The 72,089-nt window shown below is 40.6% G+C and overlaps 1 protein-coding gene and 1 long non-coding RNA gene across 5 annotated transcripts; one reads left to right on the top strand and one right to left on the bottom strand.

Annotated features, from left to right (window-relative positions):
• Positions 1–45,656: 45,656 nt before the first annotated feature.
• On the bottom strand, positions 45,657–60,235 carry PTGER2 (prostaglandin E receptor 2). The gene is made up of 2 exons (XM_059373202.1): positions 58,686–60,235; positions 45,657–46,639 (listed from the first exon to the last, which is right to left on the bottom strand). The coding sequence occupies exons 1-2, from the start codon at positions 59,526–59,528 to the stop codon at positions 46,418–46,420; spliced, it is 1,065 nt and encodes a 354-aa protein (XP_059229185.1). The 5' UTR covers positions 59,529–60,235; the 3' UTR covers positions 45,657–46,417.
• On the top strand, positions 48,591–63,008 carry LOC131999947 (uncharacterized). 4 transcript variants are annotated; one of them, XR_009399132.1, is made up of 3 exons: positions 48,591–48,710; positions 58,796–58,940; positions 60,269–63,008. It is a non-coding gene; the product is annotated as an uncharacterized LOC131999947 (long non-coding RNA). The 4 variants fall into 4 exon arrangements; XR_009399133.1 differs by lacking the exon at positions 48,591–48,710 and adding an exon at positions 57,296–57,427; XR_009399130.1 differs by lacking the exon at positions 48,591–48,710 and adding an exon at positions 57,442–57,615.
• The last annotated feature ends 9,081 nt before the right edge of the window (positions 63,009–72,089 follow it).

Genomic DNA, 72,089 nt, shown 5'->3' with positions numbered 1-72,089 from the left:
TATGATTGTCTGTTTTGTGTGTGTTGAGTTTGAGGAGTTCTTTATAGATCCTGGATATCAACCTTTTGTCTGTACTGTCATTTGCAAATATCTTCTCCCATTCTGTGGGTTGCCTCTTTGTTTTCTTGACTGTTTCCTTTGCTGTGCAGAAGCTTTTCGATATCAGCCACAGCAACTTCTTTCAAGATATGTCTCCAAAGGCAAAGGAAACAAAAGCGAAAATAAACTTTTGGGACTTCATCAAAATCAAAAGCTTCTGCACAGGGTGCATTATTTTCTTAGAAATAAGTGACTTTCGGGTACTTTAAAAAGGAGGCAATTCACATATAATGTGTTGTGCAAGTTTCTGAATCAGGAAGTGGAATTTACTAAATATCTGGCATCATTGTTTTCAAATCTTAGTTCCCCTTTTAATTTTCATTTTCCACTCTTTCCCTTGTCCTAGTGAGAGAGAGAGAAGAAAATAGCCTCTAGGCAGTCTTCTAATTCCCCTACCCCAAATCCTCCTTTCCCCTAAGTAACCCGCCCCTCCAATCTGCCTCTAGGAGAACTTCCTTTCTTTGAATCTCAAGTTCGCAGGCTCCACTTCCTCCAGCTCCCACTCTGAGGCTGAGTCAAGTTGGGAAGGGAGCCTCACCGCAGTCCAGACTGGGCCTGTGGGGTCAAGGCTACAAGGCTACCCTCTTTGTTGTTCTAACTCCCCTGACAGAGAGCCAAGTTGTTCTAACTCCAAACCAGAGGGCCAAGTCTCCCTTAACTGGTAGCATATTCTGTTCGCAAACCTCTAATCCTCTAACCCGCCTCAGGATGGGACCCCTGAGCGGCAGAAGGATAAAGGATGTGTCTTCAATTTGCCAGAAGGTAACTCTCTCTGGCATCAGGTTAATCCATATGAAAGACAAGGTTGGTCATTCTTCTGTCACAACCACATTTTCCCTTTGATTCTCTGGCCTCTCCTTGCACTCCACTCGACTCATGTCTCTACCTGATTCCTAAATGTACTTCCGAAGGTTCTGACCTCAGGCCTTCCCTGACAATTTCTGCCCAGAGATCCCTTCTGCTATCACATCTGCCCCTAATTCCATCCAAGGATTTGCCTCCAGGATGATGGCCTTTCTGGTTCCAATTCTTCGTGCCCAGCACTGCTGAAAATCTCCTCCAGGCTGTCCTCCCAGTGACTTGGGCCTAATAAATTATGTATAAGGTCAACTAGCCATGTCTTCCCCAAACCTCCAGACCTTCCTGTTTCTGTAGCAAAACCACCTTTTTCTTTTCCAAGCTCAAAACATCAGTCACTTGGGACTACTTTCTCTTTTCCTTCCTCTCTGAGATTCTTCCCTCCCTACTGTTCCCCAGTCCGATCAAATATTTCTTCAGCTCTCTTCCACCCATCTTTTCTTTTCTGGTGCTACCATCTCCTTAGCTTGACTCTATCACTCAGGCATGGAGATTATGGTGACCTCCTGACACCTCCCTGTCCCGCCTCCCCACTGCTTCCCCAACTCAACTCCAAGCCAAACTTCCTAAGACACTGCTTGGATCCTGTCATTCCTCCACTCACACTGAGAGGACTTCTGTCAAACCCATTGCTCCCAGTCAGGCATTCTGAGCCTATCATCCGGCCCCAAGCTACCTTTCAAGCCCCAATTCTATTGCTTTGTAATAGAAATTTAGAATTCAGTTCAGCAGATATTTTGACCAATCTATAATCCTTCCTTTCTCCACAGTTTGGCAGAACCTCTTCTTTCATCTTTCTTTGCCTCTATATAAGTTTACTACCACCCACCCCTTAAGTTACCATAACCAGGTTTCCAGAGATGACTTTGTTTCAAATGGCACTTAACTCATTCTTTTCTATTTGACTGTTTGTCTTCATGTCAAGGGTTAAAGTTTTTGTCTTATGTATCTGTTTATACCCCCACATTTCCTGGCACATATTCAGTACCTAAGATATACTTGCTTAATGAGGAAATGAATGAACAGTTAGATCAAGTAGCCAGCTTTCCTGCCTCTGAGCAGAATTCACTTAGGAACGGCCAAGTGGCTCTGTCATCAAAATCAGTCTGTTTTGGCAAAGATGGCTATATACAGCTACCATTTTGAAGTGTAGCTTTTGTCTCTAATGAAGCAAAATTTAAATTATGATAATGTTTTAGTGGAGAAAATATCAGAAAAAAAAGTTGCCATGTGGGTAAAAGTGGGGCCAACTCTTCTGCCTTTGGTAGTTATTTTCATTGTCTATATGGCATACCCTTATGCCCTTTTTTCTGGTAATGGACCCTGTATATTTTCTTTGCCCCCCACTATCTTCCAGTCACACGAATGGGAAGGTAATAGGTAGGCTCTAGTCTTAGGAGTCTATTTTCACTTGAGCACTGGGCCCAATGACATCAGTTATATCCTTCACAGAGACTTTCTGTTGGAGCTAGAAAGGAGGTGGCTCTAAGGATATTACCCCAGAACTACCATGGACCACCTCTCTGACTAGAAACCAATGGCCTCCTTATTGCCCAAATCCATGATTTGGGAATCCAAATACCATTCACCTAGGTATCTTTAACTTCATATATCCAAAAATGGAGCTCCTTCTCCCTTGGATGTATCTGTCTCCCATTCTTTTATATCAAAATAAATGGCACCAGTATTCAACTGATTACTCAAGCAGAGAAGCCAAGAGTCATCCTTTTTTTTTTTTTTTAAGATTTTATTTATTTGCTAGAGAGAGAGAGAGAGCAAGTGAATACACACAAGCAGGCAGAGAGGCTGGCAGAGGCAACGAGAGAAGCAGTTTCCCTGCTGAGCAAGGAGCCCGATGCGGGACTCGATTCCAGGACCCTGGGATCATGACCTGAGCCAAAGGCAGCGGCTTAACCCACTGAGCCACCCAGGTGTCCCATCATCTTTGATTCCCCCTTTCTTTCATTTCACATAGCTAATCTTTCAGCAAATTCTGTTGATTCTAGCTCCAGATATGGCCCTTTCCTTATCTTCTTGGTCACCAACCCAAGATCAAGGCACAATAGCTGGTCACCCTCAGTTCAAATGTCACTTCTTTAAGAGGTCTCACCTGGAAGCCCTATAAAGATTTCTCCCTCTTCCTACCTGCACTTTCTTGCTTCATCCTATTTATTTCTTTATGGTGCTTGTGACAATGCATAGCTATCTTGTTTAATTTGTTGGCTTTGCTTCCTTTTACTGGAATATAAGCTTCTCCCAGAGTAGACTCTCTTGCTGGTCTTCTGGTCTGTGTTTAGCAGGTCCAAAGCACTCGATAAATTTTAATGGAATAATTATAATAAATTAATTCTCTATGCAAAATTTCCAGTTTTCTTGAAATTTCTCCTCCTTTGACATCTCAGATATAGTATTGTCTGTTTCTTCTCCTTCCTTCTTTTAGTATATGTGCTGCCGAAGCGAGCACTCTCCTTCCTTCTTTTAAAAGAAAATGTTCTCTAAATACCTCCTGGGTGGAGTTCTCAGCCTCCATAGTTTCTGACCTCCTCAATGTCCTTTCTCACTCAAGCTGATCTACTTTCAGTCCTCATTGCAGACCACTTCTTTCTTTTCTTTTCTATAGCACTCTCCTGCTTGAAAACATCCATTGTTCTATGCACTGTATACAATCAAGTCCGGGCTAAAAATTCCTCATTATCTACCCCAAACCACCTTTCTGACTCATTCTGACTATACCTCTCCCTACCTCCTTTCAAATCTTCTCCTCCCCAGCAGTCCTAAATTAATTAGCATTCCTGGTGTCCATCTTGTGCTTTCCTTCTCTGTCACAAGGACTCCTACTAATTATATTGTCTCCCATTGCTCTAGTTGTGTGTATTTCTTATGGCACTTAATTCTGCTTTGTATTATACCTATTTGGTGTGATTCTATTTATCTTAATAACTCATAAACTCCTCGAGCACAGGAACTGTGTCTGATTCATGTTTCTAAACTACATAGGTCTGATACAGTGCTCAGCACATGTCTACTGAATGTTAACACATACTGTCAGAGTGCTTAGGGTTGTGGGGGACTGGGTCCTGATTCCAGCTCGCTTGAACAATTAATACACCTCACTAACACTTGATTTCCTGAAAAGTGGGAAGAAATGGTGCCTAACTTACACAGTTGTTGTGACCATGAAATAAAATTGTGCACATAGAGCATTTGGTACCTAACGAGTGTTATTGACCCTTTCGTTGATCCTGTGGGTATAACATTTAGAGAACCCACTAAGCATGGAAATCTGCCTTCCTTTTCCATACTCTGTGTGTACCCATTCAATGCCGTGTGTTTATGAAGAGCCCAAGGATCCTGATTACCTTGCAGATGGACTTGGCCAACTTAGCAGCTCCTGGAAGTAGCCTTGCCACCATTGCTTCTTAGAGTCCTGCTACTTGTGCTTGGCAAAACTGAGCACTAGGGTATCTAGTATCATTTAGAGTTTCTTGATTTCAAGACTTTGCTCTAGTGGTAGTTTCCCTGTGGACTCTACTATCATGTTTGGCTAGTCCACATTGTCTCAGAATTCCTGAGTCAATTCCTTTCTATTATTACTTCATTTTCCAGCTAAAAGCCTAGTTCATATCTTGCTATCTACTGATAGATTCATGGAGAAAGAAAGTGTGGTATAGGAATGTCTGGGTTGCTCAGTTTGCTAAGCATCTGCCTTTGGCTCAGGTCGTGATCCAATGGTCCTGAGATCGAGTCCTGTGTCAAGTTCCCTGCTCAGTGGGAGCTGGCTTCTCTCTCTGCCTGCCATTCTCCTAGCTTGTGCCTTCTCTCTCTCTCACTGACAGATAAATAAATAAAATTTTTTTTAAAAATTAAAAAAAATGTGTTATATACATACAGTGGAATATGATTTAGCTTTTTGAAAGAAGGAGACTTTGCCATTTGTGACAATATGAATGAACTTAAAGGACATTATGCTAAGTGAATTAAATCAGACACAGAAGGACAAATGTTACATGATATCTCTTACATGAGGATTCTAAAACAGTCAAACTCAGAAGCAGAGAGTGAAATGGCATTTGCTGGGGGCGGCTGCGGGAAGGGGGGAAACAGGGAGGTATTAGTCAAAAGGTCTCAATTTATGCAAGATAAATATCTTTGTTTTACTGCAGATAAAAATCTACAGTACAGCATAATGACTGAAGTTAACAATACTGTATTGTATACTTAAACATTTGCTAAGAAGGTAGATCTTACATGAACTGTTTTTATCACACACACACACCCAATAGTAACAGCAACAGCGACAACAAAGAGAGCAGGAGAAAATTTTTGTGTATATCCGTTTGTATGCCAATCATACCTCAATTAAGTGTTGGTTTAAAGAAAAAGGTCCTGATTCCCACCTTCCCTAGTAACTGAAAAAGAAGAGGATGATGGGATGTCATAAAATTTCACCAACCTATGTACTGTTCTGCTCCATTAAGAGGAATGTGTTTTTAAAATGTTCTAAGATCCTTGGTTGGGAGGAAGGCTGTTACCTGTAAAGTGCTTGCTTCCTGGCTTGTTGTTCTCTGATAGACTGGGAGCTAGACACTATATTTGGTCACAGAGGAATTTAACTTTCTATTAGTTGTGTGGCTTGACCGAACAGCAATTCGTTCGTGGTTTGCCTTGTAATTTCCAGGTTTCTCATATCCCTAAGAAATATTGAGTAATATACTGTGGGAACAGACTTAATTCAATTGAGCTCCCCTTTGGAGGAAAGGCCATAAGGACATCATGAGTCTGTTCTATTATTACCCAGTTGCTCCTGTCCATAATGGATGTTTATGATTCATTGCCTATTGAAGAACCACTTTTATGGAAAGCTGCCAAGATCTTTGGAAAATCCAAACAAAATGTCTTACTCCCTGGTTTTGGGATAAGAACTGAAGGGCTGATTTTCAAGTTGCTCAGGGCCACACATCAAGCTGTTGATAGAAAAGTCCAAGGGGACTTAGGAAGTTAATCCTAGGCCTGGGAGTTTGGAGTGCCAACTTTGGAACCCAGGCCTTACCAAAGTTCTCAGAGGAGAAGTCCTTCCACAGGGCGCCTGGGTGGCTCAGTGTTGAGCCTCTGCCTTCAACTCAGGTCATGGTCTCAGGGTCCTGGGATCGAGCCCTACATCAGGCTCTCTGCTCAGCGGGGAGCCTGCTTCCCTTCCTCTCTCTCTGCCTGCCTCTCTGCCTACTTGTAATCTCTGTCTGTCAAATAAATAAATAAAATCTTAAAAAAAAAAAAAAAAAGAAGTAGTCCTTTCTGAGGCCAGGCGGGGAGGAGGGGTGATGCAGGGGCTACAATAGATCTTGTGGAATGTTTTTAAGACCTGGGCCAGATAGTGTCTATCTCAAGATGCCACTGCTCAACTTCATTCTGGAACGCTAGTCTCAAATGACGTTCCATGTAAATGTTAAGGAGTACAAGTTTGGGAAATGCTTGCTTAAGCAAAGATAAACATGTTTCTTTATTGTAAGATTTCTACAAATCTTTACGATTCTACAAATTCATTACGATTCACTGTGAATTTCAGTAGAATATTGCTTTTTTTTTTTCAAATTTATTTGATCAAAATGTCTCCTCTTACTTTTTAATAGTTAAGTTTTCAGGATCTGAAGAATCATTACTGGGTTTACGAAATTCCAGCCTGGAGATAAACCTAGGAAGCTTGATCTGACTCCAAACTGGCTTTGATTTTGGGAGTCTCTGGGATATTTTGATGCCACTTCAGAGTGAATGGCAGGTTCAACTTTGGTTATCTTTGTCTTTCCCTCTGTGTTTTGGGTCTAGCCGTGTTTTGGGACTCCAAAGCCTGAATGGCTCCAGAAGAAATTCAGTTTCATGAGGCCTTGTATCTGACTGGCCCCACTGGAGCTGTGGAAAATACCTGGTGAGGGCTAGTGCCACAAGCTCTGGAGCCGTGTAACTTGTGCAAGTTACTTGATTTCTGTCTCAATATCCTCATCTGTGAAATGGGGGTAACAATGGTATCTATCCCATGTGGTTAGGTGAGGATTTGGTGAACACACATGAAAGCACACAAAACAGTGCCTGGCACACAAGGAAGTGCTAAACACCGTTAGCTATTATTGGTTCTGGACTTCAGTCTTGAAAACTGCCCTATATATGGTGACGATGGGAGAGAAGCCTTTTACCTCAGCATTTGCTCAAGTCACTGGCTCTCAACTGGTGGATTCAGCGTAAGTGCAAATTAGCAACAAAATTTTCTCCCCCATGCAACATTGCCCCTCAAAACTGACCACACACAAATAGCATCATTAAGGAATGCCTAAAACCATACAAAAAAAAAAACATACAAATGCCTAAAACCATACAAAAAACACAAATAAATTTTCTTTCTATCTGGCGAGATTGAGGTATGAATACCTGGTCTCTATGATTGTTTATGGAGCTGTACCCCTGTGTTTTTGAAATGTAGAAAGTGAATATATTGTCTGCACAGAAACTAGAAGTATCCATAGGGCTGAGTACATTTTCTTTATCTTGTTCCATGATGGCCTCAGAACTGGCTTGTTCAATGTCATAGTTATTGGTGCTGAAATACTCATTGTGGGCTGCTTCCTTTTGCTCCAGCTTCAACAGTACAACTCTAAATGCAGGAGAATTCAGGGTTTCTGACCCATTTTGGAATGATACCAGGTCATCCAAAGTTTAGAAGATATCTATGAATCAAGGATGGAAAACAGACTCTCCAATTCCTGCCATTGGTCTGGGCCATTTTTTCTTTTCTTTTCTTTTTTTTTTTTTTTGCCAAATAATACTATCAAAAGGTGGTTTGAGTTGGGATAAACTGGTTTTTCTTAACTAATTGAATTAAGTGAATTAAATAAAAGTGACAACTGAGTATGATTAAAGTTACATATTATCTCTCACATCTTTCTCAAGCAAATGTGAGTGGAAGAGTCATTGCATTATCTTCATTATAAATGGAAAATAAGACAATGACAAAAAGGAAAAAAATCTAGCTATGAACTCATTAGAAAGCCTTTCATCGATGCAAAATTTGCACTAGTGATTGAGTTACTTTGCTCCTAACATTTGATTATTTTCTTTTCTCTCATATCTTTCTACGTAATAAATGAATTATACATATAAATATTTAAAGTGGTATGTTTTAATATGTTAATAGTTAAAATCATATATTAATTCAAAAACTTAGGTTTTACAGGTGAGCTCAATGGAATTCTAGACTAGTAGAGTTACTGAAGAAGGTTTCCTAAATCTTAGGATAGCTAAAGTATTAAAAATTCTTGATTTACAGCAGAAATGTGATAAACACAGTGTGATAACAGAGCTATCTCCTAAAGATCCCAAACTCGGATCAAACAGTTCTTATTAATAAAATAAAACAGATTAATTTATATGTAGCTTAATAAGAAAACAGTCTGTGGGTTATGAAACATACAAAGAAGACGTGATTCCCAGATTTCTCCAAAGGAACTAAGATTTGCTTTGTTTTATTGGATAACCTAGGATGAAGGAAGTATATACCATCAAAAGAGAAAGTTACAATTAAAGTTATTTAAAGTAAATAAGTAAGTAAAATAAAGTAAATACACAAGTTTAATACACAAACCCATATGCTTACTCATTAAACAATTAACAAAATTATAATAAATAAATAAATACATACATAGATGTTCCACAAATAAATGTATATTAGTTATTCCATAAGATGCTATCTCCCATCAACAATCCTTGGTGCTGTGAATCCTTCTGTTACCCCCAAGTTAAAGCAGTTTGAAGATCGACTGTGCAACAAAGGATGCTAGAGTTATATTTGGATTAAAATATAGAACCACAGAAATTGCACTGCTTGGTATAAATCTTAGAGAAACCCTTGCACTGTATGCATAAAGTAAAGCAGTATCATCTGTAATGCTTGAAAGTTTGTAATTTTAAAACACCCACCAGTGGGAGAAATGGACATATAGTAGTATATTCTTGGATGGAACACACCCAATAGTCAAACTGAATAAACTAGATTTATATTTATATAAATATAAATATAATCTTGGAAATATAAATATAAATATAAATATAAATATAATCTTGGAAAACAATATTTTAAAAAAGTATTTTATTTATTTATTTGAGAGAGAATGAGAGAAAGAGAGAGCACGAGAAGAGGGAGGGTCAGAGGGAGAAGCAGACTCCCCGCTGAGCAGGGAGTCAGATGAGGGACTCTATCCTGGGACTCCAGGATCGTGACATGAGCTGAAGGCATGAACCAACCAGGTGCGTGCCCCGTAGAAAACAATATTAAGTGACAAAAAGAAGTTGCAGACTGATACTTTATGCTATGCTAAGAACTGGGTAATTTATTGTAAAAATTGATTAAAGATGCACAAAACCATACTATATGTTATTTGTGGGTGCATACTTTTCATATATATATTCATATATTTTTCACATGAGTTATATATATTCTATGGTTATAGTATATAATATGTATATTATGTTTTATTTTTATAAATTTATAGTAATATTTATATTATATAATAAAATAATACATATATGAAGATTGGTGACATATCAATTCAAGAAAAATTTATCTCTAGGAGGGAAGGAGAAGAGGTTCGGGGAAGAATTTATAGGAGACTTAAACTATATGCTTCAAATTTTATTCTTTCCTTTTTTTTTTAAAGATTTTATTTATTTATTTATTTGACAGAGAGAGAGAGAGCACAAGCAGGGGGAGCACAAGAGGGAGAAGCAGGCTCCTGGATGAGCAGCATCCTGGGGTCATGACCTGAGCCGAAGGCAGACACTTAACCGAGTGAACCACCCAGGTGCCCCCATAATGTTTTATTCTTAAATAACAAATATATTAATCATATATTAAATCTAAATTATTCCGAGTGGTCAGATATTGTATATTACTCTCTGAACTTCTCATGTATAATATTTCATAATTTTTAAAAAAGGATGCAGTGATAGGTATAACTTCTTTTAGACTCACCAGATTTGTTCCATCTTAAAGGGCAAGGAAACAGAAAAACAATCTTTGCCTTGGCTGTTCCAAGAAGGGTACATTTACTTAGCCAAATCCAGGACACAATCTAATCTCTTCCTTTGGACAGAAGAGACACAGTGGTTTATTACTGTTCAGAGAGAAGCTTGCAATCTGGAGGGACTTCTAGTTAATAATACTCCTGGAGTATTACTTCGGGGAATTCAAGTAATGCACTGTTGTTTGTAAATAAACTGGAGTCTGACCTTTCATCCAAGTTTATGTGTATTTGGGTGAGTCCTGCCCCATTTCCCTGGCCTTTCTCTTCCCCAGCTTTTCCCAGCTGGTGCCTCAGTTCTCTCCATCTGCAAATGCAGCTCCAGTGATTCCAAGCAGGAAGTCCCTAACTAGCTTCTCCCCTTTCCTCCCCATCTCTGGTCAGGCTTGGTAGGAGCCAGTTTTCCTGCTAGATTAATGCAGGATAAGGCCTCTGTGTGGGTCCCTAGGGAGACTGGGCCTTTGGCCACTCTTCACACCTGACTCAACTCTGGACCCATCTGGAAGCTGACTCCAGCCCCTAATCTTTAAGTCCTTTCTTGCTGCCAATAATTTAGCCAATGCTGTTCATGAATTCTTAAGATTCTATTGCACTTGGGAAAAATACATTTGTCTTATATTTGGCTTAACTACCACTTCCCCAGATGAGGCCAGATCTCCTGATGTTAGATGCTCTGCTCATATCCTGGACTTGTTTGAGGTCTCATTCCAGCTTCAGTTAAGTAATTAATTTCATAATTAGTTTAATGTTTGCTTCCTCTGCTGTAATATCAGTTCCATGAAAGCTTGGATTATGTTCCCATTGAGATAAGCAGTACCAGTCACAGAATAAATATATTGATTAATGAAAGCATGAGTGAAAGTAAACTTTCCCATATACAGAAAATTGTATATATATATTTTAAGAATAAAAATGGAATGTATTAAAATTTTAGTTCTTACATGTTGTTCCTTTTTAATTTTTTGAAAAATTTCAAACATATATTCAGAAGATAAATGATTTTAATGAACTCTTTTTTAAAAGATTGATTTATTTATTTGAGAGAGAGAAAGAGTATGTGCTAGGAAGGGGCAGAGGGAGAGGGAGAGAGAGAATCTTCAACAGCCTCTCGGGGGAGTGTGGAACCCAATGTGGGGCTCGATTGATCCCATAACCCTGAGATCACAATCTGAGCTGAAATCAAGAGTTGGGCACTTAACCAACTAAGCTACCTGGACATCCCAATTATAAACTCTTAATATGAGTACCTCTTTAGGAGTATTAACAGTGATTAACAATTTGTCATATTTCATCTTTTTTAATCTATTTTTTATCTTTGCTGAAGTATTCAAACCAAATTCTAAACGCCAGGACATTTCACTCCTAAATACTCCACTATACAGTTCTACACACACACACACACACGCACACACACACACACAGCTCATTTTCCTAATGGCACCTAAAAATTTACAATAATGCATCCTCCTAACATACAATCTATTTGTAGTTTCCCTGATTGTCTCTTTATAATTGCAAAAAAAAAAAATATCTTTCTGCAGTTGATACTTTCAGGATCAACATTTTTGGTGAGACTACATTGTAAGTGGCACCATGTCCTCCAGACTGCATCACCCAAGGAGTGTCGTAGCTAATTATCTCACTGTTAGTATCGACATGATTCATTAGCGTGGTCAAGGCAACAGCTTGTTCTCTCCAATAGAAGGTTTTTCTTTTCTGTTTATAACCAACAGGTAATCAGTGCTTGGCACCCTGTAAATATGTATTTCCCATTGGCCTTTCTTCTAGATTTTTGTCATCTCTTGATGGCCATAACCCAAATCAATTATTTCATTAAGGATCACAAAACAGATGTTTTTGGAGTCTATCACTTCTTCTACATGTATCAGCTGGAAGTGTTCTATAAAGCAGTACTTTTTGACATTACTTAGAACTACTTGGATACTTCTAAATATAAAATATTCTTGTCCAGAACACCTGGGTGGTTCAGTGGGTTAAGCCTCTGCCTTCGGCTCAGGTCATGGTCTCAGGGTCCTGGGATCGAGCCCCGCATTGGGCTCTCTGCTCAGCAGTGAGCCTGCTCCTCCCTCTCTCTGCCTGCCTCTCTGCCTACTTGTGATCTCTCTCTCTCTGTGTCAAATAAATAAATAAAAATTCTTTAAAAAAAAATTCTTCTCCAGGAAAGGCACAATAAATGTTTATCTTCTCCCTTTAATTACCATCGTAGAAATAGTTTATGCACAAGCTATTTGCAGTGGGCACAGATTATTTTTTGAGGAGTTTCTCTTTATTTATTTGTGTCCTTTTGATGGGCATTGTTTTTGCTGTTATAATTATGTTGTGTTGAAAATTCCTAGACATGCATATGCAAACATTTCTGCAGAGTAACTTCCTAAAAGAAGAATTTCTGGGCCAAAGTGTGTGCACACACTCAAAGTTTTGATAGATCCTGCCAAATTGCCTTCAAGGAATTATATCATTTCCACCTGCAACAAAGCTTCAATGAGAATGCCAGTTTTCTCATACACTCCCCAATACTGTATAGAATCAATGTTTATAATCTTTATCATCTGATACTTTAATGACATTGGCACCAGCCTTCCTTGGCTTGCTTCTCTGGGCCCCCACTGAGCCTTTTTGCAAAATGACTGCACAGAAGCACACTGGAATTGCTCTGCCTACAGGTATGTTTGGTAGTATTACATGCATTTGTCACGGCACCTGGGGACCAAACAGAAGTGAGGAAATTAGAATATTTTTCTACCAGTTCCCATCTATCTTCCCATCTTTCTACCAGTATCCATCTATCAATGGATTGATCACTTCCCTCAAGGTCTCTGAGACTTCTAGCTCAGCCTGTGAGCTTGCTCCCTGTCCAGGAGGAAAGCCTCATGTGGAGAGTGATGAGTGTTCTCAGTCATCGGTGAGGTGAAAGCTGAGAGAATATGGATGGGGCACCAACCAAGTTGGCTATAAATCTCTGTCAGGGTAGCACACTTCATGCCCAAAGAAGCAAAATACAATATTTTTGACATTGCCACATAGAGCAAAACATAGTTGAGAAACAGATGGAAGACAGAGAGCTCTTGAAACAGAGATATAAATAAAGTTTTACAGGATTGGCAAACACTGTATGGAAGGGGATGAGAGGGGCCGAAAGAAAGAAACCATTTACTAAGTTTATCTTTGGTAGGCACTTTGCAAACCTCGTTGTAACCCATGATAATGTTTTGGTACATGAAGTCAACTTTGGACAATTCCAAATCATTTTGGGCCAAGGAGACCATGAGGTAAGGGAATTTGGGAGAGAGAACAGGGAGGGGGACTTTTAGAGTGGACAAGAAGAAAGATGATTCTCTTAACCCCCCCTGGAGAAGGTTTTCATCAACTTCTTAGGAGAAACTGGAAGTTTATGTAAGAACCTCACTTTATAAAAACTCACTATATAAAAACTATACATTTTTATATAGTTTATGGGATATTTTAAGTTAACCCAGTCATTCTCAACTAATTCTCCTATGATGTTCATATAAAGTCCTGAGTTAAAGAACGCTTGTAGGCACAGTTAACATTTATTCATATGCTTAATTAATTAATTAATCATATTCTCTCATTCCAATAGGTAAATACTACTGCTCAAAAGACAGTGAAGGGATCTGGAGTCACACCACTTGCATTTGAACCCCATCTCTACTAGCCACTAGACCATGTGACCTTGAGCACTTTTCTCAACTTCTCTGAGCTTCTGTTTCTCATCTGTGAGATTAGGAACCTACCCCCCAGGAATGTGGTGAAGATTAATTGAGCCTCTCTAAACGCCGGGAATAGTATGTGTACTCCATAAATGTCAGGTGTTTTGTAAGAATAGCAGTTCTGGGAAGCCACAGTTCTAGAAGTCAAGGTTCAGGGGCTCTGAATAACTGGCCGAGCAGCTGTCCTCACAGAAGCTTGCTTCATCCCGCCTTCCTGCCATCTGCGCATGCCCACACCCTAAAGGGCGTGCACGCTATGGGGTCCGGGCCCTGGCTTCCAGGCCTATGGACAAGCTCAAAGTCACTCATTTTGAAGGAAAAGACTTGAGGGCTGTGAGTCTTTATTGGTTTAATAAAGAGTAGAGACTTGTGCTGAGGAAAGTGCCCCTAGAGAGGCCCAGAGGAAGCACACCTTGTGGGAATTGGCTGACGTTGTTCTTGACTCTGGTAATAACGGCTACGGCCACTTTGTCCCAGGCTGGGAGGTCATGTCCCATGCACGCAAGAGTGACCGTGGTGAAGAGAACAGAGCTGCCTCATCGCATCAGAGCACAGCACTATCTGGCGTATTTAAGGCCTTTCAAAAACAAAAACAAAAACAAAAACAAAAACCAACCAACCAACCAACCCCAAAGAATCGAGAATATACTTCTTTGGCATTACTAGTGTCTGAGTTCAGATCAGAAGGAACGAGATCGGTTTTCCTGAATGTATCATGCTATCTATGAGACAGGCTAAACAAGAATGTGGGCTCCTCGGAGGCGGAAGCCAGTGTGGAGTGGAGGATTTCATGTTCTTTCATGATAAAGAACTTTGGTGAAAGCTTTGGGACACAGATCCATTTCTTCTTGCGCCAACTTCTGTTCAATGCAATCTTTTCTCCCTTATTTCATCCCTGAGTAATATGACTCTTAGGGCCAAGAGAAGTTATGGAAGTATCATAATTTAGTAGAAATATATTGAAGGCTCTTGCTGAGATAATAAAAATTGTATCAATGTCAGGCTCTTTTCTATTCCCCTCCTGTTAAGAGACACTTGAATAAACGCATAGAAAATTCTTTAATGGAAAATAGTTAAAAATGTTAATGTCAGGGATGCCTGCCTGGCTCAGATGGATAAGGGTCTACTTTTGGCTCAGGTCATTATCCCAGGATCATGAGCCCCTCATAGAGCCAATCATAGGGCTCTCAGGTCAGCAGGGAAGTCTGCATCTCCCTCTCCATCTGCCTCTCCTTCAGCTCAGGTCTCTCTCTTGTGCGTGCTCCCTCTCAAATAAATAAATAAATAAATCCTTAAAAAATGTTAATGTCACAAACCACTGAAGAAAAAAAAAATCTCATTCAAAAATACTATGTTTGGGGGACCTGGCTCATTCAGTCCATGGAGCTTGCAGCTCTTGATTCCAGATTTATGAGTCCAAGCCCCATTTTGGGTGTAGCGATTACTTAAAAAATATACTGTGTTTAAACACTGACAATCTTACTTTTTTAAATAATATTTTATTTATTTATTTGACAGACAGAGATCATAAGTAGGCAGAGAGGCAGGCAGAGAGAGAGAGAGGGAAGCAGGCTCCCTGCTGAGCAGAGAGCCTGATGCAGGGCTTGATTCCAGGACCCTGAGATCATGACCTCAGTCGAAGGCAGAGGCTTAACCCACTAAGCCACCCAGGCGCCCTGACAATCTTACTCTTTATTCATACACACTTTGTGGATGATAATTCTGAGGATCAGATCATGTGAATACCTGGTTGGAGTTGCCCATTAGAATTTAAGGGCAGGGGTGGAATGCTTAAGGAGAGAGACTGTCAGTATGGGGAAATCTTGGTCTTGGGAAGGGATTAAGGAGCAAGTCTGAGGATCAGGACTTTGTAACTTTGTAAAAAGACCATCCTCCTTGAAGTGCCTGCGTGGCTCAGTCTGTTAGTTGTCTGACTCTGTGTTTCAACTCAGGTCATGAGCTCCGGGTCATGAGATGGAGCCCCACCTCAATCTTCATGTTCAGCTTGGAGTCTGCTTGAGATTCTCTCTCTCCTTCTCTTTCTGCCCCTCCCCCTCCTCTCTCTCTCTCTCAATAAATAAATACTTTTTTTTAAAAAAGACCATTCACCTTAAGACTTTATGCTCAATGGAAAGACACTTATCATATTATCTCACTGGTATGAGGAATTTGAGAAACAAAACAGAAGATCATAGGGGAAGGGAGGGAAAAATGAAACAAGATGTAACCAGAGAGGGAGACAAACTGTAAGAGACTCTTAATTTCAGGAAACAAACTGAAGGTTGCTGGAGGGCGGGGGAGGGAGAGGGTGGTTGGGAGATGGACATTGGGGAGGGTATGTGCTACGGTGAGTGCTGTGAAATATGTAAGACTGATGAATCACAGACCTGCACCCCTGAAACAAATAATACATTATATGTTAACAAAAAAGATAAAAGAAAAAAGAAAAAGATTACACTCAATACATGTCTCTCTTTGGAAGTATGACAGCAAAGAGAAGAAAAAGGAATAAAGAACCTCTCTGAAGAAATGAAAACTCATCAATCTTTGTTTTCTGCTATGTTCGCTGGGATATTAAGAGTTAATTAGTTTATAAGAAACTACCACTCTTAAAAAAAAAGAAAAGAAAATAAAGGAACTACCACTCTTGAACTATAGTTTTTCTACAAAAAGCAGAGATATAGAACCTGTTCTAGTTACTGAGTTTGTTGCTATTTTTTTGTTTGTTTGTTTGTTTGGAATCTTTTCCCCAGTTTATGTTTCAGATATGAATAAAAGTCCACAAATGGAATTTGGTAGCATTCCACGTTGAGACATAAACAACATGTAGTCAAATCCCAGTTCTCCCTGAGCTGTTAGCCTGGAGTTTCATTTCCTAATGCCCCCACTCTCCCCCCTTCGCTGCTCAAATGGTCAGTCCTCTGGCTCTTTTCTTTTCAAGTGTCTCCTGTCATGTTGTTTGTTCCTAAAGTTTTGGGGGGCTTTGTCCTTCACATACTCAGCTGATGTGAATGCCTTAATTCATAAGACATGGGCAACCTGAGCTTTCCTGACTTCCGTGCCTTCCAAGGCCAGGGGTGTGAAGCTAGCCATGGTATTGTGTGCATGCAACGGCCATTGTCCAGTCCAGAGAGAACACACAGCTGGTTTTTTGTTTGGTGAAATGTCAGAATCATTGCCTCCTACAAAAGTGGGCAGGGACAGTAAATTGGGCTAGAAAGAGATGGACAATTCATTATTCTAATCATCATGTCTTTATAAATCATTTGTGTCCCTCAGATGGGAAACCAGGTATAAGTGGAAAATCTGGGGGGGTCAAAGAAATTTAAAGAAAGGAAATAAAAGGAAAAAGTCACATTTGATATCTAAGGTAAGTCATTTTAGATTAGTTCTCATAGGAAGAAAGAAAGAAACAAAAGGAAAGAGGGAGGGAGGGAAAGAAAGAAAGAAAGAAAAGGAAAGGAAAGGAAAGGAAAGAGAAGAAAAGAAAGAAATGAACAAACAAGGATTGTTGCATGGATGCCAAACAACGATAGTTTCAAACGAAGATAGAACGAACACAAGAGGGGGGGCGTGGGTGGCTCAGCTGGTAAAGCAACTGCCTTCAGCTCAGGTCATGATCCTGGAGTCCCGGGACTGAGTCCCGCTTGGGCTCCCTGCTCAGTGGGGAGTCTGCTTCTCCCTCTGACCCTCTCCCCTTTCATGTTCTCTCTCTCACTCTTTCTCTCTCTCTCAAGTAAATAAATAAAATCTTTTAAAAGCTTTTTAAAAAGGACTAACACAAGAGCTGTGTTAGGTTATAAGAAATCAAAGGGGTGCAATAACCACATTGAATGTACAGTCCTGCCTTAGGTCAAACAACCGAGTGAATAAGAATATGGACCGCATATGAGATGACGTTATGGAATTTCTACTACTTTTGTTAAGTGTGGCCATGTCATGTTTGACCGTGTATGAAGAGTGTGTTAATATTAGGACACAAGATGAAACGTAGGATGTATGATGTTTGTAATTCACATTAAATATTTGTCAGCATTTAAAAATAAATATCAAGAATATGATAGCAGTTAGTCTATAGGATGAGAATGGAAAGTAAAACCTTAACTTTATCTGTTGGGAATTCATTCAGTCAAGATGATCTGCAGATGATTTCTTACTTTTCTGAAAGTTCTTCTGTTTTTAAATAAAAGGAAGTGTTTGGGGGCCTCTGGGAGTAATCATATTATAGGGAGCCCAAAGGGAGTATCAGAGATGATTGAAAAGTTCCCATAAGCCACATAAATTCCCTCTACTCATTACCCCAAGCGGATGTGTAGAGTAGTTTGCGCAGTTAATTCTCTGTTTGCTGGGACTATATTGGTCTTAGCACTGAAAATCCCACACCACAAGAAACCTCTCAGGTAGCCAATGAACTCCAAGAGGCAGGGAAAAAAAGAAAAAAAAAAGATTAGTTCTTATAGGTACAGTTTCTGAGACCTTTGCAAATGTGGGACATGCAGGGAACTGGAGGTGGAAGATGGACAAGGTGTCTACAAAGTTCTACTGGTGCTTCAGGGCTAAAGGCAGGTTATTTTAGGATCAGAAATATGTACTTTGGAAATGTGCCTATTTTCTGCATTGGATTTTCCATAATTATTTCTCATGTTCTCCCTTATTTAGTCAAGTATTTTTTTTAATATCAGTGATAAACTGCAACAAAATTGAGAGTAACACGAGTACACATTTACAAGTACAGAAAAAATATTAAATCAGTTTCAACTGGGTCAAAGGGAACTAAAGAATGGGGGTGCAACTATTGAGTCAGAGCTTCAGTTGGCAATAAATATGTGGAAAACCTAAAGGGACTCCCATTCTGGAGTGACTTCCTGGGACTTTTGTTTTCTGCTAGAATCTTGGAAGATTCGTGTTTTACTCGGAAGGGAGGCTGTTTCCCATTACATGCTTCGTTTAACTTCACACATATGATACTAAATTATGTTTACAAACTGCTTAATAGAAAAATCGGATACTTAAGGATATTTTACTTCATCTTTTCAAAGAAGAAGTGTATGTTAGGTTACTGTTTGTACAAACCCAAGTTTTGGTATAGTTCATTTGCTAAAGGATGGTGGAAGAGAGATACTCTTATGTGGTTTATCATCTGGAAATCTTAATGGTAGATTTCAACTTGTTCCTGTTTTGTTTTTTCTTTTCCCTGGAATAAATTTGACTTTGTTTTGTATCATTATAACTACTGGTCAAGACCATAAAACGGGCAGAACCATGATATTTCATACCCTTTTATTTGTACTTTTGCGGGAAAAGCTCTCAGGAATAATATTATTAGCAGACTAAAAATGTTTCCCCAGGATGTTTGACTTTTTAAGACTAATTTATAATCTAAAAACTACAATGTACAACTTTTATTTAAAATGTGATCTACACTGTCACAGTTGTGCCAAATGGCCTTCCTCTGTCATTCCCTTAAAAGAAAACTTCTTCCTTCTTTCTTCTTTCTACTCCACTGCCTAGTCCAAAGAATTCCAAGTAGTAGCCTTCCTGTATATTATTATGATTTATAAGAACGATTTATAATGTACATTACTCTTTTTAAAAAATGATCGGGGGTGACTGCTTTTTTTGTAGAAGCTTTTGTCAAAAGCTAGATAATGAATAATAAGAAATGTTCATGTTTTTGCCGGGGGAGCAGTGAGTGGACAGAGAAATAAAAAGGTCATTGATGAAGATAGTGCTTTTGTGTAGGGATCCCTCTCCTGCCTGAAGGACAGAGACTGTGTGTGGCTTTCTGGTAACAATGCTCTGAGGGGCCTCCCCTCTGGGAACTCATCGTTCAGAGGAAAAGTGAGGTAAGTATACCAACAACTATAGTTCTAAACAAATGAGCAATTTATTAAGTTTTATAGGTTATTTAAAAAAGAAATACAGCTGTAGGATTGTCAAGTACAAAGAGTAAAGTGAATTAACTGCCAAGGAATAGTATCAAATTTTAGTTACAGATGATGACTCAAGTTTTTGCTGAAATGTTAGATTTTTTCACCTTCTAATCAATTGGATACGTTCTAACCAGTTTAAAAAGAACCAGACTTGAATGTGGGTGTATGAAAAAATTGTTTCCCAATATCTGGTTGTTTGGGGTACATGTCACAGTAAAAGGAAGAACAAAGAGGGTTTGCTTGGAATCAGGCTCTTGTGGTTGTTTTTCTCCCAGGGTGATAGTTTTTGGGGACAGATACAAGGGTTAAGGAAGAAATCTTAAAAGCACTAGAATGTTCTTATTAGCAGTCCCTGAGTTGCTTCACTGAGTGTAAAGCTAAGAAATCTCCTATTATCTGATTATTGGTCCAAGTGTTGACAACCCATTTAGCTTACTGACAATTATATAAAGAGAATATATATATTCTCTTTATGGAGGGGGGAGAGAATTGAGTCAGAATTTAAAGCTATGAAAAGGTGACACAGTTAAAACATAAATGTCTTCCTTAGGAGTCTATCATTATTGGGGCGCCTGGATGGCTCAGTGGGTTAAGCCTCTGCCTTGGGCTCAGGTCATGATCTCAGGGTCCTGTGATAGAGCCCCACATCAGGCTCTCTGCTAAGTGGGGAGCCTGCTTTCCCCTCTCTCTCTGCCTGCATTGCTGCCTACTTGTGATCTCTCTCTGTCAAATAAATAAATAAAATCTTTAAAAAAGAAAAAAGAATAGATCATTATTGAAAGGGAAGATAGCAGATTGCGGAGAGCTGAAATGTCTCAGGTCAACAATCAGAGCATTATGGGGCTCAGAGCATCCCCCTTCAAAGCTTGTCTCATGGGCCTTCCTGAGCCAGAGGATGGACAATTATCTCTCAGAGCCAGACGGTATGAGGGGAGAAAATCCACCCCAGGGGAAGACAAATGTTTTGTAATAAGTGTGAGCAATTGGCTGAGGGGAACAATTACTTTTATCTCTGCTACTGAGCCTCTGGATTCTGCCAAGTATATTTATGCTCCTTGGCAAACACTGGATTTGAATTTCTTGGCAAAACATATGCACAGAAATCTCTTTTACAATATCTAGTAAAAGATCCTACTTTGTAAACACTCATTCTACAGAGTTTAAAAGTTCCGGGGGTGGGGTGGGGGTGGGATTAAATCACATACACCTCCTTAAATCTTCAGAGAGCAAAAAATTCTTCATGAAAAGGGAACATCCGGGTAGCTAACAGGAAGGAGTCTGTTTGGAGGGTATTTGGCCTGTCTCCTCTCCTATTAAGTGTTCTTACTGATTCTGGGAGAGTTTGAATTCTTGATGCCACTTCAAAAGAGCCATTATGGTTTGTTTTCCTCCTGAACCCATCTTGTTTCATAAGAGACTCTTAATCTCATGAAACAAACCGAGGGTTGCCTGGGGGAGGGGCGGTAGGGAGAAGGTGGTTGGGTTATGGACATTGGGGAGGGTATGTGTTATGGTGAGTGCCGTGAAATGTGTAAGCCTGATGATCACAGACCTGTACTCCTGGGGCAAATAATACATTATACGTGAATTAAAAAAAAAAAAAAAAAAAAAAGCCATACCCTCCAGCCCACACTTTGGTTGCTCCTCAGTCCTTGGGCACAACAGACTGTTCTTAACTTTCTTCCCTTCTGGTGTGAATGTGACTGCATAATTCTAGCTCCATCAAGTCCCTGAGAACACTGGAGTGTGTGATCAGTGAAGTTATTAAGTATCACTCGGCAGAATTCCCTATAAAAGCCAAACCAACAATCTGGGCATAAGTGAGATCCTGGGACACAGCACTAAACAAAACGGACTGAAACAAAACTTGGAGCTCCTGAAGCCAACAACCTTCTCTTGTGAGAAAGTGCTCTGACAAGGAAAAATGTTTTGAGTGGTGACACAGACTGCCTCTGGGCTGTGGCTACACCGAGGAGCAAGTTTTCTTGCTCCTTGGGGCCCTAGCTGTTTTGTTCAAAGGGAAAGGTATTAGGGGAGCACCTGGGTGTCTCAGTGGGTTAAGTCTCTGCCTTCTGCTCAGGTCATCCTCTCAGGGTCCTGGGATCAAGCCCTGCATCGGGCTCTCTTCTCAGCTGGGAACCTGCTTCCCCCTCTCTTTCTGCCTGCATCTCTGCCTACTTGTGATCTCTCTCTCTGTCAAATAAATAAATAAAATCTTTAAAAAAAGGTATTGGGCAGAAAAATCACCAAGCCGAATTTTTCCTTTTCTTTCTTCTTTTTTTTTGGTCTTCTAAGATCTGGTACCTGGTAAAAGGCAGTGTTCCCATATCCCCCAAGGGATATATTGCTATATCCTCAGGGCTATCCCTTAATTCAGGTTCAGTTATCATTGACCTAGATTTAAATTTTCATAGTTTAAGCCCCATTTTGAAGAAAAATTATTCCTCCCACTCAGCCATGCTAATGCTACCCTTTCTAATCTACAGCAGGGGTGGTGAATTTGTGGCACAGGCATATCAGACATTGTTAATGATCATTCAGTCCAGTAAGCCTTCAGAACTTTTCTCAATGGAGCACTCTGAGCAGCTGTCCCACAAAAGACTTCTTATAAGGATATGAGAAGGTGTCATGGAAACCAAGGACAAGAAAGGAGGAATGCCCTGACCACATCAAGAAGCATAAGACTCTTGAAGCCTTTTCTTTTCCTTTCTTCTCTGTTCCTCATGAGCATTTGTGGTTGGCAGGATAATGGCCTTCTCAGATGTCCTAATCCCTGAAACCTGTGAAAATGCTACTTTATGTGGCAGGAGGGACTCTGCAGATGGGATGAAGTGAAAGATCTTGAGATGGGGAGATCATCGTGGATCACTGAGGTGAGCCCAATATAATCACAAGGGACCTTAAAAAGAGGGAGATCAGAGAATCGTTCAGAAGAGGACAAGTAACAATGGGAGAAGAGGCTGTGGTGATGCAACCAGAAGCTAAGGTGTGCAGGCAGTCTCTAGAAGATGGAAAAGGCAGGAAAGGAGGTTTCCCCTAGAGCCTCCAGAAAGAACGCAGACCTGGCAACACATTTTAGATTTCTGACCTCCAGAATTGTAAAATAATTGGCCACAGTTTGGCAATTGTGGCCATTGCTGCTATGAACATTGGGGAACATATGTCCCTTCTTTTCACTACATCTGTATCTTTGGGGTAAATACCCAGTAGTGCAATTGCAGGGTCATAGGGTAGCTCTATTTTTAACTTTTTGAGGAATCTGGGAACACTGAAAAAAATAAAATTAAATTTAGAGAAAATTAAAGAAGAATAAAATTAAAATTAAAAAAAGAAAAAATAAAGTGGGTTTCCTGCAAAAAAAAATATTGGTTTGTTTTAAGCACTAAAGTTGTAGTAATTTGTTACTGCATCAGTGGGAAACTAATATAGCATTGACTTCATTTGGCTTTCTTTATTGGCCAAGAGACTGGCTTTTTTTTTTTTTTTTCTTTTCTTTTTGCTCCTCAGTTCATGTGGCAAAATACCATCTCCCCAGGGTGCCCAAGGTTACATGTTGCTGGTGCCTCACAAACAGATTCTGACTCAACTTTCTCGGTTCCATTCCCAAATTCCAAAGAGAGAAAGTGATTGGATCAGCTTGGGTCAGGGGCTCCCCCCGTAGCTGGCCAGCCAAAACCAGGTTGTAGGATCACCAGCATTTAAGTGAGGCTGGGCAGCTCCCAGGGGTGAAGGGCAGGGTAGGCCTCTCAACAAGTGTCTACTACATTGTTCATGCCTTCATTTATCAATTTCTTAAATTTAAAATTTTACTCTACAAATTCCATGTATTGGGGCATTGTAGATTGATCACACTAATGGTCCTGTTGTTTCATTCCTCTATATATTATGCCTTTTGGTAGTGTCTTTCTGACGTGATCTGACTGTAGCCACATGCCTTGCTTTAGCCAATAGGACAATGGTTTATGAAAACACTTGCATATTTCTGCTTCTTCTCTCAGTCACTTATCCTTGTCTTAAGAGTTGGCCTATGACAGCTTATTGGAGGATGAGAGACCAGGTAACCCAACAAAGTCATCCCTGCTGGGGTCATCCTAGACCAGCTAGTCTCTAGCCAACCTGAAAGCTGACCACAGAAGTGTAAGTGAGCCCAACTAGTTCAGCCCATATCAGCACAGTCTCTGAGCCAACCTCCAGACTTATGAACAAGAATAGATGCTAATGTTGAATGCCCCTGAGAGTTCACAATTGTCTATTCTACAGCATTATCATGATGAAAGATAATCGATATGGGGGAATATAATGTTAAGTATCATTTTATTTCTTTAATTCAATCACCTTTAAGGCTAATTCTAATTATCTAGACAAAAATGGCTTTCAGCATCTCAGCCAGAGATCATACCTGAAGCACCAGATGGGATGGAAGGCAGACTAATTGTTTTTTGTTTTTTTTGTGTGTGTGTGTTTTTCCCCAAAATCTATTTATCCATTCCTCTGTCACTATTCTAAGTGCTCTCCCAAAGTCTACCTTATAGAGCTCCATAGACACTCAGTGAGGTAGATTTGTTTGCAGATGAGAAAATTTGAATTCAGTGAGAATTAAGTAATTTGTTCAAAGTTGTTTCCATTACATTCATGAATTCAGATTTGATCCCAGATCTGTCTGTTGCAAAGCCTCTTTCTGATGGTAGGCCCAGCATCCTTTAGTACCCAGAATGCAGATGTAGCAAATGAAATATATAGGACATTCAGTTAAATTTGAATTTCAAATTAAAAAATGACTGACTTACTTGAATTTCAAATTAATTGGTGTCTTATAATTTATCTGGCAACCCTACCAACATGAAACTTACTTGTGGGTGGGGAGGGATATGGAGGAAATATGGTAGAGTTTGTTCTACCCTAGTAATAATATATTTGAAAGTAACTTGATTGTTATACCTGCAGAAGAGGTCATATGTTCTCTGAGGGTTTACAAGGGAAGGATGCTGAGGCTCTGCTCTCACACTTCTAAGTGTTTAACTTTTTGTAAGTTCTGTGACCTGAAATGCCTCTGGTCATGTGCTGTTGACCACATATTCTCCTAGTCACAGGGTGGGAACATCCATGCCCCTTTGCTAATTCTTTCCTAGGCTGCTTTAAAGAGGAATGGCAAGTATGTAAATCATTTGGTGTATGTTGCTGGCTATGAATGTATTAAGTCTGAAGATACAGGATTTTTTTCTGTGTATGCATAAGAAATTAAGGGCAGATCAAAGTAAGTGAATAAAGGCTAAACTGTATTATCTTGATTATTCCAGGAATTTCTCTAAACATTTAAAATAGGTTAACTCATTTAGTCAAAATTAAAACTCTATGGTGGGCAGAGAGCAGGGGTTGCTTAGGTGGTTTAGTTGTTCAGGTGTCTGCCTTTGGCTTGGGTCATGATCCCAGGGTCCTGACATGAAGTCCCACATTGGGCCCTCTTCTCAGTGGGGAGCCTGCTTCTGCCTCTCCCTCTGCCTGTAACTCCCTCTGCTTGTACTTTCTCTCTGTCAAATAAATAAATAAATAAAATATGGGGGGGGGACCTCTATGAGGCAAATGCTCTTTTCATCATCTTGTTTTATATAGAAGAGGAAACAGAGAGATTAAGTTAGCAACTTAAGATTGCACAGCTAGTAAATGGCTAGTACTGTCAGAGTTCACATGTTTAACCAACTGTGCTGTATTGCCTCTCACCTAGTGTCTACTGTGTATGTACTGAGTGCCAGGCATTGTCTTGAGATGTGGTAGTGAACAATACAGTTTCTCTTCTATGAATCACACATTCTGATGAGGGAAAGTAGAAAATGGAGGTGAAAAAACTTCCCATAGTGAAAAGAGCTATGAAGATAGTAAGTCAGGCTCATATGATGAAGCGCTTCTAGTGAAAGTATGGCTGCATTAAAATAGGGAACTATTTTTGGAGGAAGTATCATTTGGGCTGAGATCTTATTTAAAAAAGGAGCTAGCCATGCAAAAATCTGGAGGAAGAACATTCCAGGAAAAGGAGTTGCTCTTGTGACCAAGGTATTTGAGAAACAGAAGTCACGCAGTACTGCTGAGATAAAAGGGGAACAGGAGAGATGGGTAAGACGTGGCCCAAAGGGTGGGTCAAGTCACATCTGTGGGCCATGGTGAAGGAAGATGGTATTCTCAGTAGGATGGACCAGTATTGGAGAGTTTTGAGCAAGGGAGGGAAATGATATGATCTTGAGTTTAAAGTGTCACTATAGTTGCCAAATGAAGAAATGACCGTGAGTCAGTGCCGGGAGGGTGTGGTTGGGTAAAAGCAAAAGTAAGGGGATCATTTAGGAGGCTGTACAGATGTGGGATTTTGGACAAGGGTGGCCGAGTGGATGGATTTGGGGTATGTTTGGAGTTGGCAGGACTTGCTGATGGATTAGAGGTAGGGAGCAAGTGAAGGTGAGGAAGTAAAGCATATATGTATGTTTTTGGCTTGAGAAGCTTGATGGTTCTGGTGCCATTTAATAACATGAGGAAGCCTGGGGAAGGAACAGAATAGAATTCTGTTTTGACCATGTTAAGTTTGAGATTCTTAAGAGACATCCAAGAGGGACTGTCAGGGCATTGTCGTCCTCTACTACCTTGGTCCCTATGTCCCTACGTCCCTTCTCTTTTTTGCTCCAGAACTCAGCATATCTCTTTGATCCTTAAATGGCCTTTGCTCATATAGTAACATAAACTGAGGATTTTGTTCAGGAGATGGTAGAGGAATTTTACATCAGAAATCTCATAGCAAACAGCTTGAACATTAATTAGACAATTTTTTCCCAAAGGCCCCTCCTGGTCCTTGGCTATGTCTTCACAGGGTTTTTCTCTCTGATCTTCCTTCTTCACAGCACACTGGTATTTCACGCTCTTCTCTTTTTCAAATGTATTGCCACTGTGCTCTGAATTCCAAAATCCTTCAGGTTGCATAGTCCTCTCTCTGCTATTGCACAGAACCATTCAGTTCTGCCATCTTGCTTATGGACAAATTTACATGTCCAGATGCATCAGGCTGCTTAGCAAAGAGTCTCCCGTAGGTACCAAGGCCCAAGCACTTAGAGTCTGCAAGCTTTAGGGTTATGGATGAGAGTAAATGATTCCTGTTTTGTAAGTGTGCATATGCACACACATAAAAATTAGCATCTTGGTCTTGTCTTTCAATATAGAGAATTGTTCTTCATAGATTAATGGGTAATTGTTCATGAGCTATTTATTGCTACAGATTCTAGCGTGAGATAGTCTTTTCTCCAAAGTACAATCATTGTACTTACGATTTCTTCATAGGTAAAAAGATGGTGTTCTTGGTTGAGGATGATTTGAATCCCAATATTTTTAGTTCTTTTTGTTGTTATTGTTCAATTATCTAAGACTAGAGGGGAGAACATGCTCCTTCTATATTGGTTAGATAAGGCAATCCATGACCCATGTGATCTTCTGATGTTGGCACTATTCTCAAATGCTACCGACCAGGCACCAGGCCTTGTGCTAGCTGGGTAGAACCATGTTCCAGCCCCCAAGTTTATATTCCAACAGGAAAGGTTGTGTTCTAGAAAATTTTGAATAATGAGATGTAGGAAATGGCGATGAATTTTATCATTGACTCAGCTTCAAGAGTAAGTGCTCTCTCCTTATTTCAGAAAGGCTGCTGTGCAAATAATAGTCTGACCAATCTGACCACACAGAAATCCCATCTTAATGTAGCTTTTACTGATATGCAATATTTATACATTTGTGATGATTCTTAGGAACAGAATTCTCTGCTTTGTCTCCCGTGGTAAGGTTCAAAAACCCTAAGAACACTAAGTCAGGGCTTCTGCCAGCTAGCTCTGCATTATGAAGGAGTGTTTATTAGTTTGCAAAAGTAGCCTGTAAGTGAAGCATTCCTGCAGGCTGAGCAGGCAGGCAATCTGGACACATCACACCAAGGAGAGCTCTGAACTGTGGCACTGCTGAAATCTCGTGGCTCCTTTGTCAATAAGCATTCATTTGCGAATGGCCATTTGAACGTTAACTCAGAATGTGCAGCCCAGAAAATCAACAGCAAGTTACATGAGTGGTGAGAACATTTTCCGCTTGTTATCCGTCAGAAAACATGAGCTGGTGTCTGGAAGGTAAATGGATTGGAGATCACTTTTTCCCAGTTGGATTTATAATAGTTAAAGTAATCTAAAAAGAAGTTTGATTCAATCCATAACATGATGTCTTATATCCAATCTAAGTCAATAAGGAAATCAATGAATCCAGGGAATGAAAAATACTGAGTTAGCCTGGGGCAGGTGATAATTTTTGTTCTGGGTCTGTTATTTTTTTTGGCTGCCTTCTCTGGAAAAGCAACAGGAAGTGCCCTCAATTGACTGCAGCACACATTGTCCTAGGCAAACATACAAGTGTTGGGACACGGTGCTGTCTGGGGCTCTCTGACTGGGGTGTGTCCCCCAAGTTGTCTTTATGAGATCTCTCTTCAGAGAAACACAACTTGGCTACTTCTATGGAATGTTCTCTCTCTCTCTCTCTCACACACACACACACATACACACACACACACAACTTATTTAGTTCATTTTGTCACCTTAGCAAAATATACACATTTTTGTACTTAGTCTTCCCAACATTAACAGACTACTGGTTATTTTATTCTGAAAAATGTTAGACTCACAGAAAGCATGGAAAGTAATATAACAAAAACGTGCTCACTCTTCAGAATTAGCACATATTAACAATGTGTTTTATTTGCTTCAGATTTTTTAAGACATAAAAATTAGAGACAGTTTTGTGCCACCTTATTCCCTTCCATCTGTCCCTAGATACAACACCATCGGGAAGTTGCTGGGTACCCTTTCTTTCTAAGATTTTATATTTTTGCTACAGATGTCTGTATTGATGACAACATTTGGTTCATGTTTGTATTTTAAGACTTCATGCAAGTTCACCCTCTAAAGGATAAACATGCAAGTTCATGCAAGTTTATCCTATAAATCAGTCTGAAACTTGTGTTTTTTTAATACCCAGCATTGTTTTTGAGATCTTTCCATAAGGAATAGTTTAGTTTAGCCATTCATTCTAACTGGCGTAGGACTATTCCACAACTTATTTATTTAAAGCTCTTTCCTCCCCCATCCCTTTCAGCAATAACAAACAATGTTATTGTGGGCATATATGTATACATTTCCTTGTACTAAAATACTATTCTCTAGAGTTTATTTCTAAAAGTGGAATTGCAGATCAGTACAATATATGGATTTTCAACTTTATCAGCTATTGCCATATTGGTCTCCAAAGTTGTTCCAATGTACATGCTACTGGTTACATATTAGAATCGAATTCTATTTCTATTCAATTTTTATTCTATCTATTCTATTCTGCTCTATAATTCCATTTCTTTACAACCCCACTAATACCAGGTATTATCTTTTTTTTTTTTTAAAGATTTTATTTATTTATCAGAGAGGGAGGGGGAGAGCGAGCACAGACAGAATGGCAGGCAGAGGCAGAGGGAGAAGCAGGCTCCCTGCTGAGCAAGAGGCCTGATGTGGGACTCGATCCCAGGACGCTGGGATCATGACCTGAGCTGAAGGCAGCTGCTTAACCAACTGAGCCACCCAGGCGTCCCTACCAGGTATTATCTTTACTGGACTTTCAAATATTACTTGTCTTATGGGTACAAAATATATTTTCATTTGTATTTTCCTGATTACCAATGAGGCTGAACACTTTGTCATACTTTTGGGGGGCTATTTAGGTACTATCTAAAATTGCTTAATGGTGTCTTTTTGGTCAAAGACATTTTTCTTATTTTACTTTCTCATAGAGTTATCAAAATACTTTTTTATGTTTCTGATATTATACTTTTTGGCTGCATAAGTGGTCACAGAGTTTGTGGATTATCCTTACGCATTATTTATTGTATCTTTTACCAGATAGGAGTATAGCATTTTAATGTATATAATGCATCATTGGTGCTTTTTAATTTTTATTGTGGTGAAATATACACAGCACAAAATTGACCATCAGTGACGTTTAGTACACTTAACAATGATGTGTAACCATCAACACCATCTAGTTTCAGAATGTTTTCACCCTTCCAAAAGCAGTCACTTCCTATTCTTCACTTATATAACATGTGGCCTTTTGTGACTGGGTTCTTTCACTTAGCATGTTTCCAATCCTCATTCATGTTGTAGCACGTATCAGTACTTCATTCCTTTTTATGGCCGGGTAATATTGATTTGTATGTACCACGTACAAATAGTGTGGATAATCCACATTACGTTTATCCATTCAACAGTTAATGGACATTTGGATTATTTTCACCCTTTGTCATTGTGCTGCTATGAACATTGACATACAAGTATCTCTTTGAGTCTGTGTTTTCAAATTTTTGGGTATATTTCTAGGAATGGAATTGCTGAGTCATAATGGGAATTCTATGTTTAGCTTTCTGAGGAACACCCAAGACTGCATTCCACAATAGCTACACCATTTTACATTCCTACCATCAATGTATGACGGTTCCGATTTCTCCACATCCTTATTAACGCTTGTTATTTTCCATTTTAAAAGTTACTATTATTACAGCTATTTTAGTGGGTGTGAGCTTTATTTTATGGTGGTTTTGACTTGCATTTCCCAAATGGCTGATGACTATTAAGCATCTTTTCATGTTTGCTTGTTAGCTATTTTTATATCTTCTTTGGTGAAATGTCCATTCAAGCCCTTTGACCATTTTTAATGAGTTCTCTTTTTGTTATTGAGTTGTCATAGCTCTTTATATATTCTGGATACTAGATGTTTATTAACTATATGATTTGCAAATATTTCTTCCATTCTGTAGGTTCTTCTCACTTCCTTCATAGTGTCCTTTGATATGCAAAAGTTTTCATTTTGATGAAGCCCAATTTTTCTGCATTTTTCTTTTGTTGGTTGTGCTTTTGATGTAACAGGTAAGAAATCATTGCTAAATCCAAGAACATGAACATTTATGCCTATTTTCTTTTCCTAAGATTTTTATGGTTTTAGCCATTATAGTTAAGTCTTTAATTAATTTTAAGTTAATTTTTATATAATTGAACTTTCTTATGACTTATATTCTTCATATATTCTCAGTGTTAATGTTTTGTTACATGGATAGCAATGACCTTTTAGAATTTATGATTTGTCTTTTTAATTTATTCATAGGGTCTTTTATTATGTGGAAGTATTATATTTTTTAAAAAGATTTATTTATTTTAGAGGGAGAGGGGAAGAGACACAACACCAGATGGGGGAAGGGCAGAGGAAGTGGAAGGGAATCTCAGGCAGACTTCCTGCTGAGCATGGAGCCCAACACTGGGCTTGATCCCAGGACCCTGTGATTACAACATGAGCCAAAATCAAGAGTTGGAGGGTTAAACAACTGAGTCAACTGAGTCAACCAGGCTCCCTGTAGGAGTATTACATTTTAATGTATACAATTTATTTTTGTGGGGGGAGGGATTCTGTTTAAGAAATCTTTCTCTTTCTCAGGTCATAAAATTCCTTGCCCATATTTTAATATTTTCCTTACCTTTAGGTCCACACAAATCATCTAGAATTTATTTTTACATATATCATGAGTTAAGGAATCTCATCTTTTCCCCCCACATGGATAACTAATCATATTAACAATATTTATTGACTTTCCTTCCTAATTTGTAATACTACTTCTGTTGAATACCAAGTTCTGGCTTCTGTTTTGTCTGTATCTCTTTGTCACCCAATTTTTATTATTACAGCTTTGTTAGAAGTCTCAGTATCTAATATGTCAAATTCCCTCTCCTGGTTGTTCTACAAAATTATCTTGGTGTAGTAGACAAAATAATGTCCCCATGGCTCCCCATGTAAATGTCTCTTTCTAGTCTTCATCCTTCTTGTGTCTGTTTGTTGTCTAATTGCATTGATTAGGCTTCCAGGTTGGCAGAATAAAACCATGATAGTATTTCCTTCTTGTTCTAGTTGACTAGCTTTGTAGTTATGTATATTTTTTCCCTATTTTGAATAATGAAACAACTTACACTGTTCTGGGCATGGCCTGTCCAAACTATGGAGACTAGCTACCTCTTTTATGCTGTCAGTTCTACAAAAATCTTTCTAGAATGAGTCTCCATCTTTGTCCCATTTGTTTTCCTTGGCCCAAAAGACAGCCTTCTTGGGAAAGTTGGTAGGTCACTCTTAACAAATACTGTTTATGGTATAAAGTTAAAAATATCCCCAAAGGGAGCAATAAGCCAAGCAAATCTTAATAACAATATTATCTTTTTCTAGGATTTCTTTTATCAGTCAAGGATATTCAGGATAAATATCTAGATTACTCTTTATCAGGCTCCCACCACTTTCTCAGTGATATGACTTAACCTATAAAAGATGATCTGGTGTACTCTTAGAGCAACAAAGGAGTACTGGAACAAACTAAAGGAGATAAACCCAGCCTGGGCTGGATGTACAGTGAGCTCAGCTGCTGTCTTATCCTAAAGAGCTCTGGGAGGAGGTAGGAAACTGAGGGCCCAGCCTTCCCAGGCCAACACAATGAGTCAGCAAACCCACAACAGTGTGTATGAGCTGCAGTGGTGCTTGACCTAACGCCAACATCCTAAGCTTAACTATGGCTGTGGCTCCACTTCCGCTTTCCAAATCTAGAAAAAGTTTCTGTTGTGGCCAACCTGAACCAGACCTGTGCAGAGAGGGAAACTCTGGGAAACATGGTTTTAGCTTAACTACATTAACAATAAAAATCCACCATAATTGTCTTGCTAAGTAGTAAGTATGTTATGTGTATCACATCATGTTGATTGCATACAAAATTTCTTCACTGGACCAAGTTTTAAAATTTTCACTTAAAGTTTATGAAGGCTTCACTTGAAAAATAATTCTTATCTTCCAACATTGGACATTGTCCACTATATTTTTCCACAGTCCTTCATAGTTGACAGTTGACTTTTTCTCTTTCTTTATTAGATTAGATAAGAAATGATTTACCATTGTAACTTTCCTCAAATCCTTTCTGGAAGCCATGGGATACAAAAACCAGAATATTTTCTCGAGAATATTTGACTTTCACAGAACTTTCCAAAGAAAAGTTCAAAGAAAAATCCTCTTAACACTTGCATTTCTGAAGAAGAATCCTCTCAGCAATCACTTTTTATTTAATGATGTTTGGAAACAAGATATATGGTCATAATGATCTCTTTACAATTAAAGTGCAGCGTCTTTTTTTACGTGTGTATTTGCTAATTTTGTTTGTGTGTTTCTTCCTCAGCCAAAGCTACATGCCCTTTTTGCTCCTGTGTCTTGGGTAAAAATTCTTGACTCAAAATAAATAGTCTGAATACAGGACAAAACTCTTGTGGAAGTCTACTAAAACGTTTTTGGTATACGGTATCTGGCCTACTTCATTATTTATGTCACTTTTGAGATCTTATCTTTCATTCCTTAGAATAGTCAAACTACAGCCTCTAGTTTTAACCCCTAGGGGACTGTTGTTTGGCATAAGAAATAAAGATGCTTATCAGAAACCAGTTTTATGTTTTGCCTTGAGAAAGTTTCATGCAAAATAATGTATCTAAGTATAACACCATTATTTCTGTGTTATAATTTATACTCGGGAACTTTCTTTGAAAATGACATTTTGTGACTGGACAAACTGGATTTCCTTATTCCAAGTTCTTGTTGAATTAAGAAGATAGTTTCACAGAGATACATCTGACCGAACCAGTGTTAGGTGTTTTTTATATTTTTCTTAAAAATTATGTATTTTTTGTAAGATTATTTATAGGGGGATAAACAACTAGCCTCAAGTATGTTTTTCTATCCATATTCAGTTTCTTTTATAGATATAGATGATAGTATGATTCCACAGGTATTGGTGTGGTGTGTATTATATTAACATAATTAGGATCTCAGAAGCTATAGTCTGTATAGAATAGGATGAAATTTTTTGTAAATTAAAAGAAAACATTTTGAAGATATGTATTCAGAGGTACATATAGTATATATATGTATACTATACATAGTATATGTATACAATATATATGTGTATACATATATTATGTAGATTACTATATTGTATAGTGTATACATATATATAATATGTAGATATGCTATATCTACATATACTATATATACTATGTGTAGATATACTATATAGTATACTATATATATGTAGAGAAATAACAGGGGCTGGATTAATTTTAGTTGCTCAAACCTCCTGTTTTAGCAAAGAGTTACAAACATACTATTGACCTTAATGTTGAATTAATTTGATTTTCATTGATGTCATGGTAGGACTAAAAGGTCAGGAATAGCTCCCTCTGAGACTTAAAGATGGGTGGGTGTGGACCAGGACAGAGGAGCAGAGGTATTGCAGACTGACAGGCAACATGAGCCAACGGTGGGTGAAACTGCCAAGTATGTCAGCACTGAGACCAGACACCACAGGTGTCTCAGGTGAGAGGAGGGAGTGAGCATCCCCAGTGCAACCTGGCTTGCCTGCTAAGGAGCTTGGCTCTTACCCTGGGTATGACAGGGTGCCAGTGATGCCTTAGAAGTGAATTGGCTCTGGATAAGAGCTACAGATTAGACTCCTAGGTCCTAGAGGTGCAATGTATGAGAGTGGCGTCCTATTTTTGGAAACTTATTCTATAAAAAGAAAAGCCTCATCATGACAACAAACAGAAAAGAAATAACAAAAATATATGCTTCTACAAAAGTGTCTTAAGTGCTATGTGGTGAAGGCTATGTTGGGTTTTTTGTTTGTTTGTTTGCTTGCTCTGTTTTGTTTCACATGAATTGTACCGAAGCTGTCTTCTTTCCTTATAAATCTCCCTGGAGCAAATATGGGAATTTTTTTCCCCAAAGACCTTTGTCTCCAAACTATGAGCTGACAATTCGATTCATCCATTCATTTATTTAATGAATATTTATTGAACACCTATCCTATGAGATATTGTTCTGGTGGAAGACAAAAAAGACAAAACCCTGCCATTATGGATATTTGTTTTTTTCCACTCGGAGAGAAAGATAATAAGCTCCTGTGCAAGGGCACTCACACATACCCTCCCCTCTCCCCCAACTCTAACGCCAGGTAGTGAGCAGGGTAATTACGGTTATAAAGAAACATGAACAGACTGAGAGGAAAAGGAAAGAGAATGATGGGGACATTTTATATTAGTGAAGGAAGTTTTCTCTGTGAAGTGACCTTTGAGCAGAACCATGAAGGAAATGAGAGAGCAAGTAATGAGGCCATCTGGGGAGAAGCCATGTGGGGATGCCTCCCACTGTCTGTGGGACACGGAGATAGGTGGGGCATCGGCTCAAGTCCCTGCTTGAGTGATTCTGCTACAAAGTTCCTGCTTTGGTGATTCCTTGCTGTCAACACAGTTGTAGATTTGGTGAGCTGCATCATCTCTGACTTCACCGGGCTCCTCAGCATCCCCAGTGAACCTCAGATTTGTTGGTAACGTGTCATTAGATAGACACCAGTGTGATGATGTTTGTGTTGGTGGTCTAGTCGTGTGTGGCTGTATGATAAGGCAGTTTCGAACATCAGAGGGCTGGAAGTCAATACACTAGCAATATGGGATCTTAATAATATGAACACATTTTCATTAAAAAAATCAATCATGATAACAGCAACCATCATTTTTTTAAAGCGCTTGAGGAGGGCAAGTACTGTCCTCATAATAGGGGTTGATAGAGGGGCTTAGAAATTCTGGGTTAGGGGCTCCTGGGTGGCTCAGTGGGTTAAGCCTCTGCTTTTGGCTCAGATCATGATCTCAGGGTCCTGGGATTGAGCCCTGCAGGGAGCCTGCTTCATCTCCCGCTCCCCACCTGCCTCTCTGCCTACTTGTGATCTCTCTCCCTCTGTCAAATAAATAAATAAAATCTTAAAAAAAAAAAAACAGAAAGAAAGAAAGAAAGAAAGAAAGAAAGAAAGAAAGAAAGAAAGAAAGTAAGTCTGAGTTAACTTGCTCAAGATTATACAGCAAATGCCAACAGTTGGGTTTGAAATGACAGCCATGGTGCTGGTCTGCCTCCAAGGGTAATGCCATTGAGAGCAGTATGGAGGGTGGGCTGGGGAGATAGGTGAGCACTAAACAGAATGAGGTAGTACTTTTGAATAATTTCCTGACAACCTGCTCCCTTGCCTGGCTTTCCTGTTCACAACTTTTTCTATGCTTTTAAGCATAGACTTAGGATTGAAGAGAAAGATTTCCTATGAGGACAAGGTCTTACAGAAATTCAAATAATCTTCATTTGTAAGATTCAAAACCTTATTGTATTTGTGCAGGTCGAACTGAGAAATCAGAAGGTTGAAGTAGTGCTATTTTATAGTTAAGAATGAACTGATGATTCTGTGGAAGGTGCAGAAGTCCACAAACTCAAATAATCATAGCATGGGGCTGGACCTCTGGTGGATAAATCATGTTTTCTTTTGGGCAGAATCATTTTCTCTTATGAGATCTAAAATTAAGTGGATGCTAAGACAGCTGCATTTCTCCCCAAAATAACTCTTGTAAATTCAAATGACAGATCATAGTTGTAAATGTGTTTGGTTTCCTTTTCCCTAATGGGAATGTGATGATAGGAGTATAAATTCTTGGGGTGTCTGGGTGGCTCAGTGGGTTAAAGTCTCTGCCTTCAGCTCAGGTCATGATCCCAGGGTCCTGGGATCAAGCCCTGCATCAGGCTCTCTGCTCCTTGGGAGTCTGCTTCCTCTCTCTCTCTGCCTGCCTCTCTGCCTACTTGTGACCTCTGTCTGTCAAATAAATAAATGAAATCTTTAAAAAAAAAAAAAAAAGGAGTATAAATTCTTAAAGCCAAACCATTAGCATCACAATGAAGCTTAGCCTGACTTGGTGATAAATGGTTGGAAAGATTAAGATAATAGCTCTTTTCCTGCTGGTAAGATACCCATCATTAATATATGGTTTTGGTTTTCGTTTCACAGATACTCATTCACATCTCAAAAATAAAACTTGTGAGGAAAATGGAATCAGAGTGATAGAAATTAGATTCTGATTTTAGTTCACCTTGTTAATTTCTCCTATGTACAAAAAACATGTTATTTAGTTTTTTTTTTGTTTTCTTTCTTTTACAGAGACTGTACCTCCTGTTTCAATAGAATTTTTTTTAATGTTGAAATAATCATAGACTCACAGGAACATGGTAACTTTTTTCCTTGAATTATTTGATATTAGGTTTCAGATGTGATGCATCCTTACCCAGGAATGCATTGGAGTGTCTCCAAAGACATTCTGCTGCATAACACAATATAATAACCCAAATCGAGAAGTTAACACTGCTGCCTCCTCCCATCTGTTCTTCAAAATCCGTGGAAATTGGGCTACTTGCCCCAGGGCCCTCCATAGTGATGGGGTCTAATTCAGAACTATGCCCTGTTATTAGATGCCATTCCAGAACCATCTGGAATGGCTCCTCACTCTCCTCTTGATTTTCACGACCTTGACTCTTTTTGAAGATTAACAGGCCAGGATTTTGAAGAATATTCTTCAGTTTGGGTTACTCTGGTGTTTCCTCATGATTAGATTCAGGTTACAAAGTTTTGACCAGGAGAAATACCGCAGAAGTGACACCGTGTTCTTACTGAGTCCCATCTTCTGGCTCACAGTACAAATGGGTTTCATTACTGAGGATGTTTACTTGGATCGCCTGGTTAAATTAGGGTCTGTCAGCATTTCTCACGGTAAAGTTACTCTTTCCCTTTTGTAATTAATAGTTATTTTGTCAGGAGTACTCTGAAACCATATAAATATCCTGTTTATGGCTCCTCTTGCCTTGAACACTAATTTTCTTGCACAATCAGATATTCCTGGTTTGTCTTACACTTTTTCTGCCCTTGACCTAGGGTCAGATATTTCTCCAAGGAGCCCTGGTTCCTTTTAGAGGAAAACGGCATTTAGAGATCAGGATCTGTATGGTAGATGTGCTTATTGCTATTGGTTGGGGAAGACAATTGTTAGTCTCAGCAGACAGAACCAGAAAACACACGCACATACTCACATATGTATTTATTTCTATATTTATCTGTGTAAATTGAAAAATAGGAGTTAATACCAATACCCCCAATTCCAATCCAATACTACAGCATTCATATATCTGACAGTGACAGACCTGATTTCCATTATCCTTAATATATTTGCTCGTTTGATAAATCCATTTGTAACCAGTCTCCCAGCCCCATCATCACACTTTTCCTCACATCGCCATGTTTCTGCTCAATCTGTCCCAGTCTGACAGTCTGCTCCACCTGATACCTATCCTCACTCTACTTGGGTTCTGACAGCCCATGTTAGGTGGCCTCCTCAATGAGTGCCCCTCTCAACCTGCTCAGGCTCCTAAACCCTGTTGCTAGGCTGTCCCCTTGCAAAGATGCCCTACTCTCCCACTCTGGTTCGGCGCCCCTACGCCAGTTCACCCCCTGTGTGGATAGCCTCCTCATGCCCCTTGGGCTCTGATAATCCCTGCCAGGTTGCTCCTCTGAATGGACTGGAAAATACTAAAACATTGGGCATCAAAACAAAAGCCACAGCAGTCTCTCCCTCCTGGAACTCACAATCTAGTACAAGGAGTCAGACCATGAAAATTAGAAATATGTCAACCTTGAGGTAGGTTTAAGGTCACTCATATTAGAAAAAGACAAACGAGGGTAAAGGGAATGAGGAGTGGGGGATGGTGTAATTTGAGGAAGGGTCTTTGGTGAAAGCCCCACTGAGAAGCTTCCACTGGAGTAAAACTTTAAAGATGAGGAAGTGAAGAAGGGAGCCATGGTTGTCTGGGAGAAGAGCATTTATTTCAGGAAGAGACAACAGCCAGGGAAGTGACCTGAGATGGGAGCTTGCTGGTCTGCACCAGGCATAGCACAATGGCCTGGGGGCCAGAGTCAGGAGTTGGGGATAGGGGTGGGAGAGGGTGCTAGGGAATGGGGACACATCATGTCACCAGTCTGATGTCTGCACTCCAATGCCAGCTTTACCACTCTGACTGCTGGTTTACAGATAAAGCTATTAAGTTGTTATTGTTGTTGTTTTCCCCACGTGATTTGTCTCTTAATCCCAAATTCCTATTACAAAGGATTCCAAATATTATTTGAACATGGTCAAGTAGGTCAACTAAAGGCAAGGCATTTAAAAACACTATTAATACTGATAACACAGGATAACTGTATTTCCTCATTTAGTATATCTTTGCAACAACCATCGTGGTTCATTTAACTTAACTGAGAACACAGAAGAAATTTGTAGAAGGAGGACACTCTATCTTCCTTAGTTTTCCAAACGGGCATTTCATGGACAGATGTGAACATCTGAGCTAGTGTTTTGTCTTAGAAGTGGGCGTCTGACTCCTCAGTCACCATAATAGGTAATAAAGAGAATAAAGATCCGTAGGTTAAGCTTGTCCTTCTTTTATTGGAATGTATACTTAAACTGAAGGATTTATTTTTACAGGTCAAAGAAGTGTACAGCCTACTGTGATGTGGTTATTGTGTCTTTCATTTTACAAGTAACTGAGGTCATGTATTTTTAAAAACATGAAAAGTTAACATTGGATTTTTAAAAGCTTGAGGTTTTTGGCTTGTTCCTCTGGGATCTTCACAATGTGGATATGTTAAGAAGCTTTCTACAAGCTGAAAGGTAGTCTCAACCGTGTCTTCAAAGGTTTAATTATGCAGCTGTTGAGTTTTGAAGCATTTAACTTATGATATCTCATGCATACTCTTAAAACTGAAATGAATATTGGTTAGTTAATTCTGGCATTGGATGACTGAAAGTAGTGAGTTCCATTTCCAAGGAAAGAGATTATTCTCTGTGCCCCGGCATGGGCATCCAATTCCACATCATGTCAAGGACCAAGTTCTTAACATAAAAGACAAGTTTCAGCGGATAAGATCAAATCTCATTATTCCTAGCCTACAGAAAAAATCCAAGAATTTATAGACAAATGACTAATGAGAAACCAAATGACTATGTGATGTAATGTGGCAAGATCAGCACCATAATCATAAGAGGGATCTTATAAGAATGTCCTTAGTGAGCAAATTTCTTCATCCCCATGCACAGTGTTCCTCTATGTAAAGTGGAACACTGTGCTTCTTTCATTTGTTGAAGGTTATAAAGGTATGACCCGGGTGTTAATAAGGCTTGTAATACTCAGGTTCATTAATGAGAATATAATGTTCAGATCAAGTCAGCAACTGATGGGTCAGCGCTTGGTACTGATAAGACTAGTTTAGAATTATGTGTTTGTGTTTGGTTCTGGCAGCATATTAAGGTGGACATTGATAACTCGGATAAGATCTGGGGGACGCCCCAAAATGGTGAGATGTCCCATAAGCGACAGCTGCAGTAATCAGAAATATTTGCCTAGAGAGGTCCTGGGTACTGTTTTCAGGAATATGAAATGTTGTCTGTGGCACATGCGTTGGACTCATTCTGGGTATCTTTAGGAGATGATGGGTAAGTGAAATCTGCTCAGTTAGTTTCTCTTTCTTTCCTTCCTTCCTTCCTTCCTTCCTTCCTTCCTTCCTTCCTTCCTTCCTTTCTTTCTTTCTTTCTTTCTTTCTTTCTTTCTTTCTTTCTTTCTTTCTGATTGTATTTAGGGTGCCTCGGTGGCTCAGTCAGTTAAGCAGCTGGCTTCGGCTCAGGTCGTGATCTCAGGGTCCTGTGATCGAGTCCCATGTCAGGCTCCCTGCACTGTAGGAAGTCTGCTTCTCCCTCTGCCTCTCCCCCTCACTCGTTCTCTCAATCTCTTTCTCTCTCAAATAAGTAAATGAAATCATATTTATTTGAGAGAGAGAGAGAGAGTGTGTGTGTGTGTGTGTGAGCAGGGGGAAGGGTAAGGGAGAGGGAGAGAGAGCATCTCAAGCAGACTCCCTGCTGAGCTCAGAACGTTATGCAGGGCTCGATCTCACAACTCTGAGACCATGACCTGAGCTGAAATCAAGAGTTGGACCCTTAACTGACTGAGCCACCCAGTGGCCCCTCAGTTCCAGCTTTGTAACAGAGTGTTGCCCAACACATAACATGTCCTGTTCAAGTAATATTTCAGGTACTATCTCCTCTAAGCTCCCCTACTTGGCTCTGTTGAGTGGACAGGAGCCATGTTATGTGTCCTGTTGTCCTTCTGTGTCTCTTGCTCTCCTATCTTTAATGCTTACACATTCCTCTACACTGTCCCATGTGTGCCAATCCACGCTGCATTCTCTGAAATACAAACTTATCTGACATGCTTATTATCATCATTATCCTTGACAGTTATCCAGAGTCAACAAATAGATGCCATGACCCCAACCATCACCACCCCCGCCAGGAATGAGCGCTCCGAGCCAGAGGTGTGTGAAGAGGTCAGGGGCGCTGAACTGGGCTTCTGAGATGATACTAATCCCTAACCTTATTCGCATTTACCATGTCCGGGCACCATGCTGAAGGTCCCGCATGTATTCACTCCTTTGAGCTTCAGAATAATTGAAGAGGTAGATAATTTCATTATCCTTCTATTACAGACGAGGAAAGTAAGAGGAAGAGAGGTTAAATAACTTGTCTGAAAAGGTCTCAGCAGTCTGGCAAATCTTTAATAACCCCTGAATAAATCTAGAGTTTGCTGAAAGGACAAAGGTTGAGTGTGTGCATCGAAACTGACGCGGGGGGCGCCTGGGTGGCTCAGTAGGTTAAAGCCTCTGCCTTCGGCTCAGGTCATGATCCCCAGGTCCTGGGATCGAGCCCCGCATCAGGCTCTCTGCTCAGCAGGGAGCCTGCTCCCTCCTCTCTCTCTGCCTGCCTCTTTGCCTACTTGGGATCTCTGTCAAATAAATAAATAAAATCTTTAAAAAAAAGAAAGAAAGAAAATGACGGGGGACCCAGTGCTGGGTAGTGAGGAGATGGTTTGTGCTAGGAAAGGTGAGCTCTGGAAAGGTGTGAAAGGATGGGAGTAAAGAAAGAATATAGACAGATCCTCTGGTAGCAGAAAGGGTAACTTTGACAGATGGCTTGGGAGTCAAACTTTGCCTATTCTTTTACCATTTTGCTAAAATTTGCTTTTTCCTTGCACTTTTGTCAGCATTTAAAGTTATGCAGAATTGCTACATATATTCTTTCTTTATCACAGCTGTGTAGACCCATACCTGCTATATTAAACTTGGGAATGACCAGCCCTGCATTGTTAAGTGAGGTTTTTATTTTTATTTTTTTAAAGATTTATTTATTTATGAGAGAGATAAAGCATGAGTGGGTGGAGAGGTAGAGGGAGAGAGTCCTCAAGCAGATGCCCCACTGATCATGGAGCCTGACATGGGGCTTGACCCCACAACCTATGAGATCATGACAGCCAAAACCAAGGGTTGGACGCTTAATGGACTAAGCCACCCAGGTGCCCCTAAGTGAGGGGTTTTTTTTTCTTGCTCTAGTGGTCCTCCTTAAAAATGAGGCTCCACTTCACTTCTAGACCAGAGTACATGGTTCCCTCTCTTTGCTCTCTCTAGAGATAGCGATGCTGCTATGGGCAGGGGAAACACAAAGATGCTTTGGTCTGATCCCCCTTCTCTTTCTCCAATGATATAAAAGTTAGATAAGTGTAAATGCTGAGCCACAGGAGAGCAGGGCTTAGGACCAATATTTTGATGAAGGAATCTATAGTATTTTACCCCCTTTCATACAGGTGGGGCTGATTCCTATACCCCAAGCCTGTTAGGGGATATGTGGAGTAGGAGGCAGAAAGAGAGGGTGTTCACTCTGTGGTTATAATTTTTGTGTTGGTGCAATTAAAAAAGAAAGGAGAACGTATTTTTAATTTGCTTATGCTGGATATTCTCCACTTCCCCTCTAAATCTACTCGCGCCGTGTAGTAAGGCCTTCATGGTCTACTTTACCCAGGCTCCCCTGACTCTGTGGATTACAGTTGGGTTTTGCCAATGGGAGAAACAGGCAGAAGAGTAGAAAGTAGGAGGAGAGATCTTCCAGGAACGTAGTCCCCTTGTTGCCTCCCTGTGGTTTGGCAGCGGTTTTGCTTACTTCCTTACATAAGGCTACAGTTCCAGTTGGATGATCCCACCTCCCTTGTCCCTTCAAGCTGAGGAGTGGTAAAGCTTGTGAGGGACGACTCACCCTCCCTTGTTCATTCCTTTAACTTTGCCCACCCCTCTGTAAATATTCCTTTCATTCAGTAGTCCTCAGTTACTCCTTTGGAGTATGCTGTTTCTTTTTTTGCTGGAAAGTTCACACTGATTTGACTCGTGGCAGATTTTAGAAATGAAGCAGCTGGATCACAGAATTAAACCACCTGAACTGGATTTGAATAGTACATTCATTTTATAGGGAATAAAAAAATATATAATCCAAGAAAATTTACTTAACAATTAAAAGAATGGGAAAAGCTCCCCCCTCAAAAATGTAACTTGCTGAATTAAAAATTAATGCCCAGTCCATGTCCTTGGTCCCCTGTATAGGCTAAAGCTGTTGTGACTTGCTAAAATAATATTCATTTCCATAGTGTGCATGTATGGTAATAAAAATGTTTTGTGAATTTAAAAAAATCAATTCTAATGCTGTTAGATGATTGGAGTTATGTTATAAATGTGTCCTTAGGGAGGAAATCCAATGAAATTAAGTGTGTGATGGGGCAGAAGACCCGTCATCAAAGACTTAAGTTGCAACACCACCTACATGAGTAGGCACTGTCTGCCCACACATAGAAACTTCTCATTTGCCAAGGAGACTACTTCTCCATCTGTAAATGGCTCAGAAAACCATGAGTTTGGGCTAAATGAAAGAAACAAACCTTTACATGAGTGCAAGCTAATTGTCTCCCCTGCCTTTCAATGTCATCAAATTTTAAACCTGAATATATTGGGTTTTTCTCAATTCCAATCAGAGCTGACATCACATGAACATTAGAACAACCCTTTCAAAGTGCTCTGGCATGAGCAGACAGGGATGCCAAAAATTTAACTGAAGTACACTGAGAATGCAGTAATGCAGACTGGATTTTCCCTGCCTGCCACACAGGGCTTATAGTCTCTGCCAACATGGTGGTTTGGAGTTGGCGCCGTTTCTAGAGCTTTGCTCTGGCTCTAGGTTGTCATGCATCCAAACCCCTTTGAAATTCAGGTCTTTTGGAGGCTTTCTATAGCGTCTATCAGATCTTTGGAGATTCAAGCCACACTTCAGTACCGGAATTTCCCAGGTCCCCCTGGACCCGGGCCACAGGGAACTGGAAACAATTCAGCTCAGGGCTGACTACTCTGGCCCATCTAGTTCCTGGATGCCCAAAGTGAGGGCTGGCATTCTGAAGTGAAAATCCACTGTAGTTTCTCCCTTTTCAACCCACTGACTGTCGGGGACAATGAATAAAATTGGTGTCTTTTTAAAATCACAGTTCAGTTCTCTAATATACCAGCCCAAGCTCTGTGTTTTTTATTTAATTTGAAAACGAGTCAGCAAGTGTAAACAGGTTTATCTGATGGAATGGGATTTTTTTTAGAAAAGAAATATTTACATATCTATTCTAAGTAATTTTTTTCATTACCTTTAAATCGCCATTAGTAATACAAGATTGACTATTACATAGGATTTTTATGTTCAGTTCCTACTATGTATATGCAGACAAAACAACAGGATTTAGCCATTTAACACAGTGCAAGGAACAGGAGTACATGAGGAAACAAAGCACTAGAAATCTACCAGTTCTTAAGTAAATGGCTTAAATTCTTACATATTGGGCCCCCAGAGTGAATCATTGTGTTCCTACCAGTGATACTATGTCCAAGTGTGCTTTTTCTTTTTTTTTTAAGTTCTCAGGCATTATTCCAGAATTTTGGGGCAGTGGTAAGGTGGAGTGAAGGATTGTACTTAACATTTTTTCATTTGGAGGAAAAAACAGTCATTTGATAAAAGAAATCAATCTTCCAGATTCAAAGTAACTTCAGAATTTTATGTTTAGGAATTACCCATGAGCATAATTAATCCTATTTAGAATAATCTCTTAACTGGTGTCCAGGGAAGATTTATTTACATGTCCAGATTTCAGTTAAGTTAAATTGTGCCTGGTTTGTTTAAATTAGTATAAAAACAAACCATTTATTTATTCTTTTAAAAATAAGAGCTGATTTGACATAGACTGTGTCTGATGCTGGATTGGTTTGGAATCACTTTAAGTGATTAGCTAGTTTGATAACTACTTATAGGAAATGGTTTTGCATAAGCAATTCAATGAGACCTTGGAAAAAACTAGCATCTCTCTCTCTCTCTTTTTTTAATAACAGCTATCCTGTAATAACATGCACTGCAAAATAAATAAATAAATAAATAAATAAACAAATAAATAAGGTGGTTCTACTGTTTGGAAGATCATGCTGTACAGAAAGAAAAAAATGCTCTAATACCAAGTACTATACTGAATATTTTGACATCTAAATTATAATACAACCACACTTTACAAACTTGTCTGCCAAAATAAATATATTTTTTCCACTTTTCTCTTATTAAAAATATTATATCTACTCTAGAAACTGTTATTTGGGGGAATTCATCAAATACTATCCCATTTTCCATTTTTGTTTCATAGTTTATCTTCCTGACATTTCAGATGAGTTTACACAGTAACTAAGATGATTAAAGAGCACACATTCACTGAAATATTTTGATGCTGGGCTTACACCATGCTAAACGTTTAGATTTAGAAACATATTAAGATATGACTCACTATTGCATGATTTCCTATATAGTATGAGTCAAACTGTGTTTCCTGGATAAAAATGTAGATGCATGAGTTTTGCTACAAGACAGTCATATTATCAAGTAGATATTAGTCACAGCCACAACATGAGCAATAGAAGAGTTTTTTAAATTCTAATATTTGGCCACATTTCCCCTCCCTGAAAAGAGAATGAAAAGTATTAATCAGAATTAAAACTCTTTTAATAGCCTATTATTTCTTGTTGAGAGGAAAATTCCAGAAGTGTTCTTGATTACCCTTAGCACAATGGACATTATAAAATAAATACCTAATACTTTGACACACAGCTTCTAGAGGACTAGTGAAACGGTGACGTTAACCAGCTGAGCCCACTGTTCCACGCATAATACCGTGGTGACCAGAGAGACCTCCCACATACACAAATAGGACGGTACAAAGTGCCTGTGATTTCCAAATTCATTGGCCAAACAAAGGGTTTGTTAAGCAACACAAGACACCAGTCTCAGCTGCTTCCACACATGGCCTTCCTAGAGGAGACACACAAAGTTTCATTTGGTCTGACTGCAGGTTGCATGTTTATAACAGCAGTAGCATAGAAGATTAAAATAGAAAACACTGTAACTATTTAGGGTTTTAAACAAATTTCAAAACCACATGCTTTCTCACTCAAGGGGGAAGTTTAAATCAAAAGGCAACTCGATCCTGAACGCCGTTGGTTTTTCCTCCAAAGACCAACCTCCTTGACTTGCTCGTTGAAGGCAGGTTTTACAGATCCTTCTGACAACTTCCATGAAGTGCCTTGTCAGCACCTCTGTAGCCCCAGCCGCTGCTGAAAGGTTTGTTCACTCTGTTTTATTAGGGTTTGTAAACTTACTTTTTTCATTTCTCCATGCAGCCATTTCAAAATGATCTTCCAGATGCTGGCTAACGAAGCACTTCTTAACTACTGTCGGCGAAGGTCAATCTACTTATTGGCATTTGACTGTATAGAACAGGAAGTCTGTGCTGCGTCTCGTGTTCTTAATGAAACCCGACAACAGAGGACTGAACGCATTATTCTCAGAACAGGAGGCCTAAGGATGGCAAAGACCCAAGGGTCAATTATTGAATTGATGGATAAAAATCTAAGAGCTTGGAGGTCCCACTTGTTTTTTTGGGAAGAGGTTTGATCCATATATGCAAAAATCTGTAAGAAGCAAAGAGGAAAAATGATATTAGTTTTATACTGCATCCATAGACAGGCCTAGAGTCTATGCAATTTCTTAGGATTTAAGAGCAAGATGGTTTTTTTGTGGGCCAGGGGTGGTGACAGATGGGTAGTGAAATCTCTGTAGATTTCCATGCTTATTCCTGACAAAACCTGTGAAATATAAGTATTGTCTCCTTTTGACAGATGAGAAAGTGAACTTCAGGAGAGGTAATAACAATATGTTACATTTACGTCCAAATATTTAATCTGATTTAATTATCACAGTCCATTGAAAAAAGGTACCTAGAGCATGGGTTCTGGACGTGGGACTGCCTGGGTTTCAATCCTGGATGCATATATAGCTCTGGAACCACAGGAAAGAAAACTAAACTCTTTGTGCCTCAGTTTCTACATCTTTAAAATGGGTGATAATGAGAGCAGTACCTACTTAGGTTTGTTGGGAGGATGACAGGAAGTAGTATGTGTACGTAAATTAAAACAGTGCTTGCTCAGTAAGTACCCCACAACGTTGTCCAAACCTCCAGATTATCAGTGAGGACACCAACATGCAGAGAAGCTAGGTGACTTGCCCAAGTTCCCAGAGCTGCTTAGTTGGCAGAGTCAGGACATGAATTCCAACTTCCTTGAACTAGTAAAGGGCTCAACCATGGGCCATGTTCAGATAGCCTGTATTAGAACAAAGGCCTTTAGAACAATGTCCCAAATACTGGAGCCCTGACACATCTTTGCACGCTGACTGCTGTTTTCAAATGGGTATACCAGCTATTTTGTGATTCCTTATATATTTTGGGATCAATGCAGCTTTTTGGTCAGATTGAAAGGAAGAGAAAAGTACATGCTCGATAAAGATCAAACATTACACAGCTTACAGAAAGAGGAAAATAAATGGAAATAACTCCCAGTCTTTTTTTTTTTTTTTAAGATTTGAGATACACAGAGAAAGAGAGAGTGAGAGCATAGGAGTAGGGGTTGGGGGGAGAGGGAGGAGAAGCAGACTCCCCACTGAGCAGGGAACTGGACTCAGGGCTCCATCCCAGGGCCCTGGGATCGTGACCTGAGCTGAAGGCAGATGCTTAACTGACTGAGCCACCAGGTGCCCCTCATACACAATCTTTGAAACCAATTTCTTTGTAATGCTCTAGGGACTTTCTTAGCCGTGGGAACCTGTGCCTTAGAGAGCTACGACTTCATTCCTCCACACTCCTTTGCCAGAAAAAGGAATGGTTTATTTCCTTTCCCCCTGGTACTTATTCTGCAGACATCTGGCAACTGGATATACAAAGCGCATTGCAGGGAAGGAGAAGAGTAGTCATCTTCGGGTTGCTTATGTTAGGACAAGAGCGGGAAGGTTTGGCAGCCATAGGTGTTTATGCCAGAGAATCTTGGAATAGGGAGTGGAGGAAAGGCTTGGCACATGAGCAAGGAAAAAGAAGGAATGGCGAATTTCCCTGATGATGCGGAAAAGAGGAAAGTTAGGGGGGAACATGCAAGGAAGCAATCATTTTCTTGTCAGCCAAACTATTTTGGCTGAGAAGTATACAATACTTACTTATATGGTATATCTAAGAAGCGATCTGGGAGTTTAGCTATTCGGGATGAGAGCATACAGAAGTCTGATAGATTCAAGTATATTCGTTACCACACACACATACAACTGACACTCTGTTGGAGAAAAAGTCTTCAGGGGAATTTATGGTCGAGCTTTGCCACAGCGTACGATGACAGTGAACTGGCCAGCCATACTGGGCAATAGGGAGAAGGCTCAGCACTCCGGTGTCACACGTGGAGATGAGTCAGGTTTTCATTGGTAAATGACTTCTATGGTATCATAGTTCCTGATCTCGTTAAAGGGTGACAGAGCAATGAGAAGTGAAAAATGGTTTTAGAGGATGAAGCAATTCTGTGCTATTTGTTTCTTTTCCTTTTCAACCACTATGCTGGGTAATTTTTAGAAATGCTTAAAATTTGCATTTCAGGAGGTTGTCAAGATTTTGTAGAAGACCATTTCTTCTTTGACACTGGGAAATTGACCCTTGAAGTTCCTCGTGTAAGTTTTGTCTTCTCCTACCTCCCCATGTTTTCCCTTTGGTTCTTGTCTCTTGCCTAGAGTCCACCATTTTTGATACTGTGGATCCTGAGTTTTTATTTATTTATTTATTCATTTTTAGAGATTTTATTTATTTGTTTGACAGAGAGAGGAGCACAAACAGAGGGAGAAGCAGAATTCCTGCTGAGCCCAGGCTCCTGGGATCATGACCTTAGCTGAAGGCAGACCCTTCACCAACTGAGCCAGCCAGGCACCCCCTGGGATTGTTTTTAATTGTAAAATATACCTACCATAAAATCTTCCATTTTAACCATTTTCAAGTGTATCATCAGTGGCATTAAGTACATTTATATTGTTGTGCAACTATATTGTCTATGTTTTTTATTTTATTTTTGTGTTTTGACATCTCAAAAGCTTTCTGGCTGTGAAGAGATTGCCCCTCCCCAGGGCTACATTCTTTATGTGTGTGTGTCTGTGTGTGTGTCTATATATACACACACACATATATATATGTGTGTATATATATAATGTATTATCAGGGCTACATTCTTAGGAGACAGGGAAGTGCTTGCCTAAAGCAGCCCTTTGATATGCAAAGTAACCAAGCCAGACACCCCCCCCCCCCCTTCATCAGGTCCTATATCCCAGGAGGCAATATTCTTTGGTAGAGGCCCAAGCTGTCTTTCTGCTCCTCCTCCTTCTGCCTCCTGACCTACACTACTATTTTCCCTTGTGGTCCTGGTCTTGCAGTGCTTCCTGCTCCTAGGACCTGTGAGTAGGATAAACTTTATTTTCCCAAGCCTCTCCTGTGCTCCTTTTGTGGCTGCCCCTCACTGGCTCACCACCATCCACCTCCAGAACCTGTTTTCATCACCCCAAACTGAAACCCTATACCCATTAATCCATAACTCCACATTTCCCTCTCCCTCCAGCTGATCCTAGGTTTTAAGTAAAGGCTGACACAACTGAAAGGTCAATTAATTAGCAACATTCAGTGATATTCTGGAAATCAGCCTCAGAGGCTGATAGAATTTATACATGTTCTTGCGTACACTAATTTGCTATGAGAAAAAGCTACACAAGTCAAGTGAGTTTTCATTTCTTAGGATAGCCTTGCCCCAGTAGCCTAATGGATAAGGCATTGGTCTCCTAATTTCTTAGGACAGCCTTGATCTGTAGGGCTTTGCTAAGAATAGAGAGTTTGTTTTAATACCTACAAAGTGATCTGGATGAAACTCAGTGTCCTTTAGATTCATCTTCTATAGAAAGAATCCTTTCAGACTCCCGTGGAAAGCCATTGTGGTACTGTGTCCTCCTCCTCTTCCTCCTCCTCAGAAGGACTTTAGTTCTTCTGAGCTACTTCCCTACTGTTAATTCAATTCCATCTGTATGTTAAAACAAATGAGAACCCTATTTGGTTGTTCATTGAAATCACCTGAGGATTGTTAAGACTACTCTGACGGCTTGCTCCCACCCCCAGAGACTCTGATTTAATTAATCTGGGCTGGAACATGGGTAGCAAAGGTTTTAAATCAACCTGGGTGATTCCAACGTGCAGCCAAGGCTGAAAACCTCTGTTTTAGAACCTTTACCCAACACCAGAAACAGTTTAAATTATTCACTTATCACACTTAAAATCAAAAGGCCCACTTAGGCCTGGTCAAACAAATGACTTTGAGCTTGCAGAATCCAGTTTCTGGTTATTAATATGTCATATGATTTTCCTTTGTAAATGGAACTCTATGAAGAGAGCAGTGAAAATTTACTAAAGGCCTACGTGGGGGCGCCTGGGTGGCTCAGGTCACGATCTTAGGGTCCTGGGATCGAGTCCCGCATTGGGCTCTCTGCTCAGCAGGGAGCCTGCTTCCCTCTCTCTCTCTGCCTGCCTCTCCATCTACTTGTGATTTCTCTCTGTCAAATAAATACATAAAATCTTTAAAAAAAAAAAAAAAAAAAAAAAAAAAAAAAGGCCTACGTGTGCCAGGCACGGAGCTAAGCAATTTGTAGGTCTTATTGTTTAATTCTTACACCAACTTGCAAAATACTGTTATTCCTGTTTTAGAAAGGAGGAAATCAGGGCCTAGAATATTAGTTATTATGCCCCGAATCACACTCCAGGTAAGTAGGGAAGTCACAGAGCCACGCTCAAGAAGTGGGACCAGAACTTTCCTTTTAAGCACTACACTCTCTGCCACCATCTACATAAAAAGCCTGCAATGTGGGGCACCTGGGTGGCTCAGTCGGTTAAGTGTCTGCCTTCAGCTCAGGTCATGATCCTGGAGTCTTGGGATCAAGCTGTCCTACAATCACGGCCCTTGTCTGGAGGCTCGATGCTTAGTGGGGAGCTTGCTTCTTCCTCTCCTTGTGTTGCTCCCATTGCTGTGCTGTCTCTCAAATAAATTAATTAAATCTTTAAAAAAAAAAAAAGCCTGTGATGTAAAGTCTCACATGAAGTTCACCACTAACTGACTATGGTTTAGTAAGAGCCCTTTTTGCAAAGGTGTCACAAAGGTTTGTGGGTATGACTGTTCCTGTTTATCGATTTAAAAACCATGGCTATATCTACTTGTCTTTCTTTAGGACTCTTCTTTCCTTCACACATTTTTTGTAATCTACATAATAAATGTCTGCATGGTGCTTCACATGTATAATTTATATGTGTGTGTAAATACATTGGATGTTTACTAAGACTTTTTTTTTAATTTTTCACTTGCATTTTTAATTTAAATTCAATTAATTAACATGTAATATATTATTAGTTTCAGAGGTAGAGGTCAGCGATTTATCAGTCTTTTTCTTTTTAAAGATTTTATTTATTTATTTGACAGAGAGATCACAAGCAGGCAGAGAGGCAGGCAGAGAGAGAGGAGGAAGCAGGCTCCCTGCTGAGCAGAGAGCCCGATGCAGGACTTGATCCCAGGACCCTGGGATCATAACCTGAGCCGAAGGCAGAGGCTTTAATCCACTGAGCCACCCAGGCGCCCAGCGATTTAATAGTCTTAATGAAGATTTGGATGCTCAATCGACTGAGCCACCCTGGCAACCCCTCTCTCCTTCACACTTTGCACAGTTAAATTGCAGGCACAGATTATCATATGTTTACCTGCCTTGTGAAAGACATTCATGTGACCTGGCTATGGCTTTATAGAATCCATTCTTTTTTTTTTTTTTTCTTAAAGATTTTGTTTATTTATTTGACAGAGATAAAGCACAAACACGGGGAGGAATAGAGGGAGAGGGAGAGGGAGAAGCAGGCTCCCTACTGAGCAGAGAGCCAGATGCAGGGCTCAATCCCAGGACCCTGGGATCATGACCTGAGTGGAAGGCTGACATGTAACCAACTGAGCCACCCAGGCGTCCCCATATGATCCATTCTTTAAAAACTTGGGTGGGGACGCCTGGGTGGCTCAGTTGGTTGGACGACTGCCTTCGGCTCAGGTCATGATCCTGGAGTCCCAGGATCGAGTCCCGCATCGGGCTCCCAGCTCCATGGGGAGTCTGCTTCTCTCTCTGACCTTCTCCTCATTCATGCTCTCTCTCACTGTCTCTCTCTCAAGTAAATAAATAAAATCTTAAAAAAAAAAAAAAAACTTGGGTGTCTGCTATAGTTAAAAAAAAATTTTTTTTTTAACATAAAACTTGTGGGGACAGTATTTTCCAGGTATATGAGGTTTTAAAGACATCCCTTCCCTCAAATCCCAGGTGCTTTGTGGTGGAGGGAACAGGAGCCTCTGTCCTTTTGGAAAAAAAGACTGGGGCATGGATATGGCTCTGATACTTAAGAGTGTTCCCTGCCTTGTGCTTCAGGTGATCCCAGGGCTGGACATAAGAGAGTTAATGCTAAAGTTTAGAGTTCTGGGCTTGTATATTCCAGGGTAATGACTCTTAATTCTTTGAAAAAAATGATGAGCACGATGGACCCTCCCCAGAAGGCAAGATTTTACAAATGATTTCAAAGTGATCCAAGTGCTGTCTGTGGAGTATAAGAGGAAGCTTTGTCCATGGGAAGTTCTGGCCTTCCGCAATGCACTTTCCCTATTCGTGGCCCTTCCCATCCCCCATGTGTCCTAACTGCAGATGACCTCAGTCTAGCATTCTGTTAGAGGGGGACAATTTTAGGCAACAAATATATCTGAGAAAAATGAAGCTTGTTATATCTTGGTCATATAAACTGAAGCACAGTGGATGTGAGCTCAAGATAAGGATGGGGTTTTGTGGTCAGAAAGTACCAAATAGAGGACAGGAGATGCTAATGGAAACTGAGCAGACAAAGTTGCAGATTAACTGGGTCTTAAACCTTTAGGCGGAAAGAGACTTGTCTCCTAAGCACCGTATCTCTGGAGATCAGTCCCTTACCATTTCTATCCTATCCTATCCTATCCTATTCCATTCCATTCTTTAAAAAAAAAAAAAAAAAAAAAAAAAAGATTTTATTTATTTATGAGAGAGAGAACACAAGTGGGGAGGCACAGACGGAGAGGAGGAATGCAGATTCCCCACTGAGCAGGGAACCTGATGTGGGACCCAGGACCCCAAGATCATGGCCTGAGCCAAAGGTAGACACTAACCGATTGAGCCAACTAGGCACCCCCTTTATTTTTAACTTAATACTGTGATGGGTTCTTGACATGCCAAAAAAAGAAATACACCATCCCTAAAAGCTGTTTTTCTTTAAGCTGAGGACTTGGCCTTAATCATCTGAAACAGCAGTGATGAACGACTTGATCAATGGTGTAGACATAATGCACAGCTTTTTTGGGGGGAAAAGGACTATGGTTCTTGCTGTCTAAATTTTAAAAACTGAGTGTAACTGGGTCTTTACTCACAACCACCATTTTACAAAGGCAAAGGAAAAGGTGTCGAATGAAAGCACTCATATAGAGGAATGTTCTCTTAAAAGTCACTTGCTTTAAAATCATTTCACCAATGCCCAAGCATATCACTGGTGATGCAGAAATGATAAAGGGGTTTCCAGTAGTTCATGGATATAACTTAAAATATTACCAGCAAATTCACTGTGGTTATACACGAAGAATTCTGAATTCCTCTTTTATCCCTACTAGAACTGTGGTATTTTGCATGTATGTAATCAACAAATTTATATGTTTTACAATTCCCATTCACGTTACATTTTATGTGAAAAGTTCCAGGAATGAACAGGAAACTCCAGAACTATTTACTTGAGTTTGTTCTGTATTTTGAAGATCATATTTCTACTAATCAGATTTGCCTAGAAATTATAGCCCTAAAGAATTTCTAAAGAGGAAGACAATTTTAGAATGAGCCAATAGTTCACTTTTGAAATTTTAGAACTGAATAAAATATTCTAATGGCAAGGAGAAAGCAGTTTAAAATGACCAGCAGCTGTCCACAGCTCTTGGCAAAGTAGGAACCAAGCAATTTGACATCCGTTGAAAATTAAAACACAAACAGTATCTGAGGGAAGAATAGAGGTCTGATGTATTTTCTGTGTTCTGTTCCATTTCAGGAAGAAAGTTTCTATTTATCCCTGTGAAATGATGGCAACAGCTGATCAACATAAGGAGGAATTCATTAATTTATACACTATCTCATTAGTTCATAAACAGTTTGGAGTATGTTGTTGGTTCCATGCATGATTTCATATTGGGCAGCCAAAATAATGCCATTTCCTAACCACAACATACTTTTTTTTTTAATAGCATAAGAAATGTTTTATGTGTACCAACAGAAGATTTTATGTGAGGGGTAATCTGATTATTTCTTAATTTAGACCAGCATTTATATTAGCCAATCTCCTTCAATCTCGGTCTCAGCCTTTCAATTCATAGGACTGTGGAGAAGAAAAAAGGAACCGCACACTTGGCCCCAGCTCAGGTCCCTTGATCGGGATGGAAAAAAGGTCTTTGCCATTTTATTTTTAAACTGAATAAGGTGGGGGGGCCCGTGGGGGGCTCAGTTAGTTGAGCATTTTGGCTCAGGTCATGATCTCAGGGTTGTGGGATAGAGCTTCTTGGGCTCCCCACCCTTCAGCCCAGAGTCTGCTTGGGATCCTTTCCATTTCTGCTCCTCCCCCACCCCATTGGGGTGTGCGTACGCATGCTCTCTCTCTCTCTTTCTCTCTCTCTCTCAAAAAAAAAAAAAAAAAAAAAAAAAAAAAGCTAACAAGTTGGAATCAAAACAAAGTGATCCAGATAATTTATAACATCCTCGCCATTCCTTTGTGAAATCTTGGGTTACTATTTTAACACATTTCCCCTGAAAGAAGTACTTTTCCCTCTGATAGTACTGTGGCTAAGAGGACAGGCTCTGCATTTTTAAACTGTCTGGCTTTGAACCCCAGCTCCAGTGATCACTAGCTGGGGGACCAGGGCATTATTGGCCTCATCTGTAAAAAAGAAACAGCAGTACCATCTATTTTGCAGGTTGTTGTGGAGATAATGGGTTAGTGTATAAAAAAAATTAGCACTCAAAATATTAGCCATTTTGATGTTGATAATAATGATATTTGAAGTTTGAATTTGACTTCATCCCAAGGTGCTGGTATTTTCCATTTTGATAGTTTTTACTGCCAAACATTGGAAGTCCTAGACTGGGACTGGAGGAAGCAGTCATTCTAACCTGCCCTTCCTTAGGATAACATTGACACGATTATATCCAGGTTTCTTAAATTCCCCACTCTCCTCCTTCCCTCACTACTGGAGTGCTGGAAAAGGCTGGTGCCCCACTGGGTACACAGCTGTGAAATCTCCTCTTTCCTGGGCCAGTGATGTGGCCTACTTTTCGAGGGACATAGAAAGCAGTTCTGTAATCCTGAGGAAGAAACAGACAGAGATAGAGTAGATTGCTAGCACTTTCTGGGAACTAGGAAGTCAATTAGTTGTAATAGCTCATTAATAATCACTTTACAGTGATTACATTTTGAAGTGATAATATTTTGGATATACTGGCTTAATAAAAGATATTGATGAATTTTTACCGTTTCTTTTTGAAGAAGATTATGTTTCTTTTTATTTTTTGTTGTTTGGCTAATAGAATATTTAAAATTCCATATGTGGCTCAACTGTACTTCTGTTGGACTGCGTATGTTCTGTTGGAGAAACAGGAGAATTTCTGAAGACAACCACAAGTCTTTGCCTTGTCTAACAGCATCCCAGTTAGGATGTATGAAAATTATTCCTGCCTTGTGTGGGAGATGGGTATGGGCCATTTCTACACAATTTTCATGTAGACCAAATAGACGAAAAGGACATGAGGGGAAAGTGCCCCTCCCCGAGCACCCATGGCAAGCATTCTGAAATAGCAGAATGAATGCACCAAATGGTAGCTATAACTTTGGAATCATCAGATAAGCTCTCCAGGAGATAGCAAAAATCAGGATACTATAGCATTTTATAAGGTTTAAAGTGCCATGTAAACGAAATTTTCTAACAAGTGCCAGTAATTTATTGACAAAGTAAAATTAGTCAATGGTCGGTGTAAATTTCCTTACTAAAAGACAACTTCAAGGTACAGTTCAAATATCTATTTGGGACCTGGTGAGTTACCCATTCTGCATCTAGATAATATGTCATGTTAGCCCCAAGGCAAGGATGAGCATGTCTGGCTTTCTGATTATGTTCACTCTAGGCTTTTCCTTTACTTTTTGAGAATCTTTGCCATACATACATTCAGAAGCAAATCCGGATAATATTTGCTGAGGGTGTCAATGCCACTATCATAAGGGGCCCTCATAATCTTCATCTGGTGTCCTCAAGCCATAAATAGACAATCTGAATAAAAATACAGCTTCAAAGCAAACCTCCTACTACCCTACTCCTTCTAACCAGACTTCTAGCTCTAAGCCCCTTCCATTTGGCAACTCTGGAGCTTCCCTTAATAGTAAATAAAGGAGGAGAATAAATATTCATGTAAGTGTGTGTGTGTGTGTGTGTGTGTGTGTGTGTGTGTGTGTTTACACAGGAAGACTTGAAAATCAACATATAGCAATGACTGAGTTCCCATGATAAAAGGCAAATTTACCTGAAAACAGGAGACCCTGTTGAAAATTACTGCCTCTACGTTTGATAATATATTTATGCAATGGGTTAGTCATGATCAAAGGAAAGATCTTTTCCTCCTGTTCTCTTCTTCTAAAGAGCTTAGGGAATAATAACCCTGTTCACAAGTCTGTGGTCCCCTCGGAGCCCTATGGGGTATTTTTAAATACACACTCAGAAATCACAGATGAGACTCCAAGAACTGATTTCCCGATTCTCATCAGGCTAAGACCAGCACTGCCCAACTCAGAAGGGGTTTATGGCCTCTACGTTGGATTCTAAGTTGTTTAGTGGAACTGGAAATGCTTATTCTCTCATAGATACAGGTTCTGCATCTTTGTCCTGACCCAAAAAAGTTGATTTAACCCCTAACATGACATCAAAAGTTTCTACTAGTAAAATAAATGCATAGAAGTCATGCTGGTCATCACAGCCCTTCTGCTGTACAAATGCCCCAGTTCAGGGTGGAATGGAAGAGGCGGGGTCCCATAGTGCTACCTCCTTTCATAAGGGGGTACCTTCCTGTCCTTATGGATTCAGACCAGCTTCTGCCCTGACAGAGAATGGGGTAGGAGTGTGAGGACAATGGGGACCAGGGAGAAGAGAACATGGTTATGAATCAGTTCATTTAGGAGGACAAGTGTCCTTTCCCCCCTGGGAGGAGCCTATGAAGATAATCAACAGTGATGGAGGCCAAAAGTGAGGAAAAAGTTACTTCTTTAGTTTCTACGGTCAGACCTGGTAACGTAGGCACTGACTATCTCTTTCTTTTCTCCAAGACTGTGGCAGGAGGGAATCACTGCCAACTGCTTACTCCCTGTTAGTCAGTCTTATTCTTTTGAAGAGCGGGAAGCGGGACTACCAAGACTCCTCCTCCCCAGCTTCTGGTAAGGGGCCATGCTCAGACACATCTGGGGCTCTGTTACCTGCGTTACACCTGGGGAGGCTCCAGTTTATAGCATCACAGAACTAACAGCTAAGCTTGCCCCAGACTAAGACAGCAGCCATTCCCAAACCTGGGCTCCTGTCTTCAGTTCCCTGGGGCAGCCTCTGGCTTGCTGGGTCACAGAACAAGCTGGATGTGCTTAACTCTCCCATCCCTAAGATGGACCAGCCATTCCTGTATCTGGCTTTGTGCTCAGCAAATGCATGGCTATAAGGTGAAGAACACCTATAGATATATCTGATAGTGATATGAAGAGGATATTTCATAAGGAAGTACAAATGTGTCCTTTAGAGGAATTGCAAGAGTTTGGCAAGGGGTTTCTCCAAGCAACCATCTTTCCCTTTAATTATCATTATGGACATAATATAATGTCCACATGGCCCCAAAGGGTTATGCTCCTAATATGTAAATTGGGAAACTTGTAAAGTCTGTGATTGTTGAACTTTTAGGACAAGTAATGAATGCTCTGAACTTACCAACAGGGATGTTTCTCACCTAGGGCGAGAATGGCAGTTGGAAGGTTGGGTGTTGGGTACCACCTTTTGTGTTGGGAGAAGGCGAAAGCACGGAGAGTTCGCACCAATGGGTGGAGAACACCTAGAGGTGAACTGCAGCCCAGGGAAGTCAAGCTGTAGCTGATACCCATCCACAGGTGGAAGGGCCTGCCTCTCCTCAGGCAGAAGCCAGTCTGGCAGAGGCGGACAGGGACCTATCCCTCTCCCCCTTTTAACTCTAGGCTGGGAGTCTGGGCCGGCTTAGTGGAGGGTCAAGGATCCATCTCAGGGGGGCTATACTAGGTGTGAGAAACACTAGCACAGAGCCACCAAAGGTTAGGGGAGGAAGGAAGTGGGACAAAGGTGAGAAGCGAGAGGAGAAGGCTCTAGACCTCAAGAATCAGAACGTGGTTTTACAAATTGCAAAGGTAAGACGGTGGAAAGTGTGGGAGGCAGAGGGTAGAGAGTGAGAAGCCTGCTCGGAGCGGGGCTGCGGAAAGGAAGCGAGTTAACTTACCGTGAAAGGCAAGGAGCAGACCGCAAAGGTGATGGTCATAATAGCCAGGAGAATGAGGTGGTCCGTCTCCTCCGCCATGGACACCCTTTCCCCTCTCCTGCGGGTCCCAGGGCCGTCCCGGGAGCTGCCCAAGGAGGGTCCGCAGCGACTTCTCCTGCTCCGACGGTGCATGCGGATGAGGTTGAGGATGACACTGAAGTTGCAGGCGAGCACCGCGACGATGAGGAGCAGCAGCACAGTGGCGTAGAGCTGCAGGTACGTGGTCTGGCTGTGCTGGATGAAGCACCACGTCCCAGGGCAGTACTGGACGTACTTCTCTGGATCCAGCAACGGCAGGGAGCAAAAGATCAGAGATACCGTGTAGATGGTGGGCAGCACCGCCAGGCCGCCTCGGCGCGTGACCCAGCGCTGGTAGAAGTAGGGGTGCCCGATGGATAGGTAGCGCTCCAGGGCCATGGCGAAGAGCATGAGCATAGTGGCCAAGCTGAAGAAGGTCATGGCGAAGGCGAAGTAGATGCACACGCGGCGCTCAGGCGCCAGGGCCACCAAGGTCTGGTTCCGAGCGTAGGAAGCCAGCACCACCGGGCTGATGAGGCAAGTCCCAAGCAGGTCGGTGAACACCAGCTCTGTCACCAACACGTGGAACAGGGAGATAGAGTTCCCGCGTCCTGCGCTGCGTCCCGCGTCCCCCCGCCAGCGGCGCGCCAGCAGCGCCAGCGCGATGAGGTTCCCCAGCACCCCGGCCGAGAACATCACCGAGCTGATGGCCGGGCTTTCGCCGGAGGGGAGCGACTGCAGAGACTTGCAGTCCTCCCGCGAGGAGTCTTCGGAGATATTGCCCATGGTGGAGTGCCGGGAGGAGAGATGCGCCCTCCTCTCGCGGCTCGTACCTGGGAGGAGGAGGGTCTGAGAGCAGGAGCGCTCCGAGAAGCTGAGGGAAAGGAGGAGGGACCCAAGTCCACAGCCCCCTTCCGGCCCCCTGCGCGCCCAGGGCGGACTCGGCCCCAGGGCTCGCGGTGCTCTCGGAGAGGCCACCACTAGGCTGCAGCATCCGGGCGGCGCTCCGGCCTCCGGAGCTGATCCGCACCCACCTCTGCCGGGAGCTCGCACCGCGGGGCAGCCGTCACCGCTTCCGCACCCGGCCGGGGTTGGACCCAGACGTCGGGTCACAGCGCCAGGGGCTAGCGCCCTCCAGCTACCCAAGTGGACCGCGCGCACTCCCCTTGGGAGCACCGCGAGTCCCTCGTCCGGGAGTGAGAGAAGAAAGGGCGGGAGCGCGGACCCCGGGGTGTCCCCCTCCTCTCCCTGATCCGTTCCCTCGGGATTGGGTGCTGGAAGCCGCCGACCTTGGCTAGGACGCGTTTAGCCCCAGCAGAGGGCCGGGAGGGAGTGCGGGGCACTTGTGGGGTGTGCGCAGAATTCACCGAAGGCAACAACAGGATAGCAAAGTGACTCACCAAACGATAGAGAAGTTAGAAGGACCCTGTCCTGGGAGATGAGTATAAGTATTTGGAGCAACAAGCACCAAAGACCGCGTGCAGTTTGACCAATATGTTCTTTTCTCTTTCTTTTGACATTCTCAGGAAGATCAACTTAGAGGGCGGGACCCAAATTAGGAGGAAGTGAAAAGCTCTCCTGGTTGTCCAAGGAACGAAACTTTGCCGCTGAGCTGTCTGTTGCCCTGCTGCTTTGATTCGGTTGCCAGCATTTCGCCTTTTCCTATGTCAACACCATAACGGATAACCACTTGTTTAAGCAAGCCAGAAAAGAAAGAAAAAGAAATGTTCCTTGTGTGTAGAATTGTTTGTGAACACAGCTTGAAATCATTGCTCATTGTACTCTTGTCAAGCACAGTCTTGAAAGAAGCTCTTGCTCAGGATTAATTCTTTCAGGTTAACGGTGCAGAGCACATCTGGAAAGACAGATTCCTCCTAAAGCTTATTAGTAAGTGGACAGCTTTAGAAACTAGAGCTGACAAAAGTGGTTGTCCGCCACCCCCATTGTCACAATTGCAGACTCCTGAAAATGGGCTGGTGTTTAAAACTGTTTGAACAAACAAAATCCAGTGTGACAGACAAAAGGGGGTAACTGCATTCTGTAAGGAAAGTCATATTCACGTGGGGAAGGAGGAAGAACTGGGAGATGGAAGGATCTGCATAGGGAATAAGCAAGGGGTAAAAGTCCTCATGCTGGAATCCCGAAAACATTAGGTGCTGAAGAGCACATCTTACCACAGCCTGCTTGCTCTCCATGAATATTTTAGCTCACCTTGATAACTCTAGCCTGGGGACTGGAATGGAGATGAGGCTCCCAACAGGGCAAGTTCAAAGGGAGTCTACTTTTCTCATATAAGAAGTTCAACAGTCACAGGTGGCTGAGCCTCCCAGAGAACCAGTCTCTTTCTGATCTCTAGCCTTTCATACCTAGCATGCTGTCTACATGTCCTTCCTTGTGTAGTCACCAGTCACTGCTCAGATGGGTCAGGATGCAACCAGAGAAACAGAACCACTGTAAGTGATGAAGAATGAGAGATTTATTATTAGGCACTAGACCTGCACTCTTCAATATGATAGCCACCAGCCACAGGTGGCAGTTTAAATTTAGATGAGTCAAAATTAACAGTGTAGTTTCTCAGTTGCACTAGGTACACTTCAAGCGCTCAGTAGCCATATGCATGTGATTAGTGGCTATCATATTGGGCAGCTCATATACAAAACACTTCTGTCATCACAGAAGCTCTATTGGAGAGTGATGCATTAGACACTACATGATTGTGGGAGCTCCTGGAGAAGGCCATGCAAAGCTGTTTGCTGTCTAGCCCTGACCGAACCGGAAGTTACCATAGGTCAGACCGAATGGTGGTCAGGGTAGAAAGCTGGTTGTGGATGAAAGCACGTACAGGCTTGGGACCTACAGGGCTAAACTAGAATTCATGAACAACTAGAATCTTCAAAGACAGAGCAGATTTGTGTGTCTCTCTTACTACCTTTGACTTTGATAATGCAAGTGTATTGTGGGAGAAGCTGGCACCCTTCATGGGGCTACACTTGCACTTGGCTTAGGATGCAGAGAAGCTGAAGGAGATCTGATGGCAGCTGGAGCCCACGTGCTGCCTCATATCAGCAAGGTGAGCTGGCTTGTGACAATGTACCAGAGTTATCACCGTGTCTGGAGCCCTGCATTGTCCTTCAGAGCATGAAAACCATGGCTGCTGCTTCCCTGATGCCTTCTCAGTCTCATACAACACTTCTCTTGTGGCTAATGTTAGCCTTGAAACTGGCCAGGATTCTGAAGCACAGATCCTGTTCAGCTGAGTTCACTCAGTATAAAGCTACTGCGTGCCCCACAGGTCCAGGCATCAAGTCTGCATGGAAAGCAGAGCATGAGAAAGACACAGCCACTGTGAGCTTACTCTCTTGTGCCTGTTTGTTTCATCAGAAAAGCTGCTTTTCCAGAAGTACCCTCATAGCCTTCCCTTCGTGTCTCATTAGCCAGAATTTGGTAAAATGGCCACTCCTTAGCTCCAAAGGAGGCTATTGAATATTTCCGGCTTCTTCCAGAGTAGAGGCAGGCCGGGGAGAAGGGGCTGGGAGTGGCATTGGGTTAGTCAGCCAGGAGTGTCTGCTGCAGATCTTGCAGTGAACTCGCGTCTACCCCCTGTTACAGCCAGAGAGGAAGTGCAAGAACACCCATTCCAAGTTTTTCATTTGCAGCTCAAGAAACTGACGCTCAGGAAAGTTGAGTATCTTACCCAAGGATACACAAAGGTAGTGCAAAGCTAGGAGTATGGAGCCCAGACCATCTCATTTACATTACAGATCTCTGCATATTGCACGCACTGTCCATCTAAGGCCAGAAGGGAGCACTCAGCACAATACCTATCCTCAATGAGCATTAGTGCTCATTGGCAAGTCACTCAACACAATTTAGATGTTACTGTTTGCCTGACGTATTGATAAATTTTGAAAGGATTACACATATCCAGTATGACCAAAGAGAGAGAAAGGGGCTCGCTGTTGATGGAAGTGTGAGTGTGGGTACAACCTTTCTGGTAAGAATGGTTTATTAATTATCACAAACTTTGAATATGCTTTGACCCAGAAATAATGTTATAGAAGTGTACTGCCCGAAGGAGACATAATCTGGAAAATACACAAAGTTGTCTCATGCACACACAGACACAGAGCAGGAAAAATGTTCATTATTCTAAGAATCTAGAACTAAATGTCATTCCCTAAAGGGCTGGTTTAATAAATTTTGGTACAACCCATGCAAGGGAATATATAGTCATTAAAAAGGATGATGTGTCTCTGTATTTCTTGATAATAATCTTTACCACATATTGAGTTAAAATCATGTTTATTATTTCATTCATTTAAAATTATATGCATAAATATTTGCACAGAGCAGCATCTCAAAGGATGTTCAGCAAAATGTTAGTAGTAATTTCTTCTTTATGCCTGCCTGTTTTGGCTGATTTTCCTATAAATATGTGTTACCTTTATGTTAGGAAATTCAAGAAAGCTGCTTTTTATTTAGAAAAAATTAATCATTGGAGGAAACTGTCTTTCTTGGCAGAAAGCAGGGAGTTAGATCCTAATGTTTTAAATCCTCTTCCAGTTCTACTGTCAAACAAGTGGGCAGGTCTTGCCAGTTGTCTGAGACTGGAGAAGCTTGGAGATATATTCTTATATTTCCATAAGGGTTTTGTAACTATCCTTCTTATTTGAAGATTGGAGATCATCACATATTTTGCACCATTTCTAACGAGATGATGCCCTGCCCTACTTCAAGTGACTGCTTTGACATTAGATTTTTGTCATCCCTTAACCCAATTCTGATACTACCATTGTCAGGAAGTCCCTCTCTCATAAAGCTGGAAATAAAAAAGTAAAAAAATTTTTAAAAATTTTAAAAAATCCAACCCAAAATGCAGTCAATAAAAGCCAATTTTGAGACCAGGTTAAAAAAAAAATTAAGGGTTATTATGAGTGGGTAGGTACAGAATCTTAGTAGAGAAACAGAAACTATAAAAAAGAACTGAATGGAAATTCTAGAACTAAAATTTACAGCAGCTTGGAGTTGGCAGAAGAAAGAGTGCGCTTAAGGACTAATCACATCTGGTCACCTTTCTTTCCTTGTCATCATTATATTTATGCTCATTGGAAATATTCTCACTCTTCCCATACCATATGAGGCTTGTTCTGTTTTTACCCATGAAGCAAAGCATGGGTTTTCTCTTCCCTCAGATCCCTCAAACTTCTCTGGGATCTGGGGTGCAGAGCCACACTATCCAGGACACTCCTTTGTTAACATTTGAAGCTCTCTTGTTGGCTTGGACTTCACCTTCCCCCCTTTGCAGCCTGTGGACCCAGATGGGGAAGAAGTGGGACTACTTTGCTCTTTCTTGTCTCTTTGCTCTATCGAGGTCTCCTTTATGCCTAGTCTTTCAAAAGTCTTATGCCAAACACTGACACCTGTGTTCTGTTACACTGTCCTTTCCCTGTTGCTAGAACTAGGGAAAGGGCTGGACTACCAGCAAGTACTGGGAAATAAAACACATAGGTTAATATGTCAAATTATAACATTTGCCTTCACGTAGGTGTGTGTATATCCAAGTCTTTGTGGGACTTATTACAACATCATAGGATTGTTTGAGAAACAATTTGATAAAGTCTTTGCAAAACCAGTCAATAAAAAGTGCTTTGCAAATGGATGTAGGAGTACAATAGTTCTTTTGTCCTTAGATGGGAACTATCAGAAATGCTTACTAGCACCAGGGGTTAGATCAAATGAATTTTTCCAATAATGTCAGGAAGGCAAATTGCCTATGATTCTAATTTCCTTTTTAAGATTGATAGAGAACAAAGAACCCAATATAGCCATGAAAATTATCTTTACTTAGAAAGGTTTGCTTTCAAAACCAACTATAGGCAGAAAAGCACATATAACAGAAAAATCAAGCTATATTTATTCAATGTGTTTGTATAAAGTAAAAACGCATTACAGAAATTTTGGAAAAATTAGAAGCAAGAAAAAAGTCACCCATGAATGTGTACCCATTAAATATGACCACTCTTAACATCTTGATGTGTTTCTTTCAATTTTTCTTCTTTGCACCTTTGTTTTCACAGCTGTGATATTATATGTAAAATTTTCCATACTGTCTTTTTAAAAAAATTAAAAGCATATTGAATAGCTTATACTGCAATATGCATTAAAGGCATAAAAAATGCTCATACTCTGAGGTCCATAAATTGCATTTCTGGAAATCTATACTTCATTTATTTACTCACTCAACAACAATTTATTAAGGCATATATTTACTGAGACAGCAGAGTATAGTTTGAAGAGCAAGGGTTCTAGAGTCAGATTGCTTTGTTGTTGTTGTTTTTAAAAAGTTTTTATTTAAATTCCAGGTAGTTAACATACAGTGTTATATTAGTTTCTGGTGCAATATAATGATTCAACACTCTACCATACACCACCCGGTTCTCATCACAAGTACACTTCTTAAGTCCCATCACTTCTGTTGTCTAATTGCTGAGAGAAGACTTCCAGTATTATGTTAAATAGTAATAATGACAGTGGACATCCAGTCTTATTCCTGACCACAGAGGAAAAGCTCTTAGTTTTTCCCCATTGAGAATAATATTAGCTGTAGGTCTTTTGTATATGGCCTTTACGATGTTGCAACATGTTCTATCTATCCCAACTCTGTTGAGGTTTTATGGTTTGTTTTTTGTTTTTTGTTTTTTTAGTAAGAAGTGATGCTGTATTTTTGTCAAATGCTTTTTCTGCATCTATTGAACGGATCATAAAGTTCTTATCCTTTCTTTTATTATAGTGATGTATCACATTGATTGATTTGTGAGTGTTGAGCCATCCATGCAGCCCAGGAATAAACCCCACTTGGTCATGGTGAATAATTCTTTTAATGTACTGCCAGATTCAATTTGCTAGTATCTTTTTGAGAATTTTTACATTCATGTTCATCAGAAATATTGGCCTATAGTTCTCCTTTTTGGTGGGGTCTTTGTCTGGTTTTAGAATCAAGGTAATGCTAGCCTTAAAGAAGAAATTTGGAAATTTTCCTCCCATTTCTATTTTTTGGAACAATTTGATAAGGACACAAGCTCTTCTTTAAATGTCTGATAGAATTCCCCGGGGAAGCCATCTGGTCCTGGACTTTTGTTTGTTGGGAGATTTTTTATTACTGACTTAATTTCTTTGCTGGTTATAAGTCTTCCCCAATTTTCTATTTCTTCCTGTTTCAGTTTTGGCAGTTTGTATGTTTCTATGAATTTGTCCATTTCTTCCAGATTGCCCAACTTGTTGTCATATATTTTTTCATAATATTCTCTTGGTATTTTTTGGTAATTTTCTGTGGTGTTGGTTATGATCTCTCCTCTTTCATTCACAATTTTATTTATTTTTGTCCTTTCACTTTTCTTTGTGATACGTCTGGGTAGGGGTTTATCAATGTTATAAATTCTTTCAAAGAACCATCTCTTCATTTCCTTAATCTGTTGGAGTTTTTTCATTTATTTGTTCCCAAATTGTTTATATCTGCTCTAATCTTTATAACTTTCCTTCTTCTGCTGGCTTCAGGCCTCATTTGCTATTCATCTTCTAGCTCCTTTAGGTGTAAGTTTAGGTTTTTGTATTTGAGACTTTTCTTGCTTCTTGAGGTAGGCCTGTTTTGCAATATATTTCCCTTTTAAGACTGCCTTTTCTGTATCCCAAAGGTTTTAGACCATTGTGTTTTCATTTTATTTGCTTCCATATACTTCTTTAATCCTTCTTTAATTTCCTATTCATTCTTTAGTAGATGTTTTTTAACCTCCATGTATTTGAGGTCTTTCCACATTTTCTTGTGGTTGACTTCAAGTTTCATAGTCTTGTGGTCTGAAAATATGCATGGTATGATCTCAATCTTTTTGTTCTTGTTGAATCCTGATTTGTGACCTAGTATGTGATCTATTCTAGAGAGTGTCCCATGTGCACTGGAAAAGAATGTGTATTCTGCTACTTTAGGATGAAATGTTCTGAATATATCTGTTAAGTCCATCTGGCAGTGTATCATTCAAAGGTATTGCTTCCTTGTTGATTTTCTGCTTAGATGATCTGTCCATTACTGCAAGTAGGGTGTTAAAGTCCCCTACTATGATTGTATTATCAATGAGTTTCTTTATGTTTGTTATTGTTTTATATATTTGGGTGCTCCCAAGTTGGGGGCATAAATATTTACAATTGTTAGATTTTCTTGGTGGATATACCCCTTTATTATGATATAATGCCCTTTCTCAACTCTTCTTGCAGTCTTGTTTTAAAATTGAGTTTCTCTGATATAAGGGTGGCTACTCTGGATTTCTTTTTTTTTTTTTTCCTCTTTTTTAAAAAAATAATTTATTTATTTATTTGACAGAGATCACAAGTAGGCAGAGAGGCAGGCAGAGAGAGAGAGAGAGAGAGAGGAGGAAGCAGGCTCCCCACCGAACAGAGAGCCCAATGCAGGGCTCTATCCCAGAACCCTGGGACCATGACCCGAGCCGAAGGCAGAGGCTTTAACCCACTGAGCCACCCAGGCGCCCCTCTGGATTTCTTTTGATGTCCATTAGCATGATAGATGGCTCTCCATCCCGTCACTCTCAGGTGTCTTTAGGTCTAAAATGAATCTCTCATAAGCAGCATATAGATGGGTCTTTTTTAAAAAAATCCAATCTTATACTTTTGTCTTTTTTTAAATGAAAATATTCTATTTTTAAGGAAAGTATGCATTTATTTTATTAAAGATTTTATTTATTTGTTTATTTAAGAGTGTGTATGAGAGAGAGAGAGCAGGGGGAGGGATAGAGAGGAAGGGATAGAGGGGGAGGGAGAGAGATAAGCAGTTGCTGCACTGAGTGCAGAGCCCAATGGGGGGCTTGATCCCATGGCCCTGAGGTCAAAACCTGAGCCAAAATCAAGATTTGGATGCTCAAACAAGTAAGTCATCAGGTGCCCCATCCTGTGTTTTTTGACTGGATGATTTAGCCCATTTACATTCAGGGTGATTATTGATAGACATGAATTTAGTGCCACTAAATTGTTACCTATAAAGTTGGTGGTTCTGGTGTTGTTCTCTGTTCCTTTCTAGTCTCTGTTGTTTTTGGTCTTTTTCCCCCACTCAAAGAGTCTCCTCTAATATTTCTTGCAGGGCTGGTTTAGTTTTTGTTTGGCTGGTAAACTCTTTATCTCTCCTTTTATTCTAAATGACTGCCTTGCTTGATAAAGTATTCTTGGGTGCACATTTTTCCCATTCAGCACTGTGAATATATTGTAGCATTACAATATATAATGCAAGGTTCTGTGGACAGATCTTCTGAAAACCTGGTCTGTCTTCCTTTGCAGGTTAAGGACTTTTTTTTCCATTGCTGCTCTCTGGAGTCTTCCCTTGTTTGTGTAGTTTGTGAATTTGACTATGATATGTCTTGGTGATCACCAGCTTTTGTTGAATTTAACAGGAGGCCTCTGTACTTCTTGGAGTTTGAGGACTGTGTCCTTCCCCAGATTAGGGAAGTTTTTGGCTATGATTTGCTCAAATAAATCTTCTGCCTCCTTTCTCTCTTCATCTTCTGGGACTCCTATGATGCCTATGCTATTACATTTTAAGAAGTTGCTGAGTTCCCTAAGTCTGTCTTTGTGATCTAATACCTTTCTTTCCCTCCTCTTTTCAGCTTCATTATTCTCCATAATTTTAATTTTCTATATCACTGATTTGTTCTTCTTTATCCATCCTCATTTTTATAGCATCCATTCAGGTTTGCATCTTAGTTATAGCATTTTTAATTTTAGCCTGACTAGACTTTATTTCTTCTTTATCTGCAGTGTGGTATTCTCTAATGTCTTCTATGCTTTTTTCAAACCCAGCCAGTATCCTTATAATTGTTGTTTTAAATTCCAGTTCAGACATCTTACTTATATCTGTATTGATTAAATCCCTGCCTGTAACTTCTATGTCCTGTTCTTTCTTTTCGGGTGAATGTCTCCATCTCATTATTTTGTCCAGGACAAAAAAAAAGAAAAGCTAGATCCTAAGTGTGTTGCTCTGCTTGTTAAAAGAAGCTAGACCCAAAAAATAAAAGTAAAAAATATATATACATTAAAAAAATGAAAATAGGGACACTTGGTTGGCTCAGTGGGTTAAGCCACTGCCTTTGGCTCAGGTCATGATCCTGGGGTCCTGGAATTGAGTACCATGTCCTTGCTCAGCAGGGAACCTGCTTCCTTCTCTGCCTCTACCTGCTGCTCTGCCTGCTTGTGCACGCTCTCTCTCTCTCTGACAAATAAATTAATAAATGAAATCTTTTAAAAAGATGAAAATAAAATTTAAAAAGTTAAAAAAGGAAAAGAAAAAGGAAGCTAGATCCTATTTCCTCTAGAGCTGACGCTTTATAGCACTCTGATCAGTAGATTTGGTCTGAGCCAGGGGCTTGGTGTAAGTAGCTCTGGTCTCCACTTGGTGGTGCTGTTTAGCTCAATGAAGTAGTCAGTGCTGGTGGGCAGAGGGCAAAATGGTATGACTCCACCTTCTCAGCCTGGAAAGGAGAGCTCGCACCTGCCACTCTTCAAGAAGTCCTCACAGAAGAGCAAACAATCTCCCCTCTTGTGTCCCTGTCTTCACCGTTTCTGTGTTTGAGCTGTCAGCCTGCCAGGCTGTACAGTACTCCTTGTTTAATCTCTGGTACTTGGCTGGGTTTCTAAACTCAACAAATTTTAGGGACACATGTGGCGAGGTCATGAGCTGATTCTCTGGGGTAGCGTCTGGCCACACTTTTTCCATTTGCCAGCCTGTCCCAGGAAAGTAGTTGCACAACCTCCCAGTGGTTCAGAGTTTACGGCAAAGCAGAGCAGAAAGGTGGCACCAGGATTCTCTGCTCTCAGCCAGCATCCTCGCTTCTATGCCTGGGAACAGTACAGCATGTTGGCACCATCCATTCTTCTGTCTCCAGAGAGGATTTGCTACTGCTCCCAAATGCACTCCAAGTAAGGGAACCTTTTCTCCCTGTGGGAACCAGGGGATCCTCAGACCACACTGTCTACTCCTAGGTCTCTACTCTCCTTCCCCATAGGAACATTGCTAAGCTAGGCACAACACGGCAGTGGTGGACTTCTAAAACTTCAGATTTTATGTTCTGCTGTTTAGGATAACTTATGGTAGTCTCTGAAGCAGGCACCTTCCTTTCTGCAGCCCCTGCAGCTCTTATCTCCCCCAAATCACTGTCCATTGTTCCTACCTTCCATGATTGTACTGACAGACTTGCAGTTTTAGTCTCTCAGTCCTCAGATTGATTTCTTTGGTGTTTAGAATGATTTGATATTTATCTAGCTATGTTCAAGGGATGAAGAACGTTTAGGGTCCCCCTACTCCCCCACCATCTTAACTCCTCCTATTTTCTTTAAGATTAAAACAAAAAGCATTACCTATAGAAAATTCTAGTCCTTGACCATGCTATCATTCTTTGAGTTCTGCCACTGCCAGAAAATAGTGCTACTTGACATAGTTTTAAAAAGAAGTGAAAAATGAGTTAGCTTATGCCCTAGAGGTCTGGTCACTTCTATTTCTGTTACCAGTGCCCAAAACCCAATACTAAGTATCACAAACCATGAAATGCCACCTCTTCACCATCCTTTCTCCTGAGTTTCTACATTTTCTTTCCTGCAGTTTCCTCACATCAAATCCAAGAGAAACAGGAGGGAGAAAAATACGGACTCAAGTAGGATTGCAGATGAAAATGTGACTCATTTTTATTGTACAGGGACATATAGACATATCCTAGGATTTGACATTAAATACTATTGTCACGGCGCACCTGGGTGGCTCAGTCAGCTAAGCATCTGCCTTTGGCTCAGGTCATGATCCCAGGTTCCTGGGATCAAGTCCTGTGTCCAGCTCCCTGCTCAGTGGGGTGTCTGCTTCTCCTTCTATCTCCTCCCCCCTGCTTGTGTTCTCTCTTTTGCTCTCGCTCTCTCTCTCTCTCTTAGATACATACATACATACATATTTTAAAAAATAAAAAGTGTCACATAGGGTATGTTTTAGTCATATTTGTGTTAAAGGAAAGTTCTACAAGATCACTGCTGACCTCTGTTTCCTCTTTTCCACAGCCCTTATTGACTATAATTAACCACACAACTTAGTTATCTACGGGGTTTTGCTTATTAAGTGCCTCCCTCTGGTAGAATATCAGTTCCTAGAGGGAAGTGTTCTTTTTCTCTTTACTTCACTGGTGTGTTCCAAAGATTAGAACTGTATCTGGCATATAGTTAGCACTCAATAAATATGTGTTGAGTGAATAACGAGGCCCTGGCAGGCTGGACTGCTGCTACTGACAAGTCTAATATGATGCAGAGAAGCAGCTACTGACTTTTATAGGAGATACATCACTGGTGATCTGCTAAGAGCACTGTTAGCAGAGTGGTGGGGAAAAAAAAACCTGACATGAGAGGAGCTAGGAGAGAGAATGTGGAGAAAACAGAAGATGAGAAAGGAGACAGCAGTGAACATAACTACTTGGATGTGTCTGGAGAGCTTTGAGGGGTGCTGAGAAATTCAAGGGTGCTGGCTGGAGGGGTTGTGGGGTCAAGAGTTTTCTTTTAAACATGGGTGGTAGCATGTAGATGGAAATCACATGGAGAAAGGGAGAAAAAGATGACACAAAAGAGAAAATCAGTACTTGCCAGTGCAAAGAACTTAAGTATTTTAAGAGGAGAAGGATTTAGGGTGCAAATAGAGGCATGACATAAAGGGAAGCAGGCACATTTCCTCCACTGAAGCTGAATGGAATTCAACGTGTGTGGACAAGCAGGTTGGTAGAATTAGCTGGGAGGATGAGGAAGTTGTCCAAAAAGAGAAGGATGAGGAAATGTTGGCAATTTCAAGTAGAAATAGTATGTGACTACCTCCTAGAGTAGGAAAGTGCATTTTTTGGGAAGGTGGTTGCTTATATTAGAGTAAGCTGTTGTGAGGGGCACCTGGGTGGCTCAGGTCATGACTTCTGGGTCCTGGGTCTGGGTCCTGGAATCGAACACCACCTTGGGCTCCCTGCTCAGCAGAAAGCCTGCTTCTCCCTGTCCCACTCCCTCTGCTTGTGTTCTTTCTCTTGCTGTCTCTCTCTCTCTCTCTCTCTGCCAAATAAATAAAATCTTTTAAAAAGATTGATCATTGATCATGACCTGAGCCGAAAAGAATAAGCTGTGATGAAAGTTGGCATTTGTAAAGGCAACATTCCATCCTCCCCCTCAGGCCAGATTTGCATCCAACATTCTCCATCCCAATGAATACGCATCATTGCTCATGCAGTTGCTCAAGCCAGGAACGTGTGGTCATACTTGGCTCTTCCCTCTTCCTTGACCTGTGTG

Source organism: Mustela nigripes, chromosome 13 (genome assembly GCF_022355385.1).
Source record: "Mustela nigripes isolate SB6536 chromosome 13, MUSNIG.SB6536, whole genome shotgun sequence".
Classification (NCBI taxonomy): domain Eukaryota; kingdom Metazoa; phylum Chordata; class Mammalia; order Carnivora; family Mustelidae; genus Mustela; species Mustela nigripes.
The sequence above is the reverse complement of the archived record's forward strand: the minus strand, read 5'-3'. Positions and strand labels throughout refer to the sequence as shown.

What these genes read in the sequence shown, in the direction of transcription:
- PTGER2 (XM_059373202.1), bottom strand. Translation starts at nt 59,528, where the DNA reads ATGGGCAATATCTCCGAAGACTCCTCGCGGGAGGACTGCAAGTCTCTG. An exon ending in TCTGCTCCTTGCCTTTCACG is followed by an intron (nt 46,640 to 58,685) that starts GTAAGTTAACTC and finishes TGCTTCTTACAG; the next exon opens with ATTTTTGCATATATGGATCA.